General features: G+C 34.0%; 1 protein-coding gene across 1 annotated transcript; it reads left to right on the forward strand.

Moving 5' to 3' along the window:
• The first annotated feature begins 6,150 nt into the window (after positions 1-6,150).
• On the forward strand, positions 6,151-18,480 carry fz (frizzled class receptor). The gene has a single exon (XM_035363559.2). It carries the CDS (start codon positions 6,381-6,383, stop codon positions 8,091-8,093), a length of 1,713 nt encoding a protein of 570 aa, XP_035219450.1. The 5' UTR covers positions 6,151-6,380; the 3' UTR covers positions 8,094-18,480.
• Positions 18,481-72,089: the final 53,609 nt, after the last annotated feature.

Raw genomic sequence — 72,089 nt, forward strand, 5'->3', positions numbered from 1 at the left:
GCGGAGATGCAATTGATAGCATAGAAATTAGCGTTTTAAATCAGAAGAACCAGCGTTTAAAATGAGCTGTGTGTGAAAGATAGCTATAATTTAGAAGAGACAATGTTACTGCAGTATGCATTTTACACTGAACATTAAAAAATTTAATAGTACTTACTCAATTTTAAAATAACAGATAAAATGCGCTACTCTTAGCATAAAATTCCTTTTTTTTTTTTTTTTTTTAAATTGGCAGGGATTTTTTTTTCTTTAAATGCCTATTTATTTCTAATCATTTCTTTTATCTGCATGTTAACTAAGAGAACTGTACTTCTAAGATAACTATAATAATAGCTATTTAAAATTAATCAAACAGCAACCTTAAATTGGCATAGTTTTCAAAATTACTGCTGATCTGAGTTTGATTTTCAGCCTAATTGTAAATTTTACATTGGCATATTTTTCTCACGATACAATATAATAACATATATTTTTTTTAAATAATTTTGTAACTTAGGCTTACATCAATATTGCATTTAAATAAATGCAAGTAAGATTGTTATCTTAATTTAGACAAAACAACTTTACTCACAGTACCTAAAATAAAAAATAAAAAAATTAATTTTTCAAAAGTGGGGGTTAAGGAGGCAGGTTTCCTTATGCCAAGTACTTTGATGTTATACTATTACATTTTATCTAGAATGCTAAGCTAGCACAAAATCCAATCAATAATAACACAGGATACAATAAAAATAACTTTAACAGTAACTTAACAAAATTAATTCTCATTTGAAATATGCTTTACGCTATTAACTTCTAAAATGTCATCTAGAAAAATTTCAAATCAAAACATATTATGTATGCTTACTTGTACAATCACAGTGCAACTAAAAGTTGTTGAAATATTATTTATTGGTTACCACATTCGAAGCAATCCACATTTTTGTCTTTTGGGTTGCTTTTCTTTGGGTAAAAACATGCATTTCTATTTAAGAAACGTATTCTACAGAGCTCTTATGACAATGCAACGTGAAATATCTTCGCTAGTCCACCTGAATTTTTCCTCCTTTTCTAGCAATGCGTTAATCTGCGTCTTTGTAAAAGTATGCTTTAGACGTTTTTCCAAATTCTCCGATCTGTGCTGTTTTTTTCCTAAATTTCGCTGTTTGGGATTTTAATTTCTGAATCTCCGTTACAAATTTCTTTCTAGATGTCGTCCACCTTTGTCGCTGAGCACACTCTATAAAATTTTTCTTTTCTCTATTTTTCAATATTTTATTACGATTTTCTAAGGATATTATTTTGTTCTTCAAATTATCAATACATAATTGTTTATCTTTACACTTAGGTCATTCAGGGATATTGTCACTTAGGGCATTGTCACTTGTGAGTTTCATTTCAAAATCATTCACATTTGATTTATTATTGTCAGCTTCAATTTCGTTCTGGGCCTCAAAATAAATTTTCTTTGGGCTTAATTCGTGTAGTCTTTTAAAAGCACTGTGCATTAGTTTTCTTTTCAAATGTATCCGATTTCTTGGTGTTATTTCGTTTACTGCACACGATAAATTTACTTTAAGCACAGTATTGCATTTCAACAGTTTCCTTTGCGGCAATCCAAGCAAGCGATTTCTCGTGTCATCTTCATAATCATTGCACAGAAAATGTGCGCCGCAAATTCTCGCGTTTTTAACATTAATAGAATCTTGTCTTCGACATTTGTGTATCCATTCTTTCGACAAAAGCAAATTGTCCTTTGGGAAAGCATGAAATACAATATCTCTTCCTTTCGTATTTGTATAAGTGTTACGGCACGTTGTTACAGCACGAGAAGGTAACATAAGGAGCACGAGAAGGTAACATAATATAAAGGATACTTTAGAATTTAAAAGGAAAACTGACTGAAACTATATATATATATATACAAATTATTAAATGCTTGCATTATTAGAAAATAAACATGTATGATTAAAATTAATTTGGGATATGCGACCTCCAGAAAATTGTCTTGAAAATGAATTAAACTACAGTTTTGAACGCGTGAAATCAAAGCAGGTGCAACACAGACACGTCAGATTACTTCCAGTTAACCCCCTCTATAAGGCTCGCGTCGGCGAGGAGTCGAACAAAGGAATGACTTAGCCCTTCTATTTATCCCTGAATAAACATAAAAATTGTTTAGCTATATTAAAATCGCACTTGATAGCATTTTGTAAAAAGCAAATTCGGCGCCGTAAAATGATACCTGATCAAGTAAGTAATTAATTTCTTGTTAGAGGATGTTGCTTTGGACGTAGTTTGTCAGTAGACTGTATTTCACAAAACATGATAAGATGGTAGAGCATTAATCGATTTCATATAATTCAAGTACCCTCGACTGATGGCAGAATAATCATCAATGTAGCAGTTTATAATTCAAAATTTAACAGCACAAAACAACATGTTATTGATAAAACACAACATATTTATATAATTTCCGCATCAAGCGGCGGCCAAAAAAATCAAAACAAATATTTCAAAGTTCAAAAAATCAAGCATCATTCTATAAGAGAATTCTAAAAATCAAGTTATTTTTTGCACCGCTTTCGGCGTGTGATGATAGCGCCATCTATCTACTAAAGGAACAAGTTTTCTATTGGTTTCTAAACACAAAGAATGTATCTGGAAAATTTCCCAAGCGAAAAGCTCTAATCTTGAAAAAAAAAAAAAAAAAAAAAAAAAAAAAACTGAAAGGTTTCAGATTTTAAATTACATCTAAAGGGGCGTTTTTTTTAACGTTTTGTGCGTTACCATATTAAATATGATGTTCTTCGCACTTAAACCATAAAATTCAGTTCAAGAGCTATATCGCAAAATACTTTTAAAATCAGCATATCTTTAGAATTTACGATACACAGTTTCCTGCGCTGGAGATAAAAGTGTTTTTTCTGTACACCATTACCATGGCTCGCTTTGAAATCCTTGAATTTGTTAATCAAAAATTCGTTAAAGTTTTACAAAATATGAAATCGATAATAAAACAAACTCTAAATTTGGGCTTCCAGATGCCCATATTCGCATTTGGTTTACGTGATTGCAAATTGGATAGCTCTAGGTACTGTTGTTTTATCACAATGCCAGAAACATGTATACATTTATGTGGATTCTTCATTATTTAATTTCTTCAAATATAAAACTGGGCGATAATATTTGGTGGCAACAGTTTGAAAAGTGAAACAGATATTCAGAGTAATTCGACGCAAAATTGCAAAACGAATACAGTAGTCCCTCAGGGTCAAAGCCCCTTTGGATTAATAATAATGATAATGGCGGCTGTGAAAAGCTATTTGTTAGATTAGAAACGTCTATAAGTCTCTGTCTCTTCGTATTATTATGATACATTACCGTCGAATTAATTATTCATTGGATCTATCAAATTGAAGATTCTACGTTGTTTCCATTCTCTGCGACGTAATTTGTTATTGAGATTATAACGGTGCTTATAACTTAAGCAGTGAACAAAGGAAATTACATACGCAATATATGTATGTAATTAATTAATTCTTAATAACATGCCTACACGATTAGCTCAATCGATAAAAAACGCTTCTGATGCCGCCATAGAACAATTGTGTAGTTATAAAAATAGTGCGCTAGTTAATGTTTTGTTTTTCATAATCTAAAATTTTAAATAAAGAAAATAATGATAAATGGAAACAGTACATATTTTTTCCATCAGAATTAAAAAGATTTTAGCTGTTGTTACAAAACAAACAGCCAAGCAAATATAATAAAAAAAGAAGGTACATCTTAAATGTCGTTTTGTCGAGAACTCGTAACTGTCGAAATCTATGCAATTCTTGAATACTCTTTTCCAAGAAAAACCTGATGTAAAGTGAAAACAAAGCGAATAATTCTGCAGAGTAATGTTATATTTGGCATAAGAAAAATAATTAACACTCGGCCTTTTTGTATTTGCTATATGGATTTTTTTTTTTTTTTTTTTTTTTTTTTTTGCTTAGTTTGTTTCCTTTTTCTTATTTAATTAGCTGATTTTGTGGCTTGGTAGAGTTAAAAATATTGTCACGTAAGGGAATACTTGTTGCAAACTGTCTGCACAAGCGATCCAGCAAAAAAAAAAAAAAAAAAAAATATATATATATATATATATGATATAATATTAGTAACAAAAATATCATGTTATAATATCATAACCAAGGCCTTTTTAACCCTCCTGTCATCTGAAGTATTTTAATAATACTGTTGCGTGCGTACGGGTTCGTTACGAAAAGAATGCACAAGTCCGATGAAAAATGAACAAAATTTATTATTATCACAACAAAATGCTTAAATTTTCTCAAGTTATGATGCAGTATTACAATATCTCACAGTAGTTATCTTTTAACTACTCAAATGTCCAATAGAACGTAATTCAAAACAGCTAAAGAAAGCTAATCCGCGAATTCGCTACAATCAACAAGAGCAGTTTTCTAAACAACAACAAACTAAGCAGCAACTACAAACTGAGATGTTTTCCTCCTTTTATAAGCTTTTAAAATCACGCGCTAGAATTTTCCAGTACTTTCTCGAAATCAAAAAGAGATATTTATTTATTTAACGCACGCGCTCTTGTATTTTTAATTTTCCGGCTTAGCTTTCTTCTTTTAATATTCGTCACGCGCTGCACTGCGCGGGAAATAAAACCAATTAATTTATAATTGAACTAACATTAGCTTTTTAAGTACCGAATCCGTAACACTACCATATTTAACTATCATTTTTATTGAAATATTTAAAATTTTGAAATTAATTGATTACATATGGAGCTTTGAAAATTTAGCTTAGCTTTTAGAGATCTAAATTAACGCTATGATTGACTGAAAGATTTTTTAAAACAATTTTCGACGTTATGCTTGTTGACTAAGTAATAAACTGTTAAAATTAAAATTTTTCGAAATATTTAAAAATTTATTATTTACCCCTAAACGGGTGTTTACAGACACATACACGTTTTTTTTTGGCAAAGCGAGCAATGGCAACGTTGTACAGAAAAACATTTTTATCTCCAGCGCGCAAGACTCTGTATCGGTAATTCTAAAGATACGCTCAATTTAAAACTATTTTTCGATATTTCTCTTGAACTGAATTTTATGGTTTAAGTGCGAAGAACGTGATCTTTCATAAATAAAGGTTACAAAATGTTAAAAAAACGCTCCTTCGGACTAATTTAAAATCTGAAACCATTCAGATTTTCTTTTTTTTTTTATTACATTAAATTTAAGTTATGACGCCATATGTATTATTTTGAAGTGTCAAAAGTTTTGTTTCCTGATTTGGCAACAAAAAAAAATTTTTTTTTACCAATTGGTTGCTGCTTGGAGAGAATGAACTGTCTTCATTCATATTGAAATGTTTTTATGCACTTTCTTTTCAGGTGTACATAGAACCCATAAATTTTACTTTGATCGCAGCTAGCGACTTTCTATATAGTACATTAAATTAATAATTAATTTTATTTTCAGTACATAACTTATAAATATTGCTCGGCCGCAGTCCGCTATTATGTTTAACAAAAAAATCTGATGTGGCCATTACATCTGACTTGTACGCCTATTGAATTATACTCATTTTTTGCTGCGTTTCATTTGAACTTATTTTATTTGAAAGTGAGAAACGATCTTCCCATTCAGAGTGCCCTTTAGGGACTGGCGATTGCAGTAAGAAGAGAGATGCACAAATAGATGTTATGGTAATCCCCTATACAAAATTTTAACATTTTACAGCTAATCGCTTTTGAGTTATGAGAGAGAGATAGGTACATACACACATGCGTACGTACAGACGTCACGCCGAAACTAATCTCACACATACCGAAACTAGTCTCAAACACAAAATTACAACATTTTATGGCAATTTTTTTTTTTTTTTTTTTTTTTTTTTTTGCGGTATTACGTCTTTTATTTGTTGAGGTTTTATGTTCCTGTGGCTTGGGTTACCGTACTTCGCTTTAAGCTGTAATTTAACAAGAAAAAATCTTGAAAATAACGAAACTCTTCAGCCCTTAACGTTGTTATTAGATGCATAAATGCTATTTAAAGATCTAAAATTGCGATCAGTTAAAATTCTCAAATTCAAATGCTTAATTTTCGGACGGCCCCTGAGAAGAGAGCTCGCTCAGCCTTAGAGGCGCCGCTATCGCCCAATCACGGCAGAGTGCGGGATGATGTGCGATCGGCGCGTTTGTGTGGTGGAGTGCATTGTGCAGAATTTAACGAGGCGTTGTTAGAAGAGTAGATGTGAGTCTCCGAATAATGAAACTGACCGTCGGTATCACCACAGATCCTCGGTCATGTCGGTATTAATTTCATCTTTCGGCAGCTGAGTGTGCATTACTGGGAACTGTCGCACAAGTAGTAACAAACATGGCCGTCATCTTGTTTGTATCGTGGTTACCGGTGTTGCTTGTCCTCACGACGGCCGCAATTCAACATGGAGGCCACGCACAAGTTGTGAGTTCGCGTGTCTCAGACCGCGAGAGTTTGATTCCTCATCATGGACGCTGCGAACCGATAACCATACCACTCTGCAAAGATATACCTTATAATGAAACCATTATGCCAAATTTGCTGAACCATCAGAAACAAGAAGACGCGGGATTGGAAGTGCATCAGTTTTTCCCTCTCGTTAAAGTACAGTGTAGCCCCGATTTGCAGTTTTTTCTGTGCACTATGTATGCTCCCGTTTGCACTATAATTGAAAGAGCCATACCACCATGCCGATCGCTTTGTATGAAGGCTCGTGAAGGTTGTGAACGACTCATGAATAATTTTGGGTTTCAGTGGCCCAAAAGCCTGGATTGCGATAAATTTCCGGAAGCGGGAGGCGATATGCTATGTGTTGGTGAAAACAATACTGAAAGGGCACAACATCCTGCACCTGGAAGTGGTTATCCACTCACTCCCGTTCGCAATAATAATACTATTACTAAAGGTCGTAAATTTATTTGCCCTGAAGAGTTTAAAGTGCCAAAAGGATTGGGATATGTGTTCCGTGTTGGAGAAGCCGAAGAAAAAGATTGCGGGGCTCCTTGCGATGGTATGTTTTTCACAGCACAAGAGAAGAAATTTGCTCGAACTTGGATTGGTGTATGGGCTATTCTGTGTATGGGTTCAACTCTGTTTACCGTGCTAACATTTCTGATAGACATGCATCGATTTAGATATCCAGAACGACCTATCATATGTTTGTCAGCATGTTATTTCATGGTTGCAATTACTTATGCAGCAGGCTTTGTTTGGGGTGAACATGTCTCCTGCAATGAACCATTCTTACCACCCAATAATCGTACAAATATTGAAATGGTACGGACAATTACCCAAGGGAATGATAAAAAGTGGTGCACAATTTCCTTCATGTTTCTCTACTTTTTCAGTATGTCAAGTTCAATATGGTGGGTAATACTGACTCTTACTTGGTTCCTTAGTGCAGGTTTAAAGTGGGGCCATGAGGCAATCGAGAATAATTCTCAGTATTTTCACTTAGCTGCATGGACGGTACCTGCCATCAAAACCATAGCCATCCTTGCCATGCGTAGAGTCGAAGGAGATGTGCTCAGTGGAGTGTGTTTTGTTGGTCTGTGGAATAGAGATTCTCTACGTGCATTTGTCTTAGTGCCACTTGGAGTGTATTTGGTGCTTGGAACTCTTTTCCTTCTTGCTGGCTTTGTGTCATTATGCCATATCAGAACCATCATGAAGCACGATGGAACTCGTACCGACAAGCTTGAAAAACTCATGATTCGCATTGGAGTGTTTTCAGTGCTCTACACAGTTCCAGCAGTGGTTGTTCTTGCCTGCTATGTATACGAGACGTACTACTTTAACTTCTGGATGGTGTCTTGGCAAAGAGAGAAATGCAATCGTCCATTATATAGCATACCCTGTCCAGATGTTGAAAGAGACTACAATTTCTGGCCTAAACCAGATTTTGCAGTATTTATGATAAAGTACCTCATGACTCTGATGGTAGGAATCACTTCCGGTTTTTGGATTTGGTCGGGGAAGACTTTCACATCATGGAAAAATGTTTATCTTAGATTATGTCGAAGGATATACCGTAATGAAGCTCAAGTGTGATAAAATTTTGTGCCATATATTTATACTGTCATTGATATCTCAAAATGATTACTTTGTGAACTTAAGTTAATTTACTAATTGAAAGTTATGTTGAATGACATGGTAGTCAGCATAATTTATTTACTAATGCTGTGAAATGTGTTAGCAGTATGTTAGCCTGTGACTACCATTTTTCAACCTTAAATTTAGCTGAAACTTGTTTAAATGAATAATTATTTTAGATTATTATGCATACGTGAAAATCTATATTTCATCATCATCATCATTTGTATATTTTTAAATTATATCAAATAAGATTGTGTGCAATCAAACACACACAGTACAAGTTTTTATTTTCCTAGTAGAGCATCAGAATCATTTTATCAGTTAATGAAATTGGAAATGCATTCATCAGATGGAAAGGTTCACAACAGGAGACTCTTTCGAAAAGCCTGTAAAAGGTAATTGCAGCATATCAAATTTAAGATAATATGTATTTAAATATTTGTAAATTATTGCATGCAATTCTAGTTCATTTCTATAGCTGACCATGATAAAAATTATTTTAATTAAGCAGTAATATTTTAAAATGAGGTTTAATTACTATGATCTAAGTTTTATTTATTTGTTTTATGTGTTTGTGTATGAATGAATTTTAATCTGACGTAAATGCATAAATTTATATTCTTAAATACTTTACATGAAATGTGTATAAAAACCAAAATTCTTTTTAAATTAATTGTAGGTTATTTAATTAAATAATTCAAAATAATGTTTAAATGCACATATTCTTAAGTAAACCACTCAGAATTAGTATTGTACCCCAATTTGGAATTGTTCTTTAGAACTCTGTTGTTGTTATATTTTAGAAAATGCGTGAATATATGCAATATCATTCTAAAGGAGTCTTACCGATGACAATTTCAAATTAAGAAAGAAATTTTATTACTTAAAATTTGGCAGAATTTGTATTTGCTTCTTTTAGGAAAAAGGATCTGAGGCAGCCTTCCTCAAAATGTATAAAAACAGTATCAGCCCAAAGCTTCTTTTGGTCTACTTTTAAGTTTAAAATAAGCTAGCTTCTCTTCTATATATTAGTTTCTGTTTTATCAGAAGCTTCGTCTTTTCATTTAAGAAAATTAAAATTATGATTCACAGTTATTAGATATATTTGGTGTTGTGATAACCTATATTTTGTTTTAAGTTCAAGAAAAGTAAAGCCTCTTGGTCAAATATTTATTTACTAGTAAAAACTCATTTTCTTTAAATTGTTTTGCGAACTTTTATGTAGATGATTATAACCAAAAATATGATTTATTTTTAAGGCTGTCTGTATTGAAAATTATTATTTAGCGTGCAAGGATAGTTCAAGGTTAGATAAAATTAGTTTGTAATTATGTATATTGTAAATATTGTTGATTTAAAAATAACATGAATATACAGAATATTATTGTTTCTTAATGAGGAGGAACCTGTATCAGTCTTCCTAAAATTGCAGTTTTTGTCTAAAACCAAAATCAGTCAAATGTTAAATTTTACATACATTTAAACACGTGTAATTAAACTTCAATTAAGTCATTGAAATGAGCTGAAAAAATTTTAAGTTAATATCAAAGACAGTTATTTTTATTAATTACATGCTCTATATTTGGATTTACTGAAATTCAAGTAATAAGAAAATTTTTAGTGGATATTTACTGGCAGTTTAATCTTAATAAGATATGAATACATTTTCTGATTTATTGATTGTTGTCATCATCTTAAAAAAAAATAAGATCTTATCATCCATTTCTTCTTTTGGTCAAAGATTAGACCAAAAATTATCTTTCATCCGTGATTGTTAGTGAGATATATGGAGGTGAATTTTTCTCCTACAGAACTCTGTTATTTGAAAAACTGTTAGATTGTTAATATAGTATTTGTTCATAAACACTGTAAATCTCTGATATATGTATGTGTCAGTCTTGGGTGATGCTGTTTGAAATAAGGATAAAACAAATACTGTAAGAGAGTAATTGTTATGAAGAAATTATTTCTGACCATAATATATTCATGTGTGCTTTTTAATTCCTTATGTGAATTCTTTGTGTGCCTTTTGCTTTTATGACAGAAATCATTAACAAACTAAACAGTATCCTCAGCTTATTACTGTTGTTATATTTACTTTTGTTATCTGAGAAGTGTTGGTAGAAATAATTGAATAGGCATTAAAATGATCTCATCTTGAATGCAGTACAGAATTTAGTTGCTTTTATAAATTCAAAATGTAAGTAAAAGTTTTGTTTTTAAATACCTTTGTGTAATTACTAAAAGTAAAGAGAATTTCCTGTCTTTTCAGTTATTTTCTAATTTTGGAAAAAGAGTGAACAAGAAAAAAATTTTTTGTTTTTAAATTTGAACTTACCCATCATTTGGGGGACAAAAAGAGGGGAGAGTACAGAATCACCCACTGATTCACGCATTTCTCAAAATCGCCAACTTGAAAATAACAAGTCAAAGAATTGCACAAACTCTGTATCCATGTACACATCGACTTATTTTCACTTCATCGAAAAAAAAATATCAGATAATTGCACAAACTTGGCATTGCGTGCTCTCTTGACTTTGCCCGTGTACACATCGATACATGCCATATAAGTGGCCGATTCTGCACTTTACCCTAAAAAGATTCAAGATTAATTAAATTTGATTTTCTGAGCACTGAAAAAATGAACAGATTTTTGAAATTTTGTTATCTACTTCCTGGAATGTCAGTCATATTGAATAGTATGAATTTATCATTATTAGACTAGAAGAGAAACACGCTAATGTGACAATCAAAACCGTGAAAAACAACCTTACATTTAGCGTAGGTATAATGAAACACTCAATCGATTTCGAGGGCAGCTAAAGGTCCCTCCTCATCAGGAGAAAGAAATACATAGAAAGAAGAAAATAGGAATCACAGAAACACGTGGTGCTTATCAGCACTGCACGTCGTTATAACTAGATTTTTAATCAGAGTTGCACTGGCCGCCTACTTTTACTGAGCCAGGCTGTCTGATCAAGCATAAAGAAATATTAGCGAAGTTAAAATAGGGAGCGAGGGGCAAATGCACATTACGCTCAAAATCTGAACTTCAAATAATGGAAATCAACCACTGAACGGATTTTTATACCCTCTGGTAGTACCAAGTGCGAGGAGGTAACGCCATCTATCGGCAAAAATAATTGAATTAAGACAGTAGAATTTTAAAGGCATTAGGAAGGACTGGATTGGACTTCAAATCATTAACTAAACTTTCTAAATCTTTGTGAATGTGAAAAGCCTCAAGAAAATCCAATTCGCCTATGGAAGAAGCCTTTTGGATGATTTTTGCAGACCCAAAATCAAAATTATGGTTAAAAGTCCAGCTATGATACGCTATTGAAGACTTGTTAATTTCCCCTTTTTTGACATAAGATTCATGTTCCTTGATACGAAACTTCAACGCTCTTTTTGTTTGGCCAATATATCTTAAACCACACTGACATGATATACTATAAATTCCCCAAGAATTCAAGACAGAAACGCAATCTTTTAGAATCAAAGGGTGAATTTTATTAATAGGGGAGAAACCGACTTGAAAATTGAATTTCTGGAGAATCCGTGCAATTTTATAGCTAACAGAAGGATAAAATGGAAGCACGACAAGGTCATTGATATTATTTCTAACAGTGGAATGTCTTCTTTGATGGGAATCTGAAAATTTTTTGACGGCTTTATCAATAATCACGGGAGAAAATCCACGGTCAATCGCAACTGCTCTCAAATAATTAAGTTCATTGGTAAGCAAAGATTCAGGGGAACAAACTTTTTTTTTTTTTTCGATTGAGTGTTTCATTATACCTACGCTAAATGTAAGGTTGTTTTTCACGGTTTTGATTATCATTATTAGTTTCTGAAATTAAGAAACTGATCCAGTGGTATATAAAAAGTGATTAATTTATGGATACTGTTCTGTTATCAAGACCAGATTCAGCAATATGTGCATGTATGTGTAACTGTATGCACACACGCACACATTTCTGAATCTGGTCTTGATAACAAAAGAGTTAGATTTTAGTTTCGATGCTATATTAAAACCTAAACTCATTAAGTGAGGAGTAGAATTTTTGTAATGTAGCTCTAATTATTTTCTGTGTGATCCTGTATTGAAAATTCTTGTATTTTTATTATCAGGTATCTAAATATTGTATCATTTCAGTTACAGTTATATAACTGAATTGATATACTACCTTGTAAGTTTAATTAGAAACCATATGCAATCTAAATTTAATTAAACCTGTTTTTATAATATGCTCTTAGTAATTTTTCAAAGCAGTAATAGTCCCATATATTTATAGTGTGGTCTAGGAAAGTATTTACATTTTGGGGGGGATGTAGATTTTCTGGCACTCTTTGATTATCCACACCCACAGTTTCAACATTTTAATATAATTATCGTTTGTTTGGGTATATTTTTAAGTATATGTGGGACAAGAGCCAGCCAATCCGTCTGGAAGCCACACAGAGTTCGAGTATATTAACCACAAGTATAATTTTACGCACGGAAGGTGGCATTCACATGAAAGAGTGACTGTTGGGTTCCATTCAAGTAGAGAAATAAGAAGAGATCATTTGTACTTCCTGATACATTCACTGAATTTGTTTGTTGAAAGACTGAACAAGAAAAAGAAAAGTGTTGGCCCTATAAATATTTGTTTTTTCTTTAAAATGCTAATTTTTATTTTAAATTATTTGTAAACAATAATATACATAAACCGTAAAGGTAACCAAATATTTTTCACTAACTCTACAGTAGTAGATTGATAATCCTAGAAATAAAATCTTTGTAAGGGTGCAGAAAATCAGCAAGTAAATATTTTTTTAATGCATTATTAAAAAATTTTATTGAGAAATATATAATATTGTATTTCTTCAGTTCAAAGACACATCAGGTGTAGACCTTCCTTTTAATGTATTATCTCTTGCAAAAGTCTTTGATTTTAAGTAAATAAAATTCTAAAATATATCTATGAAAAACTTCTTTAAAAATGAGTGTCGGTTTATTATTAATGATACTATATGTACTAAAATTAATATCTCTGAAAATTTGATTACTTCAGAATAATCGGTAATGTGAAAAGATACTTCATTGATTCTCAAACTGTTTTGTCCCATGCACCCCTTTCACCATTGCCAGAAGATCCCCCCCCCCCGTCTCTTTAAAAAACTCGAAAAATATATGCAGTTTTTTTAGAATGTGATCATTTTTACCAGAGCCGTTTTCAGTGCTCGGGCACAGCTGAAGGTTCTGTGCTGTTTGCTATAACATTTCATTCCAAAATTTTGTAATATCAGTTTGGTGTCCCTGGATGCTGTGTTTACAGGATCCCTACTTCCTAGCTATCCCCTGCTCCTGAAACTATGAAATTATCCCCTGGTCAAGAACCCCTGAGATATAATTTGACTGCCACGAACATGAATGTGCCATTCTGACCAGTTTATTCATGAAATGGTGTAGATGCATATAAATCATGTAGTACAGCTTTTTTCCCTGTTTATTTCCACATATTTCAAGTAGCACAGACTATAATAAGCAGAAAATTGTTTTAAAATAATCTAGTTGATCATCATTTATAATTAACTATTTTATTACAGCATGTTTAATGTTGTGCATTTATTTATATATTGGTAAAAATTCAAGTGGTTTTCTTACATTATCAACAATCGAAAAGAGAACAGTACTTAAAAAAATGGGGAAAAGGACTTTCTAGCCAGGTGCTCATAGAAATTAGCATTTAATTCAATCACGTGTGTTTGCGAAATTTCTATTCATATGTTTCATGATAAAAAGTAATAAGTAGATATTATTGTATTGTAATTATTTAATTTTTATATTTTATTATTTTATTACAATGAAGTCTAATAATATAATTATTATGATGATGATTCTGATAATTAATAATTTCAGCTAAAATTTATGTGTATCATACACTGAAAAAAACAAGTTCTTATAATTCTTAGTAATTATAATAATTTTATGGTAATAAGTGATTTTTGTGTTTAATTAAGTATACTATAATAAACAATTATGATTTCTGGTTTTTATGCTAAAATTTATATGAATTTATTATACATATTAGGGGATACATACATTCAAAATGACTAATTTAAATACAATTAGTAATTTTGAAAAATTAATTACTTCACAATATCAGTAATGTGGACAAAGATGTATTTCTTTTTCAGTGACATTTGTATTGGAGGAAAAAATGTATCTTAAAGAGTCTAAAAAATACAGTAGTGTGCAGATATTGGGCTAATTATATATATAAAGAGAGAATTAGAAAATGGGTAGCCAACTAAAATTAAACAAAGAAATGTTTTTAAACCAGGCAACTAAGTGACACGTTATCTTGGGACCACTGTATGTTTTATATTGATTAAATTTATTTTGTTCCATTAAGTAGTCTTATTCTTGATGAGAAACAGAGCATGATTTGATGGTAATGATAATTAAAAAAAAATACTGCAAATAATAAAAAGCCTTCAGTCGCTTTTCTTAAGTGAAATACCAGGCATCTTTAGCATTATCTTACCAGACCAGTCTTGTGTATATGTTGTATCTAAAGCATATTTCATTTGTTTAAAGTGCCACGTAATATTTAGAAACTGAATCTCATTGTGGCTAAGGATTTTGGTTGTTAGAATTTGTATATAAGTTACTGTTTGCATCTTTTTAAGAATGAGCAGCATCTTGATATTAGATGTATATGTGTCTACTATGTGAATTTGAATGTAAATAATGTAAAAATATATTAATTTTTTTAAGATAGAAGAAAGTAAGTTTATTGAAATATAAATCAAAACTTGGGATGTAAAACATTTTCAGTACTAAATGTTTTATATCATGAATAAATTAAAATTTTCTGAATTGTTTTGGAAGTGGCAGACTATTTCTGACTTTTCAATTCATATCTCTTAATTTTGCACAGTGACAGGTTTGATTTATGTGAAAATATGCAAGGTTTAAAGTGTGTTTAAGCTAAACCTTGGATTCTTGTAAATAGCTTTGCTGTAAATTAAGCTGAATATCTGTGAAAGCTTTTAAAGTTATATAAAACTTCTAGAAAAAGTAAAAATAAGCAGTATATTAGTTTTTAGGTGAATAAGATACTACTGTGTATTATGGCCTTACATCGTGCTATAAGCAAATTTTAACATCTGAAATTTAAAATGTTCGTTTTTCTAATGAAATATGACATAACACTGCTGTGTTCCATATTTTATTTAACTCAGTGGTTCTCAAATTGTAGTTCACATATTCCTGAATGCACAGCTAGATCTTCTAGTAGACTCAATAGGCCGCATGTTAGATCTGATTATTGACAGAAACAGTACAGAACATCAGTGAAAATGCTATGCTTTTTGGCTACATGGTGCAGTCTCTTCATTCCTAAATATTGCCACCAGGTATGTTTCAACTGTCTCTGCCACCTGCCTTTTAAATCATTAATTTCCTGAAATAAAAAGCAAGCATGTCCAGTTTATTTTTTATTTTATGTAAGGTATCATCAAAGAATACATTAAACATAAGTATTTTGTTTATCTGGAAGAAGTATGTTTTCAAAGGAAGATTTTGTGCTTATGGAACAAATAGTTTTTCTGCAGTGGAAGACTCCCAATTATCAAATTTCTGTTTCATTCAAAAATGAAAAAGGACTTTTTGAACTCTTGCAATAAAGCTGTGAATTTTCATTTTCAAGAAAATATTCTTGAAAGACTTTTAGTACTTATTATCTTTAGTATCCTACTTTAGTACTGTTAGGTGTACCAAGCAGTAAATACTGCTGTGAACCTACACATTCATGCTTAATGTGTTTCAAGATCTTGAAATTGCAGGTTATTGCAAATTATTACATCATGTTGCTTTTGTTGAGGACTTTCTGAGGTAAATGGGCTCAATTTTAATCTTTATATGTGGGGGGGGGGGGAAAACAATGAAAATGCTGTGCAGCCAGCTCTTTCATAGGAATTCAAAATCAGATTAAACTACAGTAGAACTTCAAATCAATTGGGACCGCACCCTATTCGGATAATCAAAAGTTCGGATAATTGAATTTTTTGTGAAGAAAAGTTCTATATACATTTTAATTAATTACCGAATGTACTGTATGTTGAAAATGGGAGGAAAAACCTATTCCTAAAGAAAGAGGTTTTAATTAATTAAAATGAAAAGGCAACACTTTTATGTACATGTTGTATAGCGTACTGTACAGTACTTACAAATGTTGAATGTCATTGCTTGCTGAACATTTCGGGTAGCTGTGTATTCTATTTCTGTGTATTCGCTTGACGATGAGAAGTTGTATGTGGTCACACTTGGGCTGATGCTCCATTCACTTCAGCGGAGTTTCAAGGTTGGCAAACACTTCACTACCTGATTGTCTCGTGTCAGCTTTGACATTAAGATCATCTTCCTCCTTGACACTATCTTGTCTCACACTTTTCATTGAGTTCATTATCACTTAGAATTTGAAACCCAGGGTCTGATGTATCACATACCATCCATTCTGCTGTATCCTCAGCACTAACTTGTAGAGACATTAGGATTTTTGGAAGCAGGAAAGATAAAAAATTAGCAATCGCTTTCGCCGGGAATCGAACCGTGGACCTCTGAAATACCGAGTCAGCATGTTAACCACTACATCACGAAGGCTCGCCAGGATTGTGGGAAAAATAACTTATATACACCTTATTTTAAAGGACAACTGGGGTTTTTAAAGGATCCAAACGCCAAATCCTGGGAGTGGAGATTCATTATCCATAACCCTTTTAGTTCGGGTGCCACTGTAGTGACATTAGATATTTTTTGGAAGCCGGAGAGATGAAAAATTAATGTCGTCTCCGCCAGGAATCAAACCACACACCTCTAGAATATCGGGACAGTGTGCAGAACCGCTGCACTAGGAAGGCAGGAGAAATACCTTACAAACTTCTAAACATCGAGGAATTTTCAAAAGAATGTTTCTTAATTCCTCAAGTGGCATGTCATCTTCATCTTCTCATATCTCTTCCCTTTCCTTTAGCTTTTTTTTTTTTTTCTCCTTTTTCTACTTTTCCTTCTCTTCTTCAGGTGATTCTGAAAAATTCTGAAAGCAATTTGGATAATTGAAGTTGTACTATACTAACGTTCACTGGTCTTTTAGTGTTCAACTACAACTGTTCATTGGTCTAAATTCTACACTTTAATGTTAACTAAAGTGATAAATTGTGTATTGTATGACATTACCAATATTAAATTAATTGCACATTGCCATACATAGTAGTATAATATTTTTTTAATTGTAGTTCATTACAATACACAATGTAATGGACTACTAATTAAAGTAAATATATAGTACAATAAACCCTTTAACATACTCTTTCTCTCTTTAATATCTGTAACAGGAAATTTTGATATTTTATCCAAATATCAGAGTCTGGAAAATCTAGTAACTGTGCTATATTAAGAAATAAGATGAAATATCTGTATCAAGCAATAGAGTGTATTCTTGCTGAGGATGTACTATCTTTATTTTGAAAAGAAAAGATGATTTTAAATTGTTGGTACAGTATATAAATCCATTACTAAAGGCTAAATTTATAGCAGACTTTTTGCCTCCAAGTTTCATATAAATAAGCCATACGTAAATCTATGTCAATCTTGCACAAATGTTTTTAAATAATTTTTAACTTTGTGATTGGCAGTAGGGGATTTCTGTAATAGTTTTATTATTATATGCACTTTTAATGTATTACAGATTCTTAGAACAGTAAACAAGATACTAATTAAAATTATTGGAAAGCGTGTACTTTGAAAAAATTATCTGTGGCATATATATCATTTCTAAGGGGTGCATTTTGAAAACCACTGAGTTACACAAATAAATAATGAATGTATATTTTTCAAATTGATTAATAGCTAAATATTTAATTTTGTAATACTTTTAAATAGAAATTTAAGTCATAGAATATTCCCAAGTAGTTGTGTCATGTAAATTTATATAATTATTGTATAGCTGTTTTATTTATTGTTCATTTGACTGAAAACGTTGGTGTTTTCTTGCCTTTAAAAACTATTGCTAAATATCAAATGAATTGTTAGATTTGCCAAAACATTTTTTTTTAATGTTTTATTGAAGGAATACAAATTCAAAATTACAATTTTATGATTAAAAGAAACTATAAAAAGCCTTATTTTAAAAATTCATAATTGAATTTTTTCCAAATAGTAACTGTGCTGATTATTTATGTTAATGTAAAGAAAACTTCTGTAAGTTTGTAGATAGGCTGTTGTAAGAACTATTGATGTTCCTGTGTCATTGTGTGTATCCTTTATTAATAAACTGTTAAATAGATGTTCTTTAGTTTGATTTATTATTATAAAATATACATTAAATAGCTTTTTTCAGAGAAGATCAGAACTAAATTTTTCCATTCTTTTTTATGTGCATGAATACAATATCTTTTTTAAAAATTTATGTTCCGAATTTTTATAAATTAAGATTTGGTTGTGTTGTATTTATTTAAAAACATCACCATTTGGAATAAATATAAAAACAGTTGTTTTTTTTACTTTAAATACTTTTAAGGAATTTGTACAGTCAAAAGTCGTTAATTCGGACATCCATAATCCGGAATGATCTATAATCCGGACCTCGAAGCTAAAAACTTTCTGCGCATGCGCCGCGTTGGCACAGGCGTTTTACGCGTGCGCGTAAGACCTTGACTACTGCGCATATGCGTGTGCGCAAGTGCAGAATACGTTTTCGCCTGCGCGTTTAATGTATAACGGACGGTATAAGCTAAAATTATCTAATTATCTATTTCAGTTAATGTTAATGATTGCGTTGTTCCTTAATCTTCGAATTGGATCCCTCTTATTATTTTTTGCAGGTTGTAAGAGCAATTTTATAAAAGTAAACTTGAACTTTCGATTATGTCAAATAGAATTTCCGATGCTGGAACTTCCAAAGGATCTACAAAACGAAAGTATGTTTCGATGTCCAACAAACAAAAAGTGGAATTGCTGCAAAAAATGGATAAAGACATGAAGAATGTGACAGAGAGGCTAGTGAAAACGAAAAAATTTCGATTGACAAGTTAGTCGGTATTCTCGGCACAGCAATTAACGGGACTTGAACAGCGGAACTTTGTAACTGAACAAGAAATTATGTCTGTTTATAGAATTAAAGAGAAAGTATTATCACATAAAATGAAACAACTTACATTGAAAGAAATGTTTAATAAAGTAAACAAATAAATATTAAGTTTTTTTTTTTTTTTTTTTTTTTTTTTGTAAATTTTGATACTCTTTAGATCATAATTGTTCTTTATTTCATAAATTACGGTTTCATATTTTTAATTTTAGAATTTCTGCCTGCCATCTTACGAGATTTAAACTGATTATCTATAATCCGGAAAAATCGCCGAAGTCCCGACGAGTCCGGATTAACGACTTTTGACTGTATTCATGTATATTTTACTTCTCACAGTGTGGGAAAATGGTGGGACTAGAGCTGCCAGATTTTGAATACACATAATCTTGTACCCGAATAAGTGCGTCCCTTAGCTTTAATTTGTTTTATATTTACTTAAAATGAATTTTTGATTAATAAATATCCACAATTTAAAAGCAGTTTAGTACTATAATAAAGTAAGATATTTATCTTTCAAATTTAATCAACAAGCACAACTGTTAAAAAGCAATGTATTGCCACTGCTGAAAATAAAATACTTTTATCTTCCACCCATTGGTGTTCGGCGTTACTATTTGGCAAAGCGTCAGATATTTAACTTTTAAACTTAATCTGTGTGTTACAGGTTTACAAACTAAACATCAAACACAGTTCTTAATCTTTTTTAACTTTTTAATGTAATCAATTTAAATAAAAATGCAATTAATAATTTTTATGTTTATTCAATCCCATATCTTGCAATATTATCATGTTACCCTCCTTTCTTGATTATTTTTTCATGTTTTTTTTTAGAAAGATTTGCTTGCTTTCAGTGCGTAGGTAGAAAGGAAAAATTTTATTGTGGAAGTAGTATATATGATGACTGAGATCATGTCCTCAGATTCTTCAATAAAAGAACTTTGAATTAAAATTAAACAACTGATACTTGAGCTGACACTGGTACTGCCAGTATATACTGAAAAATAAAGTACTTTTCTTTTATCGGGACAGACTTAAAAACTGTATATGTGTGCGCTTGTGAATCCTGTCATGATAACAGAAAAGTACCAGAAACATAATAGTATCCCCAAAATAATATAAATACAGTTGAGAAGGTCTGAAGTTTCCTTCAGACCTTGAAAGAAAAAAGTTGATTCATATTTAATTGTTAAACTATAAAGATGCTTATATATACTGAAAAATTAAATTCTTTAAAACAGTTTTCTTCATTACAGTGCTTTTCAGTGACTTTGAATTATTCAAATTAAAAGTAGTTGTCAATTAAAAGTAGTTGCTGTATTAAAGAATTTGTACAATAGATGAATAATAATATTGCATAGTTTTTATTGCCTCTAGAATCATTGACCTTTAATTGTTGATTAAATTAACGTATTCAAAAAGGTAATACCTTTGGTTCACTATTCATTATGTACCTTTTTCTTTTTTTATAATAATTATTTTAGGTAGCTAGTATATTTAAGAAATGTGTATTGGGAATTGTTTCGGGTAAAGAGAACACGTAGTAGGGATTATTAGTTTTTGGATTCAAAAGCTGTAATATAAAATGACCCACTGTTACAAGATTTCTGTTACCAGCCTATGCTGACAAACAAGTTTCATGTCTTTTTTTTTTTTTTTTTTTAAATAAGAATGCTAGTTAATGAAAAAAAAAAAAAAATCTATATACATCACGTTGTCCATTGAAATGGTAAAAATGTATAATATAGTACTTATTTAGTTATTTGTCATTGCTGTACTTTATATCTTTCATTGTGATAAAATGTTAACTGGACCCCTGGGTGCCTGCCCTAAGTGCCCAACGGATAAACCTCCACAGCACTGCAATCACATGCCAAAAATGGTGCATTATTTATCCCATGTCAGTGCAGTAAGAAATGCAATACATAAAACCAAGTAATTTAACACAATATGTACTTCATTAGAAAAAGTAGTTTTTTACATGCTGAAAAAACAAACAGCATGTAGGTGTAATCTTGAACTCAAACGTCACCAAGGTAGTTTTTGACAAAGGAAGAATAATATTGAGAATTGTGTCTGGTACAGTCATAAGTTTTTTTTTGTGGCTTTATCTCTGCATTCACTGCACAGTAAAGTTTGCTTAAAGTTCCACAAGAAGCAGTGTGTCTCTGCAGGGGAGTTTTCATGGGTTTCCTCAATGGGTAATGTGGATAATTAATAACAAGTAATTTCCCTTAAAAAGTACTCTTTTTCTTTTAAAATAAAATGCTGTAAATTTTTCATGGGCTTTTAACTTTATTTTGAACATACCGTAGGCTATTTTTCAAAATTTTTTATGCTAGAATTTTATAATTATCCCCATAATTCTGAAATAGATGATTAAGATTTTAGTGTCCCCCCACCCGATTTATTATTTGAGGAAACTCTTCCTAAAATAGTGAAGTGTGTGTGAATTCCCTTTCAGATTTTCTACAATATGTCATCTGATTAATTTTTAGACCCAGTCACTTCAGCTGATACGGAAAAGATTTCTTCTGTTATTTGTTCAGCCATAATTTTCCTTAGACTTTAATATTCTTCTAGAGTCCCAAAAATCAGATTTTTCAGTTTATTATTTCCTTAGATAAAATCTCTTAATTTCAGTTGCCTGCTATATAGTCTTGAAAAGCATCTAGACTACATAGTATGTATTTATACTGCCAGTTAAAGACATAGCTTAATCAAGCGTCTAAAACTAAGTCTTCCTAATTTTTCAATCAAGTTAACTTAAACTAATTTTCAGCTAACAAAAATAGAAACAATATTAACTTTAAAGAGCAAACTGGAATGCTTTTCAATGTGAGTATTCTTTTGACCTAATAAGGTTTACAAGAAAAAAAAATGTATATTTCTCGCATTGTGATAAAGCAATAGTACCTAGAACCATCCAGTTTAAAATAACGTACGTCAAACTAATTTTTTAATAATATAATTTAAAACAAACTATTTTTTTTTCCAGTTTTTAAGGTGTCATATATCTCTAGGAGCCGCCATTCTACCTTGCTCCGGGAAGTGCCTAGTAAAAAGAATTATGAGAATTAAGCTTATACACTGCTGGTAAGTAACCCAAATTGCAACACCAAGAAAGACAGATATCACAACAAAATTTATTTAGTAGATAACATGTTGACCAAGTATCAAATGATTAAATTTATAGACTTCTGTGAAGTATGATTTCTTCCAGAATCAGTAGCTAGAGTAGCCGCCATTGTTGGAGATCACCGCTGCCACACGCCTCGGCATTGATTCAAAGAAACTTTGGATGTGTTCTTGGGGTACAGCAGACCAAGTAGCTTCCACACGTTGCCGAAGTTGATCTGGTGTGGCAGCTTGGGATGTAATCTGGGTCAATCGTTCAGCAACCATGGACCACATGTTTTCTATTGGCGAAAGATCCAGAGAGCGAGCCGGCCAGGGAAGCTATTCAATCTGGCGATTTGCGAAGAAATTCTTTGACAATGCGTGCCACGTGTGGTCGCGCATTATCCTGTTGAAATATGGCTGTGGGCAAGCCCTGAAGGTAAGGAAGGACAACTGGAGATGTAGCGCTGGCTGTTTAAAGTACCGGCAATGCGTATTAGAGGTGTGCGAGACTGATATCCAATACCATCTCATACCATAATACCCGGTGCAGGACCAGTGTGGCGGTGCATAACGCAGCTGTTCAGCATCCTCTCTCCACGGTGTCTCCAGACTCGAATCCGACTATCGTGGTGTTGCAGACAGAAGCGTGACTCGTCAGTAAAGACAATTTCATTCCATTCTGCCGTCTACATCCTTCTTTCATCGCACCATTGGCAGCGGAGACGTCTGTGGTTCTGCGTCAAGGGTAGACGAAGCAATGGACGTCTGGTGGACAGGACAGACCATTAAGCAAAATGCAGGGTCTTGTACATAAGAGTACACTTCAGGGTTTCTCCGTCTTACAGGGCAATCTCCAGAGATGCCAGGCTGTAACAAACAACGCAGCCCAAATTATAATGGAAAATAACTTTCCAGTGTCCCTACTGGAAGAATATTACATCTCAAATGGAAAAATTGTAGGCATGAGTTCTTTCAAAGTATTTCAGTCAACCAAAGTATTTCAGTCAGATAATATATGATAATCTAGCAGCAATAGTGTACAACGGTCCGCTCACACCATTACTAATGTACAAAGGGGAATATTCAATCACCATTCAACTTGAGAGCCCTAATGGGGACATTGCTTTCCAAGTGTCTATATCGCTCCCTCACATGATATCACATTAGCATTGACGGAACTAGAATATGTAGTTGCACTTCCGGTTCGCAGCAAAATTGTTGCAGGAGACTTTAATGCCGCAAGCCCTCTTTGGGGCGCACCGGAAGGAAACAGAAGAGCAATGCCAGTTCTGGACTTTATAACATCCCATGGCCTGACGATAGTTAATTCAGCTGACAGTCCTCCAACTTTCTGGACCACACGGGCAGAGGGCTGGCCAGATATTACACTAGCAACTACTCCCATTTACCCAAGAACAAACAATTGGAATGTCTGGAGTGACTGCCCATCATTTAATGACCATCGTTTTATTAGATTCGACATTGACTTAGAACACCAATACGCATTTAAAAATAGATGGGAAACAAAATATATAAATTCCCAGAAATTTGGCAGCTCTTTAGCGGCCCATGTTTCTCATTTAGTAGCAGCCTTTGAAAATGCAAGTGATAAAGAAGAGCTCGATACGGCATACAATATGATAATATATGATAATAGACGCATTGCAGACTGTCTGTGATAAAGTACTTAAACTGCGAAGTCACTCTATTCCAAATAAAACTCCATGATGGAATTCCATGTTAGCAGCCGAACGGAGTCGAATTCGGGCCCTTAGACGCCGTTTTCAAGGTTGCCGTGATTCAAATGAAAGAGAGGCTTTGGGAATGATATTCAGGAAAAACCGCGCAGTTTACAAACGGAAGATTTCAAAGTCTAAACTGGAATGTTGGCAGAAATATTGTACGAACGCAACAGAAAAGTTTGGTAGACTATTCAAAGTTGCTCATGATAAGGTCTTCAAACCTACCAGTCTAACTACGTCAATCTGTCAGAATGCCAACACTAGTTCCCAGATAATGACACATATACTGGAAACGATTTTCCAGCATGATGTTCCCTATAAAGATACTACAGCGCAGAAGGAAATACGAACTAGTATTGAACAATATCATACTTCGTCCATTCCTGATTCTGAGCCTCTTCCAACAAGTAAGGAGCTGAATGACGTAATCACGAAGCTCAATCCAAGTAAAGCTCCAGGTCAGGATGAGCCTGACAACGGCATTCTCAGAACTATGCACAACACGCATCCAGCAATACTTTTCTCCTATTTACAGGCATGCTGGAGAATTCGCCACTTTCCAGAAGGCACAAAAATAGCAGAAGTTGCCCACTTCCTAAAGGGAAATAAAGATCCAAACGAGGCTGTTTCTTATAGGCCCATCTGCCTGCTCCCAGCCATGGGAAAAATCCTCGAAAGAATAGTACTTCAAAGACTGAATTTTTACATTCATGCTAATAAACTCATAAATACTAGGCAATATGGCTTTATAGTAGGAAAGTCAGTGGATCACGCACTGAATCACCTACGGAACACGGTACTCAGAAACAAGCAGAATAAACCGCATACTGTTGTCATCAGCATAGACATTCAAAGTGCCTTCGATTTGTTGTGGTGGCATGATGTTTTGATATGTCTCAAAGATATCAATTGTTCCAAAACTTTATTTGATTTGATCTACAGCTACCTGAGTGAAAGACGAATTCAAGCTACAACGAACGGAGGCGTCCACATGCAAAAGGTGACGAAAGGCTTCCCGCAGGGCTGCTGCCTAGGTCCACTACTGTTGAGCATGGTAGCAGACACCGCGCTCAACCTATTTGATGATGATGAAACATCAGAAATAATAGTGTTATGCTGACGACTTCTTGCTAGTTTCAAACGGTCACAGCCGTAAAAGTTACGAGGTAAACTCCCAAAAAGCGTTGGACAAAATAGTCCGCCGGGTCAGTGAACATAAGCTCACAATTTCAAGAGCAAAAACAAAAGGAATGCTAATTAGCTCAGGAAAAAGGCACGAACGTATCCCTTGGTAAACTTTCATGGCAGAAACATACAATTCGTGAGACATTTCCGCTACTTGGGTGTGATTCTAGACGACAGATTCTCCTGGCTCCCTAACATCAACCATCTTAAAGAAAGACTGCATAAATTGTCTAATACAATGCGGAGAACAGCTGCTGCTAACTGGGGTGTCTCCTCGCAGATGCTCAAAATATGGTATGCCACAGTCGCTGAGCGCATAGTTCTTCATGGCGTTTCCATATGGGCCGTTAATGTCATGATTAACATGCAACATACATTGAACTCCACGCAAAGACCATTTCTTCTGGGCATCTGCAGAGTATTCCGTACCTCTCCTACAACTGCGTTAAATATATTGGCTAGGCTTCCGCCCCTGCACTTGATAGTACAGAGCGAGAGTGTTGTGGTGAGAGATCAGACTAAAACAAGACATTATTATTTGGAGTAAGACTTATGTATCCTCGGACTACGAGAATCACACTGCCCACTCTCCTTGATACCCTGCAGACTTTGATATAGAAGCAAACTGTAATCCTCCACGTGCATTACAATCCTTAGCCGTATATACTGATGGCTCCAAAGGAGAACTCGGGACTGGCAGTGCCTGGTGTGCAACGGAGGGTGATCACATAATCCATTCCTGGACTAAGAAGCTTCATCTCAGTAACTCGGTGTTTCAGGCAGAACTTACAGCCCTAAAAGCAGCTCTGGACTTTACTGCTAACAATGGCAGGTATAAAGTAATTTACACAGACTCAATGTCAAGCTTGCAAGCCATCCAGGGCGACCGCAGTAGACATCCAATTGTCAAAGACATACAAAAACGATTAATTTCGACTCCTGCAAGTCTGAGGCCCCAGCTACCATGCGTTCCAGCCCATACGGGGATTAAAGGAAATGAAGCAGCGGATATGATTGCGAAAGGTGCAGCCAATGAACCCCACGTGAGTAGCAGTGTGCCCTTCCGCACTCGTATCTGAAAACTACTCTCAAATGTGAACTAATGAAGCAGTGGCAAAGCTACTGGGAGACAAGCACTACAGGCAGAAGACTGTATTATTTCCAACCAAAAGTTAACCACAATTTAAATAGCAGCTCTTCGCACCTCACACAGTATCTAACAGGGCATGGCCCATATATGTCCTATCTTCACAGATTTCCAATGTCTTTGTGGCAGTACTGGCGACCCAGATCACTATCTGTTTGACTGCTCGCACACAGGGAATTCACATTTAAAAAGACCAATTGCAATCAATATGCCGGCATGGTTCAAGAACACAGTTAAGAATAAATATGCGCTCAACCGCATTAGAGACTGCACTATCATTGCTGAAAGCATTGCTGACAGCCTGGAGTGACTTCTTTCCTTGGACACCGTGCCTTCAGCAGCCCGCTCAGTACATATATTAACTTACTTAATGTCTTGTGTTTTTTTTTTTTTTTTTTTTTTTTTTTTTTTTGCTATTTTTAATTATATTTATTATTATGATTAATCCAGAACTCATTTAATGTATTCCACAATTTGTAATGTATTTGATCATCTTTACATCTGTACCTGATTATGATAGCACATCCTTAATATAACTGTATGCCTAACATGTACAGTAATAGTGAAAAGTGTTCCGCTTAGCCTCAGCAATCCCCACCATGCACCGTCTTTCCATGTTCTGGTCCTCATTTCAATGTTCTTCGTTTCGTGGCCAATCCCCGGAGGACACAGTACTAAGCTCTTTATTTATATTTATTCATGTATTTATTTTTAATTCCATCGACGGGATCCAACAGGCTGAAAAGCACCTAACCCAGTGGGCCAGCTGTTCCGTCGATGGTGAAAAGAAAAAAAGGTACGCGCAGACATTGGATGATGCGTTACAGACCGAATGTACTGTTCTATGATCGTGATGTGACTGAGCGATGTACCTGTCATCACGTGAAGTGGTGCACTAAGGTGCATGCAATCGAACACATCGGTCCGTCGTACCCTCCTGCATTCAACAGTCACATATCCGCATTTCAGTTGCTTGGTTTCGCCCAACACGACTACCGATTTCCTTGAAGGATAATCTACACTCTCGGTAGGCCCCTATCCTTCCTCTGTCAAACTCGGATACTTGATCAAACGATGATCGCTGTTTACTACGAGGCATAATTAATCGTTTTTTTTTTTTTTTTTTGGGAAAAAAAAAAAAATTGCCGAACTTGAAATCGTCGAAACCTCCAAGCCTTAATTAGCGCTTTGAAGTGGCGCAACAGGCGCGCGTGATGTGCATCTGCGCTGAAATTGTAGTCCTTTGCATATCAAAACTCCGCTAATGCATGTTGTAAATTTCATGTTATTTGCATGCTTCCTTCAGGGTGTTGCATTTACGGTTGCCAGCAGTGTATTTTGCAACATAAATAATTTCTTCAAATACTTTTGTTATTTAGTAACTGACATAATCTGTAATAAACATTTTCATTTCAAAGGCTATAGATCTAATTTATGTATAATTGAACCTGCCTAGCAAACTGACAGATTTCGAGGATTTACTAGATGTGGTTAATACTTTTTGAATTATTACATAATTATTTATGTCTATCAATTATGCTGATTAATAAAAAAATCTGAAAGCTTTCCGATTTTATATTACGCACAATGGGGACTTTTTTTAACGTTTTGTGTGTTATCTTTATTTATTAAATATCATGTTCTTCGCACTTAAACCGCAAAATTCAAATCAGCAGCAATATCACAAAATATTTAAAACAGCAGATCTTTAGAATTTTCCATACACAGTCTCACGCGGTGGAGATAAAAATGTTCCTCCCCCAGTACATTGCTCGCTTTGAAATTGTTGAGTTTTTTAATCAAAAACTCAAAAATTCTTTAGATAATGTAATTAAAATGGATAATAAAACAATCTCCAGATTCAAATTTGGGCTTCTAGATGCCCATATTCGGGTGGAGACGTACGTTATTCAAAATTGGATGTCTCTACGTACCGTTGTTTTATCACGATGAGAGAAACATACATTTATGCAGGTTCGTCATTATTTAGGCCAAAATTGTGGACACTTTTGGAAATTTGTATGTTTTTGAACTTTGTATGCTTATAGAAAACGTTACGTTTCACAAAATGCAAACTTGTGTAATATCATTTTGAAGAGAATTTATTACTGAATTCAATTCAAAACACAAAATTCAATTATTTGCAATACAAAAAAAGTTAAACGGTAATAGTTATCGATATACATTAGATAGTGATGATTGCAGTGAGTTATCAGTACTCATTAGGGTACCTTTATTTTTTATTACAGCTTCACATCGACGTTTCATTGAGCTGACAAGAGTTTTAAGCTCTTCTTTCGTTATTTCATGATGCCAGGAAACAATTATAGCCTCAATTAGTTCCCTTTTATTTGATGGGCGCCTCATTCGACAAGTTTTCAAACGGTGCCACAAATTTTCGATAGGATTGAGGTCAGGACTGTTTCCTGGCCATGACAACAATTTAATAATATGACAACAATTTAATAATACGAAACCACTCTTTCGATATTTTGGCCATGTGGCAAGGAGCAGAATCCTGCTGAAAAAAAAAACGAAGCATTGTTGGAAAAGAGATCTCTGATGGAAGTTTTGGTTCTAGAATAGTGTCAATGTATTTTCTGGCATTCAGTGTCCCATCGATGACATGAAGGCGACCAATACCATCTGCTGACATGCATGACCAAATCATAACACTAACTGGGTTCTTCACAGTTGCTTGAATGCAGTCAGGATGTAGCTCATCTCCTATTCTACGTCTTACATATATTCACCCATCACTACCGAATAACGGTATCTTAGTTTCATCGCTCCATATAATTTGTGACCACTGATCATCTGTCCAATTAATGTGTTCCTTTGCCCACTGTAGTCTTTTTTTCGTTGCTGAAAATTAATATAAGGCTTTTTTCGTGGAATTCTACCTCTCAGACCAACATGTGCTAATCTTCTCCTGATTGTTCTTGAACTGACAGAAAGACCAGCATAATTCAGATCACTTCTGATGGCCGCTGATGACATTTTTCTATCTTGGAAACATAGTCTTTTTATTCCTGTGTCATCAATAGATGTGGTGCACCTTTTTCGGCCTTTTTCTTCTTTGTTTTTTATTGAATTTGTCTCCTGATATCGTAAACAAAACGTTCGGACTCCAGATGTAGTCACTGAACCACACACCTGTCTTGCAATTTCAGCATAAGAAAGGCCACTTTCTCGTAACACAATAATATTACATCTCTTTCTAGGTGTTCAATCTACTCTTTTATTTGATGTCATTGCTTCTTGACTAAATATTAAAAATTTTTACAAAAATTCCTACTTGTAATTGCAGTGTATAAGAAACAGGTCCTTCTTCTACAGAACAAAGCAAAATAATGAATTGTTTCAAGTGTAAACATGATGTCAGCTTCTACTGGCAGTTACTAACATTTGATTGGTTCTCAGAGCAAGAACGAGGATTGGCCAGGAAAGCTAGACATTACAAACCACTTCATAACTGTGTTTTTTATTTATATTAAAGTACATATAACTTTTTTTGTGTTGCAAATAATTGAATTTTGTGTTTTATATTGAATTCAGTAATAAATTCTCTTTAAAATGATATATACAAGTTTGCATTTTGCGAAACGTAACATTTTCTATAAGCATGCAAAGTTCAAAAACATAAAAATTTCCAAAAGTGTCCACAATTTTGGCCACCACTGTAAATATAACACAGGGCGATAATATTTGGTGGTAAAAATTTCAAAAGAGATTCACCGTTTATAGTTAATCGACGCAAAATGCTGAATTGAAATTAATAGCCCTTCTGAGCTAACGCTCCTTTGGGCTAATAATAAAACAAATTCCAAATTCAGGCTTCCATTTGCCCATATTCGGGTGGAGAGGTATGTTATTCAAAATCGGATGACTCTTGGTATCGTTGTTTCATCACAATGCGAGAAACATCCATATAGTTATGCAGATTCTTCATTATTTAATTTCTTTAAATATAATATAGGGCAATAATGTTTGGTGGCAACAATTTGAAGAGTGAAATGCCAAAACGAAATTAATAGCCCTTGTGGGTTAACGCCCTTTGGGCTAAAAAATGGTAAAGCTTTCAAAAATGAATTTGTGTCGTCTCTCTGAAAATGCTATTCAATCTTTTTTAGCTTTTGTGGAAGTTCATTTCTGTGAAACGATAATAATCAATCAGTATTTAATAAAAAAAAATTCGTGTGAGTTGTGTATTAAAGAATGTTCAAGAAAACACCTGGTAAAACATATCATACTTTTGTCGTCACGCATCTTTCATCAGGAAGTGAATTTTCACTGCCACGGGTGTGCTTCTTCCATTTTATACGAGCTTCTTTAATCCGAGCAAACGGTTTAGAAGAACTTGTTTTTAATGTTCCCCGCGTTCTTCCGCATTCGCATCTTGAATACAGTTTTGTGGGTGTTCTTGAAGGTTGTAAGTCAAGTATATATAGTTTTTCTGATCTGGGGGGGAGGAACAAAAAGAATCGTAATGTTGAACCATAATCGTCTGTGGCTTACCGAACATTGACTTGGTATCTAGAACCGGTTACTGCTTTGACATAACGAGATTAATGCGTCGTCATGCGCGAAGAACAATGCAAGAATTGATTTTTAACTATTTTTTGACGTTAGAAGCGTTTTTAAACAGGTGGTTCTGACACTGCTTCACGCATCAGACGTGACATTTTGGCAGAAGTGTTGTCATCCAGATAACGCAAGATTTTTATGGTTTTCTCTAACTTTATTATTCCCAACCGTTTTCCTTTCGCATACCCCTTAATGAAGCTTAATTTATAATTAAGCGTCATAATTTATAATTGAAAAGAATTAACTATCAATTTACAATTGAAATGGATATATAAATGGCAATGGGTGAAGTCAGAAAAGTATGAGTTTTTCATTTTCACAGAATGTCAGTTTTTAAGCTGTTTTAAAGGAATTTTTTTTGTTGATAATGTTGTGTGCGTACGGTTTCCTGATAGATTGAATGCACAATCTGATAAAAAGTTAATAAAATTTATTCTTATCACAAGAAATAAAACAGAAGGCTGAATTGTTTCGCTCACAGATATTCGTACAATATCACACAGTAGTTACATTTTAAACTACTAAAACGTTAAATAGAACACAGTTCAACGCGCAGAGAAAGCTAATCCGATTTCAGAATTACAGCAGCTAAGTAAACGACAACAACTTTGTAAACAACGGAAGTGAGATGTTTTTCTCCGGCTTTTTAAAGCTTTTTAATCGTGCACTAAAACATTCTGGTCTTTTTTTATTTTCGCGAGGTTTCTCGAAGCAAAAGAGTAGAATTGCAGTTATGGCTAACACAAAATTGCATTTACTCAATTTAAATCTAAATTACGAGATATCTGTTCATTAAATTCGCGTGCTCCTGTTTTTTACTTTTAGGCTTAGCTTTCTCTTAAAACTCGTCACGCGCTGCTTTGCACGAGGAAATAAAGCAATTGTAATTACAGTTCTACTAAAAATATCTAACTGATCATGATGATACAAATATCATGATCATGATAATACAAAATCCATAACAATAACATCTAAATTCCCACTGTCCTTCTGAATTCGTTTGGGCAAGTAATATTTGAACGAGCCGCCCAACCGATATAGTGGTTAGCGTCGTTGACTGTCGTGCCGAAGGGTCCGGGTTCGAATCCCGGAAAAGGGATGCATATTTGTAAATGTATAGTGTCCGTGCGGTATGGGGGCACTATGCGGGGAGCCGAAAGTCCTCTCTAAAGGTTGGTGGTAGGGAAGACGGGTGGTAGGCTCTCGACCCGTTCCCCGGAGTGCTCTCCATAAAATTGGGGCGGAACTAAGCTAAATTACGCTGCCACTTGCAAGGTGCTCAAGGCTGTTGCCAACGACAGGCGTAAACTTTCGCTCCTTACCATGAAGATGACCTTCTAAGTTTATTCTTATACTCTCTCTTTAGCTTTCTTATACACTCTCTTTAGCTTAGTCTGTAATCTGAAGCTAATTTTTCTGTCAAAAATTTCTAAAATCGCTCGAATATTTCGGTCCCATTTTTCTTTCAATTCGTGATTCCCGAGAAATAAACTTTTTGAGCGTATTGAAAATAGAATCAGTTTTGCCAGTTATGAAACTGTTCGGTCATCCTAAAGAAAAAATATCCGATAGTTACGAAAGTCCTCGAAACTATTTATCATTGTGAATTTTCCAGCTCATTTGAAACTGATAGTCTTGAAACTGATCATGATGAACGATGGAGAAATAACTTGCTTGGCGCAGACGATAAATCGAAACTATTTGCTATATGTATTTTTTACCTTATGCAACGTAGCGGCTGCTACATCATAAACGTTACTTTTTCGTTATTTACTTTTTAAAGACATTCTTTTTTTTTTTAAACGTCATTCTACGACTATTTTCGTTTCTACTGTTGCCACTCACAGACTATATTAAGTTGTACAAAAGAAAGGATTATATATGATTTTTAGAGATTATAGATCTACTTCTTATTTATTATCCCTTTTTATATACACAACACTTTGTAGAGACATTGTTATTATTTTGGAAGCAAGAGAGATTGAAAAATGAGCAACCCCTTCGCCGGAAATCGAACCACGGACCTCTGGAATACGCGCCCAGCCTGCAGACCACTAGACCGCGAGGGCACGCTAAAAAGACGGGAGAAATACCTTTACTATTCGCGAGTTTAAAAAGAACACGAGTTTAAAACAAAGGTCTGAAATCAAACTGGTTTCCTCATCAAAATTTAAAGAAATTTACTAAATGCTGAAAACACAGAAACCCTACACGATACGGTTAACAAGGAACATGACAAGGAAAGAATTGGCAGGACATGATGCATAAAGAATCGAGTAACATGACAAGTATCGGCGGGACAACTTTCGAATTATTACATTGCATTACCTGCAGATTTTTACATTTCGGAAAGCAGTATTCAGATCGGAATCAGTCAAAATTATTTTCTTTGTAAATTTAAATTTTCTGATTTTTTTTTTTTTAATTTTCAATTTTTAAGGTATATTCTAATTTTATAACAATTATTTTAAATTTATACGACTTTCCTATCTCTTCTAGCTTTAGCTTACAATTCTTTACGAGAAGGGATTTTCAGAATCGCCTTAAATGCAAATGAGAAGAAGAGTAAGTATTTAAGAGAAAGTTCCACTGATTTCGAGAGAAAGAGTTAAGTTCCTATCACATATGCTTCCGCTACCGGGAACTAGACGTCGAAAGGGACATTTTTCGGAACCCGCCCATTTCCGCGAAACGTACATACTTAGCTAGGTTACCATCTTCACCATTTGATACTAAACAGACTTGAACGCAAAACAGTAATCGATTATTGCTCCAATTGGGATCACGTGATCCTTCAGAAGCAGAACTTTCTCTGATTGGTTGATCTCTACCCGGGACATAGCTGCAGACGAAACATTTTTGGTGTAGTTTCAAAATATCCCGCGTAGCCGGGACATCGTTTCCGTAGCTAGGCGGCAATTCGCTTCCACCGGAGCTTTTTTTTCTAGGAATCCTCCCGTTCAAACCAATGCTAGCAGATTCTTGTTTCTCAGAAAAGTCCCGTCTAGCGGGAACCCTCGCTAGACGTGATAACCCCTTTAGAAACCCTGAATAACGCGCGTTTGCCTATTGGGCTACACCTCTCTAAGCTGTTGCTACGCTCGACCGTATTACGTGCCTTTGCTAGCTTCGCTAGCTAATTTAATTTTACGGGCCAGCTAGTTGAGAACTGCGTTAGCTTCGGCTAAATCTCTTTAGTTAGTCATTAGTTAGTCCTTATTTCTAAAAGGATGACATTTTTGAGTTAAAGCCTAAGTGGAGGCTTTGTTGTACACCCTGAGAAAGGGGCCAACTGTGAAACTTTATTTTGAGCAATAAAGGGTAATTAACCCTTCGTTCACGTTTCTGTTCTTGGACTTAAGCAATTAGTCGCTTAGTAAGTTCATTAGGTTCCTCAACACTTAGTTAATATAGATAAAAGTGAAGATCCCTACAAGTTTAGAAGTCAAACAACAAATATCAGCGTTATATTTGCAAATTTCAATCAAAGTAACTCTGATTTTTGTTGTTTGACTTCTAAATTAATTTTTGTTCGGCGTGTTATTTTAACCTAAATTTTAATTTTTATCAGCATTTATTATAACACACTTTTTTTTTTATTTTACTCCGGTATTGATAATTTTTTTCACATACCCCTGTACCACAGGCTGACATCCGTTGCCTGAAAGTAACGAATTGATTCACTTAAGAACAATACGGTTTTTAATATTTTTATGCTGCTAATTTTCAGCAACGCTCTTAATAGAATAATATAATTTAGCTTATGCTTATAAACAAGAGCTAACATTTCAATCATTAATCATTTTATACATTTCAATCATTAATGTTGTAGGGTTTATATTTATTTTAACTAACATTTATTTCAAGTTTAAACTATCTTTCCTGTCAAGACTTACTTTCCCCTGGAATTGCCAATGCCAGAGTATGTAAATTGTAGTAGAACGCGCAAGGATTCGAATTGTCAGCGGAAGTAATCTGAGTTAAATAGAAGGGAAACGAGTTCGAAAGTGTGCTTTCTTGCTTCACGAGCGTGGAGGTGGCTAGTTAGAAATTGAAGAACCACGCGTTTCGGCCTGTGTGCTTGCCTCGTCAAATTGTTAATCTTTCAACGTAATATTCAGAAGTTTGCTGAAATATCAGCGGTATCTTGGAACGCGGGGAGGTTAGTTACGTTTAGAGAGCCTCGTAGTTACTCACTTGTTACTATTCTTTTTTTTAGTTTCTTATTTTTATTTTGGGCCTACCAGCGGCCGAGCGGTAAAGTCGCTGAACACTGGTAGTTCGGTCCGAGGTTCGAATCCCGCGAACGGGCTGGCTGCATGGGTGTTTTCGTGGTTTTCCCCATGTGTAACGTGTATACGAGCCAGTTTCCCTTAGAAAGTCCTCCACGAAGGCATCCTTTCCCTTAGGCAGATAGCCCTTGAGGTTTTGCCATAATCACACACACACACACACTTATTTTACCGCCGGGTCGGCGTAGTTTGTGAGCGTCAAGAGCACGCATTTATAATTTCTAAAGTTGAATAAAAAGGGATTTAAACCCTTCTCAAGACTTTGTCTACTTTCCAGTTCTTAGCAGTCACCACTACTACTATTGTTGCGTGCAGGTTGGAAGCGCGCAACATTACAATGTAATTAGTCATGATGTCCTTTACAATCCATATTTTAGCTTTATGCTGAATATTTATTTGTTTTGTTAAATACTATTTCGAGTTGTAGGGTATTAGGAATACTAATTCCGTGTTCTTTTGTGATGTAATTATTTTTACAATAAAAGAAAACGAAATATAAACATGGAAACAGAAAGGTGCATGTTTAAAATACAAATCTTATTAAAAAAATGTTACAATGTAACTAATATTATATCTTATTAATATTACAATATGATAAGATATTGCCCTGACGGTATAGTAGTTAGGGGAGCCTACTAAGGTACGCAAGAGCCGTCGTTCGAATCCCGGAGAAGACGTGGATGTCTGTAAATGTATAGTGCGCTTGCGGCATGGGGACACTCTAAAAATGCGGCGAGCTGAAAGTTCTCTCATGTGGTTTGGTGGAAAGGGACAGGGGTGGAAGCCTCCTGAACCACTTCCCGGGGTGCTCTCCCTGAACATTGCGGGGGGGGAGTCCAACCTCTCTTTGGAGTAGGTTCTGGACACCATTCTTCCATGTAATAAGGACACGACAACAACAATATAACAAGATTATTAATACTATGTTTATTGTTTTAATTGTGGCTTCTATAAATTGATATCATTGTTATTTATTATTACTGAAATACACTACTCGTCGTTAATACTGCAGCACCATGAGGGAAAGCAAATACAAAAAAGATATTTACTGTACGTACAGTATGGCATGAAGACGAAACGATTAAACTTATAAGCAGTTTGGGGGTTTACGGGGTGCGAAATGAGTAGAAACAGCTGCTACCCCTAGCAGCTAAAACGGCCTTTACCGACACCCCCGAGAATTTCCATTTTAAATCAGTTTTATAATTCGTTTGGCGAAAAAGAGTCCTTTATTCTGTCCTTGCGTAGAGATGGTGATCAAAATAGATATTTTGGTTGAAATATGATACCCAGAATTTTTCGTGATAGTAATACTTTCTTTACTTCGTACAAGGAAGTAAAAATAACAAAAAACTGGTTCACTATCATTCTAAAAAATAAATATTTACAACAGCGTAATAGGAATTTAGCCATTAATAAAATAATGAGATATGGCAACATCGCCCTGCAGACGATCAACATTGAAACGTGATGGAATTATTCCAGTTGTAATGAACTTGTTTTGTTGAGGAAGTCACACGTGAAAAGTTCATAAGTCATTAAGTAAAAAAAGTGCAATTCTGCCCAGCGGTGAAGCTTTTAGCGAAACCATCTCATTTGAAAAAATGTGCATTTGATACAAGCCACACCCTTGATAATTATCTCCTCTGCATTTATTGCTCATTCGTAGTTAATACGCCTATTTTTTCAAACATTAAAATGATTCTTTTCCTCAGTAATGAAACGAGGATTGAAGAAAAATAATTCTAAATATGCTATTAAGATTGATGATGAGAAAGATTCGGATACCACGATCGAGAGTTTAAATAAGCTTGTGTTGACAAATTTCTAGGCAATTTTTCTTTGAGTACATGTCGAAAACAAGTACCTTTGCCATTTCATCATATTGCAATTGGGTTATTAAATTTAGGTTTGTAGTCTATATGCTTTGCCGAGAAACGTTAAAAGTATCTTAAAATTAAAGTTATATTGGATTGTTCGGAAAGTACGAGTAATTTCGTTTTTTCCCCAGCAAAATATTTTTATAATTTTCAATTTCTTATTAGTGCAAAGGCGAAATTTGCCCCTAAGGACTATTAATTTCGTTCTGGCATTTTACGTCCATTCACTAAAAGCGTTGTTTCACTTTTCATAATGTTGCCACTCAATATATTATATTTAAAATTGCCCTGTATTATATTTAAAGAAATTAAATAGTGAAGAATCTGCATAAATGTATACTTGTTTCTCTCAATGTTATAAAACTATGGTACTTAGAGCCATCAAAATTTGAATAACGTACATCTCCACCCAAATATGGGCATCTGAAAGCCCGAATTTGGAATATGTTTTATTATCTATTTCATATTTTGTAACATTTTAACGAATTTTTATTAAGTAACTCAACGATTTAAAAGCGAGCCATGCCAACACTGTACAGGGAAAAAAAAAAAAAAAAAAAAAAACTCGCGCGAGACTGTGTATCTAAAATTCTAAAGCAACGCTCATTTTAAAATTATTTTGCGATATTGCAGTTGAAATGAATTTTGTGGTTTAAGTGCGAAGAACATGATCTCTACATATAATAAAAGAAAGAGTCTGTCTCTGTGTGTTTGTGTGTGTCTTTCGTTCGCGCTGCGCGTAAACTAATAGACCCACGGTTACGAAATTTGGTACGTAGGTGCATCTAGACAAGAGCCAGTGCACCTCGAAGCGACTTTTTCGAAATTCGATTTCGAATTTTTTTTTATTTTATGTTTTGTGACGAAATCGTGTCATTTTGAAACATAATGGGCTATAGGAAAGCGAGATTTTACTCTACACACTCCATTTTCACATCGTCATGAAACGTAGGCACTTAGCTATTATGCGAACTTAAAATAAATTTCGTGTTTTAATAAATCGATTAAATACGAATTTATTTAACAAAGGGAGCTTAACACCTTTTCAACGGGACTTTTTCTAAAAAAGTTTATTTTTTGAAATGTACAGTTTATTTTTCTTTTATTTTTGGACACGTTAAATTTCTATCCTTGAGACTGCTTTTACAAAAAGAATTTTGGAAAAATGATAATATTTTGTATTTTTAAAAAAAAAATTTTAAATGAAGCTTCCGAGTACACTTCTCACATCTCACATCTTTAAAAATGTGATTTTGGCAACAATTTTCCTGTCTTATTGTTGTTGATAGATTTTTGATGAAATCGCATTATTTTGAATAGTTTAATTCTTTTAGAAATATGGGTTTGGCAACAATTTTTCATCGTATTTCTTATGTCACTGTTTTTAAGAGATTGGCATATTTCATTGTCATTTATATATATATATATAATACGTTTTTATTGATTTTTTTTAAAAAGTTGTTCTGCAGAGTAAAATTCTGCGCGGAATTTTATGTCTTTTGAGCTGCTTTCAAGTTATTTTTTGCTTATTTCACTGTTTGTAAGAAACTGGAAAGTTTTGCATGATTTTTTTTCTTCAACGGAAAGTTGGTTAATTTTTTTTTATTAGGATAATTAATATTTGTATTAAGGGATATAGCTTAGTTCATTGTAATTTTTTTCGCTTGAAAATATAAGAGAAAATAACATTAATTATACTTTGTTTTTCAGAATTTTTTGTTTTTTGTGTTCTTTTATGTTATTTATTGCTCATTTCGCTGTTTTTAAGATATTGAAAAGTTCTGAGTGATTTTTTTTTAGGAAACAAAGTTCTTAACCTCCTTTATACCATTTGAGTTCTTAAGATTTTGCAAAGGGAAGTTGGTTAATTTATTTATTAGGATAATTAACATTTATATTAAGGGATATTACTTATTTAATTGTAATTTTGTTATACGTAATAACTTTTTTTTATGAAGTTGTTCTGCAGAGTAAAATTCTACGCAGTTTTTAAATTTAACGTTTGTTGTTTGTTCCCTTCAGCCATTTTTCCGGTACATTTAAAAGCCAGACGAAGGCTGGCAGCGAAGCTGCTAGTATTTAATAAATAAAGGTAGCACAAAACGTTAGAAAAACGCACCTTTGCGCGTAATGCAAAATCTAAAAGCTTTCAGATTTTTATGATTTTCCCCCCTTTTGTTAGACATTAGGTTATTTGGAAGCAGGCAAGATGAAAAATTAGCGAACACTTTTGCCGGGATTCGAACCGCGGACCTCTGGAACACGCGCCCAGCGTGCAGACCACCGCACCACGAAGGCATGCCAAGAAGGCGGGAGAAATACCTTTTACCATATTTTTAAGCTATCAATTTTCTATCCAGCGTATAATGCGCACCCATAAATTTCAGTCCCGTTTTTTGTACTAAAAGTGTATACTCCAGAATATACGATACTCAAAACAGCCACTGAAACCACAAAAATTTTAAGAGCTGAGATTCTAATCGAGCATCCAGCAAACAGAAAGAAGGGGGAGGAGAGACCTACGTACAAAACTGGTATTTCCTGCGACCTTGGAGACCGCAGCATCTAAAATATATCAAAGAAACGTGTTTGAGTTGTACGGTTCAGGAAGCTTCACCAAGACACACGAGTTGCTAAAGCAGAGAAAAATGAGCGTGTTCTCATAATTCCACAGTTTCCCACAATCATGAAACAGCATTCATATTTCTACGTCAGAAATTCCGACCCTCTTGAGAAGTAGGAGAATTTCGTCATTGATCTAGCCTAGACGTTAGTAAATATTCAGGAAAATGGAAGAGATATGCTAAAGCGTGTGCTTCATTCGTGACCTGGAAATAGAAACGTGTGGGAGACAGCTTTCTCAAATGTAAAATCGCACAACGGGGTAATGTGCAATTATGCGATTTGTTTTGGCAACGTACATGCGATCAGAATGGCAGGTAATGAAGAGAAACGTGATGGTGTTTTCATTTAAAGGTAATTGTGCCATTTTGCATTCTTTTGGGACGAGTACGGCAATGGTGTCTTCATGGGCGAAGAGGTAATCAGGTTGGCAGAATGCGGCAGAGAATATAGCTACAGAATTGGCAAGATCACTACGTTAGCATCAACCCAATCAATACATTAACATTTGCAGCATAAGCAAGCTTATATCCAAAATGATTGACCGGTAATCGTACAGATACATGACATGCACAACTTAACGCAAGGTAGCGTTCGTTCATGAAAATCTAAAGACTATGCTATTCTCGTCTTTAAAACCAAAATAAATTTATGCTCTAAAGTTTCGAGGGAAAAAAAAAAAAAAAAAAAAAAAAAAAAATCCTTTCTCTTTTTAGCCCAGGAGGGCTATAAATTTCGATTCGGCATTTTGCGTCGATTAACTTTTCAAACTGTTGCCACCAACTTTTACATCCTTGAATTATATTTAAAGAAATTAAATGAGTAAGAATCTGCAAGAACATATGTATGTCTCTCGCATTGTGAATAAACAACGGTACGTAGAACCATCCAATTTTGAATAACGTAATCCTCCACCGAATATGGGCGTCTGGAAGCCCGAGTTTGGAATTTGTTTTATTTTCTTTTTCATATTTTGTAACACTTTAAACGAATTTTTGATTAAGAAACTCAACGATTTCAAAGCGAGCCATGGCAACACTGTAGGGAATAAAAACATTTTCAAGCCACCGACGCGCGAGACTGTGTATCGGAAATTCTAAAGATAGGTTCATTTCAAAATTATTTTGCCACATTGCAGTTGAATTGAATTTTTTGGTTTAAAACCGAAGGACATGATATTTAATAAATAAAGGTAATACACAAAACGTTAAAAAATGCCCCTTTGGGCATAATGTTTATTTATTTTTTAAAATTATTTTATTTTTATCCCAAAGGGGCATTAGACCCAAAGGGCTATTGGTCTCAAAACGGCATTTTGCATCGTTTCAGTTTCTGCTTTGATTCACGTATCAAACTGTTGCCACCAAATATTATCGACCTGTATTATATTTAAAGAAACTAAATAATGAAGAATCTGCATGATTTTTTTTTTTTTTTTTTTTTTTTTTTTTTTTTTTTGCATTGTGGAAAAATAGCCATCAAAGCGAACAGTGGTAGCACTGTACGAAAAAAAAAAAAAAAAAAAAAAAAAATATTTTTATGTCCACAGAGCGCGAGACTGTGTATCGGAAATTCTGAAGATATGCTGTTTTGCTGTTTTTAAATATTTTGTGATATTACATTTGAATTGAATTTTATGTGGTTTAAATGAGAAGACCATGATATTTAATAAATAAAGGTAACACACAAAACGTTAAGAAAAAGGCCCTTTTGGATGTAATATAAAATCTGAAAGATTTCAGATTTTCTTTTTTTTTTTTTTTTCCTGTTAATATGTAACTATGGCGAGTACTAAACGTTTTGAAACAAAAAATGATAAAAATACAATAGTAGCTTCGTTGAAATTCGAAGCACAAACTCTCAGCTTTACTAGCTAGACGTGTTAACCGCTTACACCACGTCATCTCGCGCGCTGGATCACGATAATTCTGAACAGTTCTCCCTGCCTCGAAGGACGACTGGAAAGAGGCATAGACCCAATCGACGAGACCCAGGTGGCGACGAGTTATTACCACATAATTGTTCGGATGCCATTTTAGAGATTTGTGCAGTTGTTATTTATATTAACCAGTTATTTATAATTTCAGCCTTTAACTTCTGGTATCCATTTCCTCACCAGAATTACAAATCGGTTATGTAGCATTTAAACTGAGGGGCTTTTTTTTTTTTAATTTTAAAACGTAACATGTTTCTTTCTATGTTTCGCGACCACATTACGTTAGATCTGCCAGCAAGTTTGCGATTATTCGAGTTTGTGTCATTGTACCGACATTTGAATTTGTTATGCTGGTAGAGTTATTAAGACAGCTTAGATTAAAATATACTTGCGTAGTCTTTAGTTGTGTGGAGGCATCTCCAATAAAAGCTTACAGAAATAATTAGAGAAATTGGATTAAACTCTAATTATACAGTCCTTTGATTGTGTAGATGCGTCTTAAATAAAAGCTTACAGTAATACTAACAGAAATTAGATTAAGATCTAATTGTGTAGAGGAATCTCAAATAAAAGCTTACTCACAGAAATTAGAATAAAATCTAATTGTGTAGTCCTTTAATTGTATAGATACATCTCAAATAAAAGCTTACAAAAATTAGATTAAAATCTAATTGTGTAGTCCTTTGTGTAGAGGCATCTCAAACAAAGGCTTACAGAAATTAGATCAAAATCTAATTGTTTAGTCCCTTAATTGTGTAGAGGCATCTCAAATAATAGCTCACAGAAATATTTATAAAAATTAAATTAAAATCTAATTGTGTAGTCCTTTAAATGTATAGAAGCATCTCAAATAAAAGCTTATTCACAGAAATTAGATTAAAATCTAATTGTATAATCCTTTAATTGTGTAAATGCATCTCAAAGCTTACAGAGAAATACTTACGGAAATTAGATTAAGATCTAATAGTGTATAGAGGTATCTCAAATAAAAGCTTGCAGAAATACTTACAGATATTAGATTACGATTTAATTCTGTATTCTTTTAATTCTGCAGAAGCATTTCAAATAAAAGTTTACAGAAATACTTATAGAAATTAGATTAACATGTACTTGTTTAATGCTTTAATTGTGTAGAGGCATCTCAAATAAAAGCGTACAGAAATTAGATTAAAATCTAATTGTGTAGTCCTTTAATTGGGTAGAGGCATCTCGGAAAAAAGCTTACAAAAATGCTAAGAAAAATTCGATTAAAATCTAATTGGGTAGTCCTTTAAATGTATAGAGGCATCTCAAATAAAAGCTTACAGGAATTAGATTAAAAACTAATTGTGTAGTCCCTTAAATGTGTAGAGGCATCTTTAATAATAGCTCACAGAAATATTTTTAGAAATTAGATTAAAATCTAATTTTGTAGTCCTTTAATTATGTGGAGGCATCTCAAATAAAAGCTTACTCACAGAAATTAGATTAAAATCTAATTGTGTAGTCCTTTAAATGTCTAGAACTTAAAGAATTTCAAATAAGAACTTAAAGAACTAAAATTTCAGCTTGGTAACAAAGGCACAAGAAAACGTAATGAGCTGTTAAATGGTTGACTGCTATTTATAAGAACAGCTATTGTTCAATTGACGACCAAAGCATCCATTGCGAAAAAATCACGGGTTAAAATTCAAATGCTAAGCTTACGCATCTTGTTAATTTCCAACATCTTTTGAAGAGGTTTAAAGAATACTTTTCGTGCTGTAACGTCAAGAATTTCGATTTCGTAATCGACTTTATGCTTCTTGTCATTTTTGACGGACAATTACGTTGTCCCATTATGCTAAGCAATAAATAGTACATGAAAAAGCTATAGTATCGTGATAACAGCAAGTAGATTTTTGGATGCATTTTTTTAACACATATTCAGATTTTTTTTAAAGGTGTGAATGTTTCAAATAGAACTTAAATTGACATGTCATCATCTGTCTAAAAGTTACACGCCGTTCGTATTAAATTTTCTTTCTTTCTTTTCTCTTTTCTATCTTAACAAAACATTTTGCGGACGCCACATGACTTCCTTGTACGAAATATTAAATTATACGCATTTTTGCTGCATTTCATTTAAACTTATTTCCACGAAATTCATTAGAGATAAATTTCTAATTCAATTAAATCAGTTCTCACTTCACGACAACGCAAAAATACGCAAAAACTGGAAATATCTTCATTAAAAATTGAAAACTATAGAAAAATATAAAATACCAAATACAGCTGAAGGAATTAAAAAAACAGTTTGTATAGTTTCTGCCTCGGGCAAGAAGGCAGATTTTTTGGTGCATAAAACTGAAAGTTTACTTTTGGTCCCACTCGGCAAAAAGACACTGGAGGTGATGAAACTGACTTAAATCGTTATTAAGTTTCAAATGTAAACAAAACTGGCTGCCATGGTAAGAAAAATTAGCCTTAGCCGCACTTAAACAACTTTTAAGTTACTGGTAATTTTACGAGTTTGCATGCGCATTAACTAAAGGCATAAAAAACTTAACCGAAAGATAAGAACAAAATAATGTACAGTAAAAAATGCACAATTTACCAACATATAAGAATAAAAAAAAACTGAGTTCACTAAGCCGAGTAACTGAGATACGTTTGGTGCGGCCGGTTGCAACCCAAAAGGGAGGTGCACAACTACATGTTATAGCAGTCCTATATACAAACTTTCAACGTTCTGAGGCTACTCGTTTTTGAGTTATGCGAAATAATACGTACTTACGTAGAGACGTCAGAAAAAAAAAAAAAAAAAAAAAAAAAAAAAAATTACTTCTGAATTTTTAATCCTTTCCACAACCCGTTTTGGAAAAAAGAGTCCTTTATTTTGTCCTTACCTACAGATGTCACGTAGAGACATCGTTAAATTGCATTTGATAGAGGTCAAAATTGACATTTTCGTTGAAATATGAAACGGGAAATTTTTGCGATTACAATACTTTACACAAGTACATTACTTTATACAATACTTACAATACTTTGTACAAGGAAGTAAAAATTACTAGGCCTTAAAATTCCCTATGTTTAAGATATTAGGATAGCCATTCCATCTGTAAAGAAAAAACAACTTTACGTCATTTTTCCTTTAACAGCAGTTCTACGAAAGCGAAGATACAGAAAGCCATATCTTAGACCACCATATGGTGTTAGAGACTATTAAATGAAAAAATCTGATGTGTACACGACATGACTTCCTTGTACGGAATGTTAAATTATACGCATTTTTTCTTGCATTTCATTTAATTTGTTAGATTGAATTAAACCTGCTTCGCCGACAGCGCATAAACCACAATAGAATAAACGCATTCTTTAAAATTCACTTTGTTTACCATAGCGACACTCTGGCGCTAGGTTTACTTAACAGTATTATATTTCGTTCATATTATAACTAAGAATGCACAAAATTTATATCATTTAAAGAATTATCTAATCGTTGCCACATGTTCTATTCAAATACTATAACAAAGCTAGAACGATGTATAAAAGAAATTAAGCAAACAAAACGAAAAAGAAACAGTTTTTCACAGACGATTGAGTATTTCTCATTCAATTAATTCAGTTTTCACTTCACGACAAAGCAAAAATACATAAAAACTCAAAATATCTGTATTAAAAATTACGAAGTAAATCTTAAATACTTATTTCCTAGAAAAAATTCCAGAAAGGATTAAGCATGATGTAATTCGCAATAATAAATGAAGGCGTTATTTTTGTGTTGGGAAGCTTAGTGTCTCTAGATTGGCAACAAATCTACAATTCTGCTGTTTCAAATGTAAACAAATATGTCCGCCATGTTATTTAAAACTTAACCGCACTTAAACAGCTTTTAAATTGTTGATAATTGTACAAATATTGCTTCCAGAATTACGAAAGGCATAAAAACTTTAACCGGAAGATAAAAACAACATAATTCAATCATTTTTAAAGCAAAATTGTACAATTTACAAACATATAAGAGTAAAGAAACTGAGATCACTGAGCCGGGTAACAGAGTGGATATATATATAAATATATTTATATACGTTTGGCGCGGCCGATTGAAACCAAAATACGAGGTGCACATCTACATGTTATAGTAGTCTTATATACACAATTTCAACGTTCTGAGGCTACTCGTTTTTGAGTTATGCGAGATACGTACGTACATACGTTCGTACAGACGCCACGAAAAATTCTCTTCAGAATTCATTTTAAAGCAGTTTTTTAGTTTTTTTGGAGGAAAAGAGTCTTTTATTCTGTCCTTACGTATAGATATTACGCAAAAATATCGTTAAGTTACATTCGAAAGCGGTCAAATTGGATATTTTCGTTGAAATATGCTGTCTGAAGCTTTTCGCGATTACAATACTTCCTTTTTACTTCGTACAAGGAAGTAAAAACACAAACAGGTTCTCGGATTCCATTCACTTTAACTGCGCTGTCAAATAGGGCTTTATTCAAAGCTAATGTTATAATAAGATCGTTTGAAATTTTCGCTGTTTAGGAAAATGGGGACTATTCTAGCTAGTGTCTCGAAGAGCTCTGTTCTGCTGCTAGCGTTATTCAGTGTTTATGCGAAAAACATTAAGCAAACATCCAACACTACACTAGCATCCGGAATCGTAGCTAAGGTTTTCAGCCGCCTGTTGCAACTGAAGATTTCTCGTCCGTCTTATTTGCCAAGAATGAAACACATTTCATTCTAAAATTTCGTAACATCAGTTTAGCGCTTCTTGGATACTGCGCCCGAGGACAGGTGTTCCCGCCTGCTTCCCTTAGTTATCCGTACTCAAATGACACAGCGATCGTATTACAAAATACTTCGACTCAAGCATTACAAAACCACATCCAAGCGCTAGAGGCCTGCCTTGTCAAATGGAAGATAGAAATTTTTCTAATTCTCAAAGTCCATCATCATCTGGAAAGAACTAAGCAACTGGTACTGGAACGAAGCAACTGGAAGTTTCTTGAGCCTTCGCATAAAAAAAGAAGCAGTAGTTGGTTTAAAACTTCACCCCACTCCTTCACCTCGAAAGTTTCACTTCCAGAGGTGCTGCAGCGACAACCTTATAAGGTCCATAGCTGCTTCCAGCTTCACTTCGCATTTCTTGGTCCAGCTTCATTTCGCATTCCTTGTACTGGTAGTCATAAACAGCCCATACTTGTACGCCAGTCTTTCAGTACACATGACTGCAGTGATCTCCGTGGTTCATTCAGTGAAACTCCTCCTGAAATTGCAGCTTGGTCAAAGAGTGGCTTACCTTGCAACTAGGGGCAAGTCTCTTCTTTTCATGAAGAAGGAAAACAAGTAGAGAAACCCCAAAATGTGTGCCAGTACACTGCCCTGGGCGAGGTGAGTCATTTCTCAAACTGATCCTCGAATATAATCTTCCGTAGACCGCACATATCCACTTTATTATCCAATGGTTTCGAACCAGTAAACCTCGACTATTCTTACTTATGTCTACCCTGTAATGGATGTATTCTTACCGGACAAATAGGAAAGCCCTTCTAAATCCAGAAAACTGTCCTTTAACCCTTTCCGGCACGCTACCTTTTAAAGTAGTAGTTTTGATTAAAAAAAAAAAAAAAAAAAAAAAAAAAAAAAAAAGTAGACAGTCTAATTAGGCCTAGAGGAGTACACAAGTAAAATTTTGTGAAGATAGCACTTATCCTTTTAATTCTGTGGGTGGGCCCAGAGTGGCACACTGATTGAATACAGCTTCGAAAAGAGTGCTAAAACGAGCATTGTTGTCAATGAACTGACCGATGAGATGCGGAGAAACAAAGAATACAGACTTTCAGTTGTCCTAGAACCTAGAATATCAGTGAGCCCGGTCTGGGCACACCTGGGGTTCGCCGTTTGATTTTAGGCAAGATTTTAAGGTAAAAATTTAAAAGTAATATAGAATAAGGAGATTAGCATACAGCCAAAAAAATAACATAGAAATTTATTTTCAAACGATTCCTTTTATACCCTAAAAAAAATCTGGAAGATTTCTTTGAAAAACGAGGGTCTTCAAAAAGTAGACATGGCTAAAATATATAGACTGGTTTGTGTTGAGCTACCATCTACTATAAATAAAGAAGGTTCAGAGTAACTTATAGTAAACTATAAATCTTTTTCATTCAATTTTTCTGTGCGTACAGAAGGAAAATTTTAGGTGTGTGCAGACCGGATACACTGTACCGCAAAGGGTTAGATTTCAAACGGTCAGAAATAAGGGGGAGATTAATTAAATACAATTTCATTTTTTTAAAAATTACCTGTTTAAATAAAATAGTATTTAAATCATTCAATTAATTAAACTTTGTAATCTTTTTATTGAACGGGGAAATTCGCCCAAAACTATTTATTTCGTTTTGGCATTTTGCGTCGATTCACTACAAGCGTTGTTTCACATTTTCAGATTGTTGCCACCCAAGTTTATCGCCCTGTATTATATTGAAAGAAATTGAATAATGAAGAGTCTGCATGAATGCATGTATCTTTCTCGCACTGTGATGAAACGACGATACTTAAAAGCCATCCAATTTTGAACGATGTAATCCTCCTGCGTATATGCGTATCTGGAAGCCCAAATTTAAAATTTGGAATTTGTTTTATTATCGATTTCATATTTTGTAACACTTTAATGAATTTTTGATTAACGAACTCAAGGATTTCAAAGCGAACCATGGCAACGTTGCACAGAAAAGCGCATCGGAAATTCTAAAGATACGCTCAATTTAAAATTAATTTGCGATATTGCTGTTGAACTGAATTTATGGTTTAAGTGCGAAGAACATGATATTTAATGAATAAAGGTAACTCACAAAACGTTAAAAAAACGCTCTTTTCCGCGTAATCTAAAATCTGAAAGCTTTCACATTTTCTTTTCTTCTGTTTACAGACTGGAATGACAATGTATATGCTGTAAATGAAAAGCTCATAATGCTAAGATTTCACAGCAGTTGCTGACTGCCATTTTGCATTTATAATAAATAATTCGAAGTAATTTGAAAAGAAAGCGATTCATTTCAAAATTTAATAACAGTATATGTGGGTATCGAAAAGTTCTAACTTTAGTTACAAGAGAGCAAAATTGACACATTATTAAAGTTAATTAGACGGTTTGGAGTAAAGATCCAACATCTGTGACTCGTTTATTAACAGGGAAAAAAAAAAAAAAAAAAAAAAAGAGTTGTCTGTCGGTACGTTTTACTTTAATACGTTTTACTTTTTTAATTATGTCACTATATTAACAGCAATGAGAGAACATTTTTATAAAACGACTACACGAGAATGAAATAGCATTCATAGTAAATTCTTTTGTTCTCAATCCTCAAACATAGCATGAACTTAATTCTGGGAATTCTCCTATAAAATAATATTTGCACTCGGGTGTCTGCCACAAACCTGGCACCCCCGCCTTTCAGACGACACTTTCTTTTCTTCAGTTTCCAAAGTAGGGTGGAGGCGAAAAGGAAAAGGATGTGGGGGCCTTAGGAACAACGGAAACATCTGTCACTGTCAACCCTGCATACTTCTGCTGATACAGAGTTGAACGTGGCAGCAGCACACCATTTGTAACCGCAGCGTAACATGGAGTGAAGACCAGTTGATAACAGTTGGTGCATCGATCTTTCAGCCGACAGGTGATAGCTGTGATACAGACTTCATTTACAGTAACTGGGTTGAAATTCCTAAATGAGCGATGCTATCTTTGCCCTTCTAAGAAAAGAGAATGGATTGTTCTTCAGAAACTGAAGGAAAATTGATTAATTTAGCAGCTCTCCAGATAATGAGACCGTTTTAAGTGGATAATTGATACAGGATAGTTTAAAAAAGATAACGTAATAACACTTTACAGACTTACGTAAAGAATGCATGCGTTTGAAATGGCACAATAACCTCGAATCTGTGATACTAATAAAAGGAAAATATCTTTTACACAACACAAAACAAATTCATCTCGTCTGAACCATATTCTTTTCTTACTTCTTGATTTTCTTTAAAAGTTCTAACAGATTTTAATTTCAACCGAAGAATAAAATAATTTATTAGTCCAAAGGAGCGTTAGCTCAGAAGGGCTATTAATTTCGTTTTGCCACTCACTTTATGCGTTGATTTACTTTTCAAACTGTTGCCACCAAATATGACAGCCCTGTATTATATTTAAATACGTGTCGCCTTGCAGCAGAGTTTACTTGTCGAATTTTCGACATTTAAGAATATGTAATCTGTACAAAATTGCAAGGTGCATACCGCACCATCAGTGATAATGTGCCTTATCCAGAAATAAAATTATTTGTGGAATTTAGGCCACTTCTGCAAGTTTTTTGGTTTATGCATCCATCGTTCTAACCATGGAACAAAGTCTTCAAGTTATGATACAGAGAACCGCCACCAATCCGTTGCAATTTTCCTCTACCAAGTCTTCGTATACAGTAACAGCCGAGTAATATTACAATAATAACGCAGTCTTATCACAAGAACGGAGCAGTTTTATTGCATCTATATAGGATAAAATACAAACATTTTGTTATTAGACCAAAGGGGCTTTGTCCTTGGGGACTATTGTTTTCGTTTTGTGATTTTGCGTCGAATCACTCTGAATCACTTTTCAAACTGTCAAACCAATTTTATCGCCCTGTATTATATTTGAAGAAATTAAATAATGAAGAATCTGCAAAAATGTATGTCTGTTTCTCGCATTGTGATAAAACAGCGGTACCTAGAGCCATCCGGTTTTGAATGACGGAATCCCTACTGCGAATATGGGTATCTGGAAAACAAAATTTGGAATTTGTTTTACTACCGATTCCACATTTTGTAAAACTTTAACCAATTTTAGATTAACAAACTCAAGGATTTCAAAGCGAGCCATGGCAACGTTGCGGAGGGGGGGGGGAATTGACCGTTTATCGGAAATTCTAAAGATATGTTCTTTTTAATATTTTGCTATGTTGCTGTTATATTGAATTGTATGGTTTAAGCTCGAAGAAAATGATTATCTATAAATAAAGGTAACACACAAAATGTTAGAAAAACACCCCTTTGGGCGTAATTCAAAATCTCAAACCTTTTTCAGATTTTCTTTTCTTCTTCTTCTTCTTCTCTCTCTCTCTCTCTCTTTTTTTTTTTTTTTTTTTTTATTTTTATCACACAATTTGTAATTTATATCAGAACTATTTTTATTACTAGTAACTTATTTAAATACAGTAGCGCGCTTTAATGAGAAAAGTTACTTAATGAAAAGGCGGAATAACAGTATGACGTACGGTTCCTCTGTAAACGGGACAAAGCCTGCACGTCTTCGTCATTTGTAAAAGCAACACGACTACACAACTTTAATAATAATAATAATAATAATAAAATGCAGCATATTATATATTCCTTATATAGAAGCATTTTTATGTTCTCGAGTCAGTCTAAGACTCGCAAAAAGCTTATTTCTACGCTATAATAAAATTGCTTAATAGAACAATCACGCTCAAACAGTAAAAACTCTTTAACGACCCTAGGTACAAAAAGAATAACTAAACGACTTTGCAAATCACCATAAATTCATAGTTAATTGGAAGGCCGAGCTATAAAGTTCTTATTAATGAGAAGAAAAAAAAAAAAAAAAAAAAAAAAGAAAAAAAAGTTTAGTAAATTTTTTAATAGTTTTCTAATTAAACTTTTTAATCTTTTCAGTTCATTAAAGCATTTATAACGGGTTTTTTAAGCCTCCTGATTACATTTTTAAATAGCCAAAGCACACAGAAGAATATCAGTGTCATTCTTTAGAATACAGTCTGTCAGGCTCTTAAAGCTGTGGAATACTGGAAGTTTTTTTCCGGTTACGCAGCTCCGTTCATGTAGCTGGGGCCCTAGTCATATTGCCATTTTCGGGGGGTTCTCCGATGTTCATCTGCTTTGTTTTCGTCAAAGAAAAATAAGGTTACGTACAGTTTTAAGTTCTTAGTCCAAAAGGCGTTAGACCAAAAGGGCTATTAATGTTGTTTCGGCATTTTGCGTTGGTTCACTGCAAAACGGCGTTTCACTTTTCAAATTGTTGCCACCAAATATTACTGCCCTGTATTATATTTAAGTAATGAAGACTTGGCATGAATATATGTATGTTTCTCGCATTGTAAAAAAAGGGGTACCTAAAGACATCTAATTCTGAATAACGTAGTCCTCCACTAGAATAATAATATGTTTATCACAGTTGAAAACTAGTTGTACTGTCGTATTTTTAATTTTAGACACATGGCCATTTAGAAAATAAGCATTTAGGCCGTAGTAGCGCAGGAAATGCATATCTATATCAACAATGCTATCATCTATATATAAAGAAGAAAGTCTGTGTGATTGTTCGCTAATAACTCACTATTATAGCTATCGTCACCAAACTTTCGACAGTTCTTTTCTGGGTCCTGAAAAACGTCGACGTCCACTAAAAAAAAAAAAAAAAAAAAAAAAAAAAAAAAATCAGAGATATTAATTAAAAACTTGGAAAAACTGTTATTTGCGTCCTCATTTTTTCGAGTGGCAACAGTGTCGCAAACCGGAGATTAAAATCTGCTTTATTTCGAGAAGTGTTGCCACTGCTCGCTTTCAAATCCTAGAGTTTGTTAATAAAAAATGTCTAAGTTTTACGATGAAATAAAAATAGCATTGCCAAACATTAAATACATTATTCTCGATTCCAAAAATTTGTGGGAAGCTATTTCGACGGTTCCCATCTTCGTACGACTTTAATCAGCCGAAATATTAATTAAAAAAACTCTGAAAGCGCTCATTTTCGCACTCATTTTTCCGAGTGGCAACAGTCTGGCGCGTTGGAGATAAAAATGCTTTATTTCGAAAAGTGTTGCTACTGCTCGCTTTCAAATCGTAGAGTTTGTGAATCAAAAACTTGTTGCTATTTTCATGTATTACAAAACTTGGTGAAATTCACGTCTTGTTGCTAATGAATTGGATACACACCTAACTTTTATACTTCATTTAAATGTAGCAGCACTTTGCGCTAATTTATTATTGATATAATCGTACTTCCTTCTTGCCTCGTTGACTGCTTCTTACTCTTTACAAAATCTATACATATAAAAAAGAATGTCTGTTTTTTTTGTGTGTTTGTTTGTAAGCGTTTTTGAATTCTGATCCATTTTTTGCCACCTTTAATCGACTCAAATTGAATAGTGATATATTGGATGGAACTCGAGCTTTTACGATCATTGGATTAGAAAGACGAAAATCATTAAAATCTGCGTGCCATTGTTGCCGATATAATGAGAGAGAATTAGCTTATTTTTTTACCGATATTTTTTATGTGGATTCCGTATTGCATCAGAGCGAAAAAATGTGTGACTCTGAATCGTATTTTTTGCATCGTTATTAGAGAAGGATTACAGCGGCATCGTTCTCTCTGTTGTTGGATGCATTACTCTCAATCTGACTGAACTGGCATCGGGTACTATTGCAATTTGCAATTGTATTACGCGCAACTAAGTTACCTTTTTTAAAGCGTGTTGGTAAGTTCGAATGGATAAATGAAACATGTCCAACGTATTTCTCAATCAGATTCCGACTGATGAAGAATTAAAGGGCCTCAGAAAGATTGCGTTTGTCATTTATTCGTGCTTCTCGTCTGCTTCAACGCAAAACAATAGATTCGGAGTTGAGCAACTGGTTTCGTTCGTACGCGGAGGAATCTCAGAGATGAGCGAGTTTAGACGCATCTCACAATTGCAACTCGAGAGGCCCTCCGCACGCAAATGGCCACGCGACACGTCTGGATATTCAGCGTTTACGCACCAACGGAAATGAAGTTTTCCGCTTCGGCAAACAGGGGGTTATTCTCCCTTCTACGATAGGGGAAAGAATAAAATAAAAAAGAAGGAAAGAAAAAATCGTCCGGCTTTTCCTCGCCTTAGATTATTGGCTTCCATATGGGGAATTAGCTCTTCTTTTACGTTCGATGATTCAATAGTGCCAAGGACGTTGTTCATAAGTTCGTAAGTCCGGTTGTTTTTCTGTCGAGATCATTGCTCTGTGAGAGAGAAAAATCCATAATATAAATGCCTCGGATTTTTTCCTGTTCATTTCGGGTCTAATAACGAACGAATTTATCTCGTTAATAATATAAATACCTCGGATTTTTCGCAAGTTTCTTTTTCATTGCAGTTCGAAAAAGCACCGAGTGGAAGTCATTAATTCGGTCCTCGAATGCTGTTTTCATATCAACTCAAAGTGACGAAAATTTACTGTTAGGCATTTCGTATTAATAACTCGGTAAATAAATATTCTGCTAATATTGGACCAGAATATTATTGTCTAGAAATCGCCATATATAGCCAAACTGGCAGAACAATTTTTATTACGATTCGGCTGGAGGACTGCCTATATCTCCGAATCTGTTTGAGCTATTTTTACAGAAGTCAATGAACTCAGAATTAAAAAAATCTTAAAAAAAAAAAAAAAAAAAAAAAAAAAAAAAAAAAAAAAAATTGTCAATTTACACAAACAACACTGAGAGATCAAGAATGCATTACTAAGCAACATACTTAATAAACTTCAAATTACCAGACAGCAACACCAAATAAGTTTAAAAGAACAGATGCATAAAATAATACAGAATATATAAAATGATATACAATAATACAGAATATATAAAAGATGCATAAAATATACAGAAATAATATAAAAATGCATAAAAACAAAAATACAAATACATTGCAAGGTATTTCTCCCGCCTTCTTAGTATGCCTTCGTGGTGTAGTGGTCAGCACCCTCGGCGCGTATTCGAGAGGCCAGTGGTTCGAGTCCCGGCGAAGGCGTAGCTCATTTTTCATCTCTTCTGCTTCGAAATAGCCTAGTGTTTCTACAACATAATCATAAAAATTTTCACAACATACAACAATATACTATTTTGATCTCTAAATATTTTATCTAAGGTATTCTGCAACAACTTTTAAAACCTTGTAAGGTATTTCTCCCGCCTTCTTAGCATGCCTTCGTAGTGTAGTGGTCAGCAAGCTGGGCGCTTATTCCAGTATTATTTGAAATCGTTTAGTTTGTTAATCAAAATTTCGTTGAAGTGTTACAAAATATGAAACTGATAATAAAACAAATTCCAAATTAGGGCGGCTTCCAGATGCCCATATTCTCTGGAGGATTACGTTATTCAATATTGGACGGCTCTAGGTACCGTTGTTTTATCACAATGCGAGAAACACGCATACATATATGCAGATTCTTCATTATTTAATTTCTTGAAATATAATGCAAGGCTCTAACATTTAGTGGCAACAATTTGAAAAGTGAAACAACGCAGAAAGTGAATTAACACAAAATGCTAAAACGAAATTAATAGTCTTTCTGGGCAAATTGCCCCTTTGCACTAATCATGATTTTACACTGCATATCTAACTTCAAAGTAAATTCGCTAACTGAAATTCATCGATACATTTTGTCACCCAAACAATGTTCCCCCCTTTTTTTAATGCATTTTCTGCAAGACATTTTTTAACAGCCTTTCGCTTCCTCTTCCAACCCAATCCTTAATCTGCAATCAAAAAGGTTAGGTGCCCAAAAGATCAAAAGTTTCTTTTTCTTCCCCCCTTTCTTAAAAAATAAATAAATAAATAAATAAACTAAATAAACTTCCTTATTTCCTGTTTCTTTTTTGTGCTGTGTTGTTTTTTCTTAAAGTTTTTTACACTGAAATGGGGGGAGAGAGTGTTATTACTGTAGAAGGAATAGAAGCATTTCTGGCTGCCTCACTCTTCTCTCTATTCATCGAATTAAGCGAATGATTTGTATGCTGGATCACTTACAAAAGATTTTTTTTTTCCTCCTTTAAAGATTACACTCTTTTTTTTTTTTTTTTTTCTCTCTACAGTATCCTGGTGTGGAGCAGAAGGAAGTATCTTGATACAAGGACTGTTAAGATAAAGCTTTCTTTATCTTTTTCTTTTTCCCACATTGAAAAAAACTGAAACAGTGAATTTTGATTTTTGAAAAACGTTTTTCAGTGTCGTATGAAATTTTTAAAACAAGTTAAATTAGTCGTTTACCTACCAATGGTTTCCATTAAAAATAATTAAATAAGTCATTTTTCAAAACTATGAAATAAATAATTTATTTCGATTTATTTCTTTGTTTCAGATGAATTTAAAAATATTTTAGCAAAAATACCCTATTGTTATTTTGTTAATTTTCTGTACAGCCTAGGCGTTAGAGGTTTTGCCACCCGATACAGTAATGGCGGTTCCTAAAGTCTACCACTCAGGTACCTCCCTAGATTCTAAACCTTTTGCCGCCCCTAATTACTGCCGTCCGGTTGCACTGTCTCTGGCGGCGACCCTTTTTCCTTAATTGATGAAAGAATGATTCAGATTTGAATCTTTCTGATCACTACAATCCTTCGAATAAGATAATGCAAAAATAAAAAAATGATTAAAGAAGAAATTCTGCTACCACCCTATACCTCCCTTTATTCTAAACTTTTTGCCGCCCCTAATACTGCCGCCCGGTGCAGCGCAGCGGTTTCACCAGATCTGGCTGCCGCCCTTGTTCCCTGATTGATAAAAGATTGATTCAGATTTGAATCTTTCTGATCACTACAATCCTTCGAATAAGATAATGTAAAAAGAAAAATCTGATCTGTGCATCACATTTGTATGGAATCATAAATTTTACTCATTTTTCTTGTATTTTATTTAAACTTATTGAAATTAATTAAATCTACTTCGTCTATAACGCATAAACCACAATAGAATAAATGCACTCTTTAAAATTCACTCTATTTGTTTACCATAGCGACACTCTGGCCCTAGGTTCACTTAACAGCTCTACATTTCAATCATTTTTTAACTCAGAATGCACAAATTTACATCTGAAGAATTACCTAATCGTTGCCACGTGTTCTAATCAAATACTATAATAAATCTAAAACGATGTATAAAAGAAATTAAACAACAACAACCAAAAAAAAATTTTTTTTCACAGACGATTCAGTATTTCTCATTCAATTAATTCAGTTCTTACTTCGCGGAAAGGTTCAAAATATCTAATATTAAGAATTACGAAGTAAATTTTAAACACTTATTTCTTCGAATAAATTCCAGAATGGATTAAGCATGATTTAATTCGCAATAATAAAAGAAGACGTTATCTTTGTTGTTGCGAAGCTTAGTTTCTCTAGATTGGCAACAAATTAACTATTCTTCTAAGTTTCAAATGTAAGCAAACATGGCCGCAATGGTAAAAATAATTAAGTTTAGCCGTACTTAAACAACTTTTAAATTGTTAATAATTCCCTACTAAAGACGAGATAACGAATACTCGCTATGTCTTGAAAACAGGTGACTGCCGATGAAGATTATAACAACCTTTTTATTTAAACTAAGCCGAACAAAACATGAACACAGTCGGGGCTCACAATTTAACCACTACTTGTGGCTAATTAACTTAAACACAAATCAGTATGTACAGCCATAATGAATTAAATTTTAACTACACGACTGGGGCCAGTTCAGTCTAAATCCACTTTATTGGCTGCTGTGGCACACAGCAAAGCAGATTAAAGAATATCAATATAAATTAAAGTAAGTGGCTAGCACAAAATATTCAGCGACAGGGCTACTGGCAAATCCGCGGCATAAACTCGTAACTAACTCTTGTACCGCGAACTCTTAAATTCTGCTACAATTTTCGAACTCATTTAGATTTGCATTCTGCCAGGAAACTGAAATCAGAAGGGAAAGGAAAGTTTCTTAAAATAAAAAATAATTGATTAGTACAAAATAAGGTCTTTACAATAGTATTAACAAACTGAAAGTTTCAGTGGTAGAAAATTCATGTTTTATATATTTATTCATATTTTTTTACATCTCATTATTTATTCGTTTCTATTTTTTTTTTTTTTTTTAATTAATGTACATCGAAGAGAAATAAATGTCCTGGCGTTCAGCATATCCTCCGGGCAGAAGGAATAAAATCCCAGTTCCTCTCTTCTTACAATCCATGCTAAAATCCTGGATAATTCAGCAACCCCCCCCCCCCCAGTTTACACTTTTATGGAATTCATTTATAAAACTTTTCCCACGTGTTTTAGAAAACTATTCATGAACTGAAGACTTCACTTCTTTATATTTCTTGGAAATTTTCAATTTTCTTTCCACCTAATGTAATAAAGTACGTTTTCTAAAGAAGCTCTTTCAGATTTGCATATTAATAGTTTTTGTGTATTTGATTTCGGTAAATGAGGTACTAAAAGTGAATAATTTTAATAAATTTGCTGTCATTGCATATGAAATCGTATTCCTGAGGGGCCTTCATTACCACTTTCACGAAAATGTGTATTTGTATCAAAGTTGCCAAACTGAAATTTTGATTTAAAAATAAACTTATAAGGTATTTTCTACCTCCTTTCTGCATGCCTTCGTGGCGTAACGGTAGCATACTCGGCGCGTATTCGAGAGGTCCAGGATTGACTCCCGGCGAAAGCATTGTTCATTTCCTGCTTTAAAATAACCTAATGACGCCCGAACCTTTAAAATAACCTAATGACGCCTAGTGGCGCCCGAACTAAAAGGTGGAGGATGAAGATTCTTCACCAACAGGATTTGCAAACTGGGTCCCCTCATCCCCAGTCACCCTTTAAAAAGGGGAGTATATAATGTATTTTCTCCCTTCTTTTTGATTGCCTTCGTGGTGTAACGGTATCACACTAGGTATTTTCTCCCTACTTTCTGCATGCATTCGTGGTGTAACTATGGCACGCTCGTCGCGTATTCGAGAGGTGTAGGTTCGAGTCCCGGCGAAGGCATTGCCCATTTTTCATGTACTCATCCTTCAAAATAACGTAATGACTGTACAAACTATGTTAACAAAACAGCAGAAGAACTGAATAAATTTTGAATATCTTTTCATGATATTGGCACAGAGAATACTGCAGATGTAGATCATCAGAGATATCAACACAGAAACTCTTGAAATCTATAGTACAGATCCAGCAATGTTTTTATTGTGTAACACATTACATGACATGGAAAAAGCAATTTTAATTTTGTCAATCGGCCCAGTAGAATAGGAGTATAGAACTGTCCCCCCCCCCCTCTTTTTTTTTCTCCCAGTGTACATAGAAAGTCTAAGAGAATATTCATGTGAAAGATAAAAAAAATCTCAAAGCTTTCACATTTTATATTACACCCAAAGGGGCGTTTTTTAACGTTTTGTGTGTTACCTTTACTTATTAAATAGCATGTTCTTCGCAACCATAAAATTCAATTCAACAGCGATATCGCAAAATGTTTAAAAGAGCATATCTTTAGAATTTCCGATACAGTCTCGCGCGCTGGAGATAATTTTTTTAAATTTTTTTTTTCCCCTCGTAGACTGTTGCCATTGCTCGTTTTTAAATCGTTGAGTTTGTTAATCAAAAATTCTTTAATGTTTGACAAAATATGAAACAGATAATAAAACAAATTCCAAATTTGGGTTCCAGATGCCCATATTAAAATGGCTACGTTGTTTAAAACTGGATGACTCTAGGTACCGTTGTTTTTTCACAGTGCAAGAAACATACATACATTCATGTAAATTCTTCGTTATTTAATTTCTTTAAATATAAAGCAGGGCTCTAATACTGGGTGGCAACAATTTGAAAAGTGAGTCAACATTTATAGTGAATCGAAGCAAAATGCCAAAACGAAATTAATAGCTGTTCGGGGTAAATTGTCCCTTTGGGATAATAAAGCTCTATAATTTACATTTTTTTTTTTTTTTATATTGAACTACATACCAAATGCAGATAAAATTTTCTAGAACTAAAAGAAATTTTTTAGCTCTATTTAATATGAATTGTTTGTAACTTACTGAAAATTTTTGCCTTTGCTTACTTTTGTGCAATTCTTGAATTTTCTTTCCTCCGTTCCCCACACCCAATCTAGAACTCTTAGAATGCCTTTCTTTCCTTCTTATTTATTACTTACTAGCGGAAGTACCCGACGCCAGTTAAGTTAGATTGAGAGTAATGCATCTAACAACAGAGAGAACGATACCGCTGTAATCCTTCTATAATAACGATTCAGAGTCAGACATTTTTCAGTCTGATGCGATAGAGAATCCACATAAAAAATTTCCATAGTAAAATAAACTAATTCTCTCTTATTAGATCAGCAACAATACCAGACAGTTTTTAATGATTTTCGTCTTTCTAATCAAAGGGTCGTAAAAGCTCGAGTTCCATTCAATATTTCACCTATATTAAATTTGAGTCGATTCAATGTGGCAAAACATTGATCATAATTGATCAGAAATCAATAACGCGAGCAAACAAACAGGCATTCTTCTTTTATATATATATTGTAAAACTTACAAATTTTTGATTAACAAAGTCTACGATTTAAAAGCGAGCAGTCGCAACACTTTTCGAAATAAAGCATCTTTATCTCCAACGTGCGAGACTGTTGCCAGTCTGAAAAATAAGTGCTAAAATTAGTATTTTTAGGGTTTTTAATGAATATCTCGGCCGATTAAAGTCGTAGGAAGATGGCAATAGTCGAAATGGCTTCCCACGAATTTTTGGAATCGGGAATAATGCATTTAATGTTTGGTAATGTTGTTTTCATTTCACTGTAAAACTTCGAAATTTTTATTTACAAACTCAACAATTTGAAAGCGAGCAGTGGCAACACTTCTCCAAATAAAGCAGACTTTATTTGGACACTATCTCATGCGAGACTGTTGCCACGTGGAAAAATGAGGGCAAAAATGAGCGTTTCCAGAGTTTTTAATTAATATCTCTGATCTTAGCTACTTTTGTTTCGAAAAAAAGTAGACGTCGATCTCCCAGGACCCAGAAAAGAATTGTAGAAAGTTTGGTGACGATAGCTGTAGTAGTGACTGAGTTAATCTCAAATAAACGCACAGACATTCTTCTTTATATATATATATAGATTGCCATCTAATGTTGGGTTGAAAATGAGAAAATAGCCTTAAGATAGTTTACCAAGTTTCGAGTACCCTCACTGCTCATTTCTTTGTCCAACTCCAGATCCAAATTCCTTTGGAAAGCAATGCGAGAAATAACTTTTTCCACGGAAAGAAAATTCGAAGTGTAAAGCTTTTGCATCCCGAGCCGAAATCCTTTTCTAAATCCCCGCAGGGGTTCGTGGAAGAGGAGGAAGGTAAACCTGCAGTGTTATAATGGGGTTGAGGGGAGGGGTACTTTGGCGGCTTCCTTTGAGCCCGAAACGGTAGGGATGGTCGTGAGAGGGGCCCGAGATGACGGGCCATTTATTTCCGAGTTACCGGATTTCTTGCTGGCCAAGCACAAACAGAAAGGAAGGTTCGGAGAAAATATTCCTCACACCTACATTTCTGCTGCTATTGCCCTTCATACTTTCGAATAAGCAGGAATTGTTGTTGACATACGAATATTTATGACTACTATCATTGGCACCTGAAATAGGGAATATGTTCGAAAATGTTCTTTTGAGTATTTTTCACTATCGCAGTCTACGACAGGTACGCTTACACTGCCCACCAGAAGAAACATTGCATTCGTATTAATGCTCTAGAACAGAGTTTCTTAAACTTTTTTCAGTCGCGACCTCTTTTTATCACAAAGTTTTTCGCGACATATAATATTTACAAAAATTGTGTGGGATCCCCATAAACATTGCGCAAATTCGACACACGCATGAATATTTTTACTTGTGCTGTAATATACATTAACTTTAATTCCTAATTTTGAGACATAGAACAATGTGAAAATTTTAAATAACAGACGAAATGACAGCATCGCGTGCAAAGCAAGGAAAATGAACGTTTATATTATAAAAAGAATGCGTCTAAAAGTTTTCGTTTTTTTTTTTTTTTTTTCTTTTTTTTCTTTGTCTGTATTGTCTTATGTTTATCTATTTTCAGATACATTGTGTAAAAAATATTTGGTAATTGTAAAATTATTATAATAAGTTAAAGAAATATCAAAACTGTTAAAATTTTTGGCGACCCCCTGCTCCCGCGAACCCCTTGGGAGTCACGACACACAGTTTAAGAAACCCAGCTCTAGAACATTGATTCTCAAACGGTGGTACACAAAGAAAAAAATACTATTAACTATTAAATCCAAAAAAATCTCCTAAAAAAGGAACAATTGATAGAAATTTCCTGTGATCGAACTATAACATAAGATTTCAAAAATAACACAGTTGTTGACTTTAGGCTGAACTGAAAAAAAGAATTTTAAGACATTTCAAATAAAGCTATTAAATTTTCATTCCCTTTTTTCGCACAACGTATTTCTGTGAACAAGGATTTTCTTCTGTGTTCATACAAAGAAATTTTAGAGGAAAAAAAAAAAAAAAAAATTCTCAGGAACTTCTGAGAGAGAGAAAAAATTTTTTTCATGGATTTTGGAGTGAAAAAAAATCACAGAACAAAATTAAAAGTGGATCCAAATTTTCGGTTAAAGCTAAGCGAAATATGACCAGACATAAAAAAAATTTATCTCCCTTAAACAGGCCCAAATTTCACACTAAATTTTTAAATTAAAGTATTATAACTTAAATTTTGATAATTAAAATAGTAACCATTTTTTAATCTAATATTTTTATGAGTGCATGTTTAATACGAATAGCCAACAGGTAGTGCAAATGGCAAAATATATTATTTTTTAAAAATATTTCTCTTGAGAAATTGAATCTGAGAATCTGAAAGGTTTCAGATTTTAAATTATGTCCAAAGGGGCGTTTTTTTTAATAATTTGTCTGTTACCTTTATTTATTAAATATCACGTTCTTCGCACTTAACTCATAAAATTCAGTTCAAGAGCAATATCGCAAAAATAGTTTTAAATTGAGCCTATCTTTAGAATTTCCGATACCCCGCTGGAGATAAAAATGTTTTTTTTTTTTTTTTTTCTGTACAACGTTGCCATGGCTCGCTTTGGAATTTTTGAGTTTCTTAATTAAAAATTCGTTAAACTTTTACAAAATAGGAAATCGATAATAAAGCAAATTCCAAAATTCAAATTTGGGCTTCCACATACATTTATGCAGATTTTTCATTATGTAATTTCTTCAAATATAATGCAAGATTTGGTGGCAACAGTTTTAAAAGTGAAGCGGAGATTTATAGTAAACTAACGCAAAATCGCAAATCGAAAACAATAGTCCTTCAGGCACAAAGCCCCTTTGGACTAATAAAAAAGTCTGAAAGCTTTCAGGTTTTATATTACGTTTTATATTTTAGGTTTTATATTACGTATTCTAAACGTTTTGTGTGATACCTTTATTTATTAAATATCATGTTTCTCGCACTTAAAACACACAAAATTAAATTCAACAGAAATTTCGGAAAATATTTAAAAACAGCATAGCTTTAGAGTTTCCGATACACAGTGTTCCGCGAAATTTAAAATAGATAGTAAAACAAATGCGAAATTCAAAATTCGGGCTTCCAAGTGCCCATGCTAGGTTGACAGACTACGTTATTCAAAATTCGATGGCTTTAGGTACCGTTGTTTCTTCTTAATGCTAAAAACATTCAGGCAGATTCTTCATTATTTAGTTTCTTTAAATATAATACATGGCGATAATATTTGTTGCCAACAATTTGAAAACTGAATCGACTCGAAAGGCTGCTTTGAAATTAATACCCCACCTGGGATCAAGAGCGTAATTGTTTCAAAATTAGCGGTACAGAAAATAATCACCACTATCAATCTCGTGACGTAATTAAAATAACAAATGTTTGATTTTGTTTTCTTTTGTGGAAAGAATTTTAACGTTCTGTATTTAAAATTTACCTATGCTAACTCTTGAATAATCTTCCAATATATAAACTCTCTTCGATTTAAGAAGAATCTAAGAAATTTTTTAAAAATTGAACTGGTTCCCATTCCTCCCCCCCCCCCCTGCTCTCCAAATTTTGTTGAGACAATGAAATTTAGATTTAATAGTGCACTGCATTTTCTGAATTCTGTTGGCATTTCCTTAATAAACAGAGAGGTATTTTGGAAACTGTATTCTTAAACTTATTTACGATTAAACGCAGATTGCAATTTTCCCTGAATTGTAGACTATTAATATATTATTATGCGAATAAGTCTGCTGCTTAAAATAAAGTTTAAATGATAATAATAATAATAAATAAAAAAGTCTGAAAGCTTTCTGCCAAAACGCCCAATTGGCGTTTTTTAAACGTTTCTTATGTTACCTTTATTTATTAAATATCATGTTCTTCGCACTTAAAACACACAAAATTAAATTTAATAGCAATATCTCAAAATATTTAAAAAGAGCATATCTTTAGAATTTCCGATACACAGTCTCACGCGCTGGAGATAAAAATGTTTTCTTCCGTACATTGTTGCTATTGGTCGCTTTTAAAATCGTAGAGTTTATTAATGAAAAATTCATTTAAAATTTTACAAAACTTGAAATAAGCAATGAAACAAATTCGAAATTCAAAATTCGGTCTTCCAAGTGCCCATGTTTGGTTGGAGGACTACGTTATTCAAAATTGGATGGCTCTAGGTAGTGTTGTTTCTTCGCAATGCGAGAAACATTCATGCAGATTCTTCATTATTTAGTATTTTTAAATATAATACATGGCGGTAATATTTGATGGCAACAGTTTGAAAACTGAATCTACGAAAATGCCGTTTTGAACTGAAAAGCCCTTTGGGCTAATAATAATAATAATCAAGAGCATAATTGTTTCAAAATTAGCCGCACAAGAATGATCACCAGTATCAATCTCGACGACCTGAACGCCACATTTCAGACGTAATTTTATGGACGAATGTCACACTTCAAGCGTATTTAACACAAATGTTTAATTTTGCTTAATTTTCTGGAAAGAATTTTAGTATTTTCTATTTAAAATTTACGTATGTTAACCCTTGAATAATCTTCCAATCCCACGTCCTTCGATTTAAAAAGAATCTAGGAAGTTTTACAAAAATAGAACTGGTACTCATCCTCCCTTGCTCCGCAAATTACGCTGAGGCAATAAAATTTATGATTCAAGAGTTTTAATAGTGCACTTCATTTTTTAAACAGAGAAGTATTTTGAAAACTGTATTCTTAAATGTGTTTATGATTAAACGCAGATTCCAGTTTTTGCTTAAATGAAACTATTAATATTAAGTTATTGTTATTCTCCCATGAAGGATTCAGAAGATTCGAAAGTAGGCTATTTCAGTATGCTAGAGCAAACGAAGTTCTCTGCTGAAAAAGAGATATGCCTTTGTGGAGATTTCTGCGTCGAATTCAAGTTACATATAGGAGAAAGTCTCGAAAATATTCACACAGTCAGCCCATACTCAGTTTTGAATCTGTGTCGAATTATTAGTGTATAAGGTATTTCTCCCGCCTTCTTAGCATTCCTTCGTGGTGTAGTGGTCAGCTTACTCGGCGCGTATTCGAGAGGTTCGAGTCCCGGCAAGGGCATTGCTCATTTTTCATCTCTCCTGCTTTCAAAAATTACCTAATGCCTCTAGAGTGGGGAACGTCTAAGGTATTTCTCTCCCCTTCGTGGTGTAGTGGTCAGCACACTCGGCGTGTATTCGAGAGGTCTGTAGTTCGAGATCCGTCGAGGGCATTGCTCATTTTTCATGTCTCCTGCTTTTAAAAAAATACACAATGTCCTTACAAGTGTTCAGATGTTTTCACCAGTCAGCCTCTGGTTGGTTTCGAGAGTTTAGTGGTATTCGAATTCGACCTCAAATGTCTTAAGAACTAAAACTCGTATATTTCTGTGTCTACATACTATAATACTGGATTTTCCTTTTATGTACGATAAGAATATTGTCTCAAATTTAGGGTCCTGTTTACTAAATGTCTCTTTTGTGCTACTAAAGGTCTGTGCTATGCCATCAACCTGATTAGTATCATCTTTAGAACAAAGCAGAATTTATTCACAAACATAATCTATGACATTTTTCCAACTGCCTCTCTTTCATTTTAGTATTATGACTTTATCTTTAAATCATTCGTTCCATAATCGAGAAGAGCATGTGCCACGGCAAGGACAGATCGATGTCTGCAAAAACTTCATAGGAATAAGGAAGGTGTTTTCTCTCAGTTTCTCTCTCTCACTTACTATCGATTGCAAGTGGCCGCCAGTTTTGACATAGTCAGTGTCACCTACGGCAAAAACAGAACTGAAAAGTGGCTCTTATGCGGAATATTAGAAAGAAATTCTTAGTTTTTCAGGAGAAAAATATTTGTTTCCCTTATTTCTTATTTGACACTGAATATAAGATGCTAAATTACTGTACTATAGTCATTGTTTGTTAAGCTGCGGATTTAGATCAACCCGCTGCAGTAGAAGAACCCGCTGAAGTATTCGCAATAAAACATTTTTAGTGTTATTTAGTGACACAATAATTATCTTTACTGTTTGTGGATTGTAATCTAGAAAGAAAATAATACTCTGCTGTTGCTAACGCTCACTTGTTTGACCTATAAGTCAGCCTAAGCCCACGAAAATCCTCATGGCAAGGAGCGCAAGATTATGCCTGTCATTGGCAACAGCCTTGAGCTCAGTTCCGCCCCCAATTTTGATGCAGAGCATCACGGGGGTCGGGTCCGAGGTTCTTGCATCCCTTTTCCCCTACCAGCAACCTCTCCAGAGGACTTTCGGCTCACCGCATATTTAGAGTGGCACCATTCCGCACGGACACTATGCATTTACAACCATCCATGCCTTCTCCGGGATTCGAGCCGTGCCCTTCGTTATAAAACTACTGCCAGTCTTTTATCTTAAATGCGTTTTTTAGATTTATTGTTACATATGCGTCTTCGACGTTAGTTCGAACTCGACAGTTTTGTTAATAGTAATAATATTTTCAAAGTTAAGGAGCCCGATAAGTATGGAATACGACGAAGGAATTAGTTCCAGTGAAGATGAGTTCGATTTTTCGTTGATGAAGAACGAATTTACGTCTGTGTATGGATTACATGACGATAGAGAGCGATAGCGGTGAGTCAAGAGGGGCGAGAAGGGGAAAAATTAAAGTAGTAGATAATGAGTGTGAAAGCGACGGTGATTCAGCAGAACAGACGTAGAATTCAGAATATATAACGTGCACAAAATCTGAAGAATAACCACAAAGGATACCTTTTATATTCGGCGAAAGAGCCATATAGTCGTAGCTGCGGTTTTCTGCGCATGAGGACAGCTGAAGATTTCTCGCCCCCTCCTGTTTGCTTAGAATGGAAAATTTATAATTCTATAATATCGTATATCGTAACATCAGCTTGGCTCCCCCTGGAGAAGGACAGATGTTTCACCTTGCCCCCATCTAGCTGCGCTCCTGGCAGGACCGCAAGTATCTTCAGCCGGAAAAGTCTGCGAAATCATTTTACGTTGGCTGTAAGAAATTTACCAACTACGTGGAAAACAATGTCGCCCGAGCTAAAGAGGCCTCCAGTGCATAGGGTTAATTATTGATAAAACGGGAAACGATAACGAAATTCTCTGTGTATCAGAGCTATTGACTAAAATGTTACAAAAAAGAAGATGGGAGGGGGGGATCAATCCTGACATAATGTCTAAATTGAATTTGTTCTCAATTCAGCCCGAATTGGAAGCACATCATTCCCAGCTCAGCCTTTGTTTCTCACCCCTTGTACAGAAGAGAACGTCTGGCTGTTTCTTCATCCTGTTTATTATTATTATTAGCCAAAAGGGCTATTAATTCTGTTTTCGTATTTTGCGTTGAAAGCTTTAAATGTCGGTTCACTATCTAAATTGTTGCCACCAAATGTTACAGCCTTGTATTATATTTGAAGAAATTAAGTAATAAAGAATCTGCATCAATGTATGTATGTTTTTCGCACTGATAAAACAACGGTACCTAGAGCCATCTAATTTTGAATAGCGTAGTCCTTCATTCGAACATGGGCGTCTGGAAGCCCAAATGTGGAATTTGTTTTAGTATCATTTTCACACTTTGTAACACTTTAACAAATTTTGATGAACAAATTCATCGATTTCAAAGCGAGCAATGGGAACACTGTACGGTAAAAAATATTTTTATCTCCAGGCGACAGACTGTGTATCGGAAATTCTAAAGATATATATAAATTTTGATGAACAAATTCATCGATTTCAAAGCGAGCAGTGGGAACACTGTACGGTAAAAAATATTTTTATCTCCAGGCGACAGACTGTGTATCGGAAATTCTAAAGATATACTTCTGATATTGCTATTGAAACGAATCTTATGGGATTTAAGGGCAAAGAATACGATATTTAATAAATAATGGTAACACACGAAACATTAGAAAAACTCCTTTGGGTGTAATGTCAAATCTGAAAGCTTTCAGATTTATTTATTTGTTTATTTATTATTAGAAAGCCCGGCGGTCATACGAAATGACCACTGTTCTTAATATTATAAATTGATTACAAGCAGATGATTGCTAATGCAAACCAATATTCACGTTCCCCCTGACACGCTCACTTTGCATTCAGCTGAAAATTCAATTTAAAATACAATGTCGGAATAAAATCGGGCAAACTTTTGAACTCTTTACGCGAAAGGATATTTCGCATAGGAGTTTGGGTAAATCTACTTTATGAGATGCACTACGCACAGCTCGTTAGTTGGTTTCGTCTCTTTTAATATCTCAACGTTTTCAAGTTTCTAGGTAATTCATATGTAAATATAGTTAAATGCATAATAAGCAACAATTGTATGAATTAAAAATATTTAAATGTTCTTAAATACTATGATCATTTAATTAAAACAATGATAACTGCATGTATGGTGTCCGTGTATATGGACTATTTGAATGCCGTGGCAACTTCACCCCATTGGCTAGTACAGTTACGCAAGCAACCAATAAACTATCGGCGACAAACAGATACTTAAGCCGCATATAATAAAGATTATTCCTCTTGTTAACGTATTGCTGGTATACTGCTCTAGTTACACCAGGAGCTTTTAAGATGCTCTTAGAAAAATATATGATGGAACACACTAAAAATTAAATGGCCTCTAAAGCTCTAATTTATGATGATAGATATTTTAACGCGAAGGATGTCTATAAAAATTGAAATATGCGTTTTATCTGCTGACCTCCCAATTGCATCGGAAGTATTCTTATAAATTTTCAGCTTTGATTCTTTCTTTTGTTTATAAAAGGGATGTAAAATCGCAAACTTTACTGTAAATGGGATGAGAGGGATACTTTCGTATTGAATTGAACCGGAAATAAAGAATCTCCTTCAAATTGAATCTCAGCTAGAAATAAAACTTTGAAGGCGGAATTGGGAGACGAATCAGTATTATTATGCCAAATCCTGAAATGAGGGAAATGCCACTAATAGTAAATCAATTATCTTACAAAATCAAGGAAGTGGGACAGATTTCATGATGAATAGGGTCATGTTCTACACTACAGTGACAGTAATTCGGTGCTGATTATATTGTTAACAAGGAAAAGTCGCCTGATCACCACAATACCACATTGAATAGGTTCTCATTTCAGCATTCTTTTCTCACAAAATCTAGAGGCAAAACCCCTCAGGAAGGAAGTAATCAGTGAAGGTAAAATTCCATCAAGGACAGATGACAAGTGCTTAGACTTCCCTCTCACAGGTCAGGAAGCAAATGGTTGTTCCGAGCAGGGTCAACTTCATCGGGGTTTGCTTGCCTTAATGAGGTGTCAATAAAACGTGAAGGGGACTGTCGCATTCAGGTGTTCTGAATTTCCCCCTTTCGACCTCTAGAGAATTAGAGAGTGAGCTTCCTAGGGTTTTTTTCTTCTTGTTATTAGCTGATTTTCTAGCTGTGATTAACGAGGTGGGAAATGTTCACAGCTGTTACTCAGTGAGGTACTATTCGTTAAAATTCTTTTCCTGTGATATTTAAGTAACAGTATATAAATAACTACTAGCATATGAAGAAAAATATTATCATTTTAAGATTATAAAATGCTTGATGATGAAAACCACTCGACAATGTTTTAGATAATTTCTAAATCTTAAGCAATAAAATGATTTATTGCTCTACCATTGTATATATATATATATATATATATATATAAAGCTAGTTCTATATCTCTCGTTCTACTGAGCCGATTGACAAAATTCAAATTGCGTTTTTCATGTCTCCAAAACGCGACTTAGGATATATTATATCAGATTTACATATATAGCATTATTCTAACGTAGTTATTTTGACGCAAAATCGTACTTTTTCTGAAATAACATACCAATGTTTTTCCATATTTCCATTCTATGGCTCAAATTATGCCTAGATATTAAATTTTGTAAAATTTGGTGCGAAATTTACGGAGAAATTCAAATCTTTATCTTGGCGAAATTTTTTTCAGTTTGCGCCAGGAATAATTCTCTTGGCGAGCTTTTCTATATGTGGCAACCCATTTTCCTTTCCCTTCCATTATGCCGGAGAGGAAAAAAAATTCACCTCGTTCCTAAAATTTTAAATTGTGCATGAGCGGAAAAAAAGGCACGTCGTTTCTATTTTCAAATAATTTCAGCAAAGCGTCTAAACTACATTTGATGTTTTATCGCTTACAACAAATATGCCAAATTTCAAAACGGGCCAATATATAAATTCACGTATATCTTCGGAAATTTTGAATAAAAGAACTGTCATTTTTTGCAGGTATAATTAGAAATACGTCTACTTTAAGATGATGGTGAAATTTTTACAGGTTATGATTCAAATTTTTTTTTGAAAAATATATAAAAATTATTTTAAAATACAAATTTTAAAAATAAATCATAAAAAATGTCTTAATTTTATTTAGAATGAACCTAAATTTTGAAATGTGAAAGGAAGAATGCAGGTATAATTAGAAATACGTCTACTTTAAGATGATGGTGAAATTTTTACAGGTTATGATTCAAATTTTTTTTTGAAAAATATATAAAAATTATTTTAAAATACAAATTTTAAAAATAAATCATAAAAAATGTCTTAATTTTATTTAGAATGAACCTAAATTTTGAAATGTGAAAGGAAGAATTAAATAAGTTTAATAAAAAAAAGAGAGTTTAATAAATATATACCAAACTCAATTAACATTGAGGTGCTAAAATTTTGAGAGCTACTTTTTTAAAAAACTAATCGTGCGATTTTTACAAAACTTGGTATCTCGGCGTAATTTGAGTCGTAGAATCGAAATATGGAAAAAAACAAGTATGTTATTTCAGAAAGAGTCTGATTTTGTGTCAAAATACCTATATTAGAACGATGCTATATATAAATCTAATACATATCTTAAGTCGCGCTTTCGAGACATGAAAAACGCAAGTTGAATTTCGTCAATCGGCCCACTAGAACGAGAGATATAAAACTGTCCCCCCCCCTCCTTTTTTTTTTTTTTTTTTTTTTTCAGTGTACGTTCAACGTTTTGATGCTACTCGTTTTTGAGTTGTGCGAGATACATATTCCTGTGTGAGAACTGGAAGAGTTAATACAGAGAGTTAACAGCTGCACAGATGAAGGGTTAAATGTACCCTTTATTAACTCTTTAAAACTCTTTCAACTCGACGCTAACATACTACGCGTCTGCTTGGGCGATGACTGAAATCAAAGAACTAACTAAAGATTGGAAGATACGTACAAGTAGTAGAACTTATTTACAGGTCTCAGATAATTCCTGTTTTTTAAACACCCGTCGAAAAATAGTTGCAGCAAGTAAATACAAATTAAGCCACGCCAGCAATAACCAGCAATAACTCTGGGAGCAGACGTTACGCAATAGAGGTGACGTTAAGCCTGACCCCTACTGAACCCTCGGTTTTTAAACTCTGTCTTCAAGTTAGTATTTGGGCCCACTAGCGGCCGAGCGGTAAAGACGCTGAACACTGGTAGTTCGGTCCGAGGCTCGAATCCTGCGAACGGGCTGACTGCATGGGAGTTTTCGTGGTTTTCCCGATGTGTAACGTGTATACGAGCCAGTTTCCCTTAGAAAGTCCTCCACGAAGGCATCCCTTCCTTTAGGCAGATAGCCCTCATGTGCTTTGCTGCCATTATTGATTAATCCAATCCAGTACAAGGTAGAATTTGCATTCCTTCACGCGCGATACGAAATTTAAATATTCTGACATTAACAACTAGGGGAATGAAGGCTATTAGGAAAGAATAACAAATCATTATAAATAAAATTATTTATTTAAAATAAATATAAATCTCTGCAACCCGTTTTGGGAAAAAGAGTCCCTTATTCTGTCCTGACGTACAGATGTCGCGCAGAAACATTGTTAAATTGTATTCGATAGTGGTCAAAATGAATATTGTCGTTGAAATATATTTCCGAA

This window comes from Stegodyphus dumicola, chromosome 5 (assembly GCF_044657685.1).
Source record: "Stegodyphus dumicola isolate Sdum_Otavi_A_Nest chromosome 5, ASM4465768v1".
In the NCBI taxonomy this organism is placed as follows: Eukaryota; Metazoa; Arthropoda; class Arachnida; order Araneae; family Eresidae; genus Stegodyphus; species Stegodyphus dumicola.

Coding starts and splice junctions, on each gene's coding strand:
- fz (XM_035363559.2), top strand. CDS start 6,381: ATGGCCGTCATCTTGTTTGTATCGTGGTTACCGGTGTTGCTTGTCCTC.